Source organism: Mus pahari, chromosome 14, assembly GCF_900095145.1.
Source record: "Mus pahari chromosome 14, PAHARI_EIJ_v1.1, whole genome shotgun sequence".
In the NCBI taxonomy this organism is placed as follows: Eukaryota; Metazoa; Chordata; class Mammalia; order Rodentia; family Muridae; genus Mus; species Mus pahari.
In genome coordinates this window covers 35,009,421-35,062,586 of record NC_034603.1, presented here as the reverse complement: position 1 = coordinate 35,062,586, position 53,166 = coordinate 35,009,421, and the positions used below count along the sequence as shown (strand labels likewise).

The window sequence follows — 53,166 nt, the reverse complement described above, 5'->3', positions numbered from 1 at the left end:
GAATCTGTGCACTTTGTTGCCTGGTGTTCTTCTGTTTCACTCAGTGCCCTCTGTGAAGGCTCTTCAGCTGCCACACAATTGCAATATTAAACCAAGGAAACTTTCTCCTCCTCACTGTCATTGCAACAACTGTTGCTTCTTCCCAAGAAGATGGGATTTTTTTTTTTTTCAATTCATTGTCTCTTTTGAAGGATGCTTCAGAGCTTAATTTTAAAATCTGGTTGATGAAGAACAGCCAAAGAAAGACAGCTGCTTTTGTTTCCTCCAGTCAGTCACCTCTGAGTCACTGTCAAATCATTCCCTTCCCACTCCTGACCTACCCCCAAACCGTTGCCTAGCCACACACACATTCTCTCATTAAAAACAAATGAACAAACAAACCAACAATCTTAAGTTGCTTGTGAAAACCTGTTTCCTCTATGAAAATGGATGTGAGACAATTTTTAAAATGGGATTTCTATCTGTAAGTGCCAGTAAGTTTGACTTCTCCAGCAGCCTCGGTGGTATATATTTAAATTTTCACTTACAAATAACACCTGAACATTGTTTCCTATTTTAACTCCTGTTTGCTTTGCTGGCTGAATGGCCTGGAATCTTCTCTCCTAGCTAACGTTGCATGACTGAGACTGAGCCCCCAGGGTCTTGTTTTGCAAATTGCCATGTGTGAACGTGGGTGTCTAGAGATGCGAATCACGATGGTCATATGATTTCACTACTGCAAGGGACTCTGTGACCCACATTCCTCATCCTTTTAACAAAGCAACCAAGCTCAAAGAAGAGAGGACAATCTACTCTTAGAGGAGAGTCACACAGTGGTTTGGACTCTGGGCTAATTGATCTGTAGCCCAGCACTCTGGATGGTGACACTCTATCTAGAGCAGATTAAAGACACCAGGAAGGGTCTTGAAGAACTTTGCATCTGCCGGGAGCTTCCTAGACAGCTGTTAGCTGCTTTGCTCCCTCAGGTACATCACTTTGCTTCTTATGTATCTGTTTCTCTATTAGGTATCTGTAAAATGTGGCTAACAGCTCTTAGAGCAAATGTTTTCATAATTCTCTGAATAGGATTTGATGGAAATTTTAAGATGAACTTTGGTTCTACTGGCGGGGGTGGGGGTGGGGTTACTTTTCAGAGAGGAGAAAGCAAAGCTTTGGCTTGCTGTTGTTGTTGTTGTTGTTGTTGTTGTTGTTGTTGTTGTTACTACCAAGCTATAAGAGACTTAAGCATTAGTAGGTGACATGGGGAAAAATGAGACAAGAGCCACTACAGTGAGAAGAGCGATCCTGTGCTCTTCCTCAAGGCCAGTGCAAACCAGCTTACCTGGGAAGTTGCCTCCGCATGTCTTCATTGAAATCAGTCTCAGACTTGCCACTTAAGCCAAGACCTTAAGCCAAGACAATTTTCTTTTGGCTCAGTTGGGAAGGTAGCATTTAGCTTTACCAGGTACTGTCTAGGAAGACTGGGTTTTTAGCAGTGCATCAAAGTTGTCTCCAGCTTTAAAATGTTAATCTTCTAGGAAAATGTCTCAATAATCTAGATATCTAGATAGCTAATATATATATATATATATATATATATATATATATATATATATATACACACATATGTATATATATATGTACACATATGTATATATATATACATACATATATATTTTTTCCTGGTATCTTCATATTGTACCTATATGCATATGTATGCATTTGAGTAAACTGCTTTGAGATTCTTGGTCTAGGCTTCTTAGTCATTAACTTTATTCATACAATTATACAGAAGGATACAAAGAATGTGGAAAAAATAGGCACATAACTTATTATACCAAATTATAACATAAAATAGTGTTTTCTATGTGTTCACATTTGATAGGCATCCTACAACTTTCACAAAACAAAACATTATTTACAATTGATGGTGCACATGAGCCATCATGTATACTATGGGTGAATTCATGGTATTAATATTATAATGAAGAATACTTGGTGCTTGTTTTCTTTATGCAATTATTAAACATGGAGATTTAACGACATGGTTAATGTGAACTATCTCTGTAGAAATATACTTAGCACCATTCTTTGTCTAGACCTAGAAAATCGGGTTTATGTTATGGGAGATAGAAACTTTCTGGGATTTGCCAATATGAAGATACCAGGAACAACTAGGAAGAAATAGAAATGACTTCCAGAGTTCTTGGTAAATGACACCTTTATCAACTTAAACCATCCCAATGAACCAAAGATACTTGAGAAGATGTGTGTTTCTGAGTTGTAATTATCACTGAGATATTTCAAACTTTGACACTGCTTTAGGAAGGGGACAAAAGACAGGGCCAACCCAAGGCGATCGCTTGCAAAGGAACTTGGACTCTTTATTTCCTTACAACAGGATGGAATAAGATCACACAGGGGTAATGACCAAAGGCTTCACATTTTGTGCCTCGCTTCAGTCACTCCACAGCATCGGGACTGCCTTACTCTTCGCTTATGATTTTGGTGTGAACCTCGCGACTCTTCACCCGCAGCTTGTTGACCTGGGACTCGGCGATGTCAGCCCGCTCCTCGGCTTCCTCCAGCTCGTGCTGGATCTTGCGGAACTTGGATAGATTTGTGTTGGATTGCTCCTCCTGAGAATAAGAATGGAATTCTGTTAAACCTGTGCTGGGATCTTTCTAAGCTCTGTAGACCGGCAGAAACCGCGCTTGGTATGCATAGAGAAGTAAAATCTTACCCTTTCCAAGATTCTTGCTTACCACTGAAACTGTCTTATGATTAGGGACTGGTGTCTCAAAATTGTCACATCACAAATTTTGCAAACAAAATGTCGTTTTGGAAGAATCTTATTTGACTGTGTCTGTGTGTGTGTGTGTGTATGTATGTATGCATGCATGTAGGTATGCATTTGTGTATGCAGACCCTCTTGATGAACAGAAGAGGGTGCTGGAGTGCCTGGAGCTACAGTTGAATGTTGTTGTTAGCTGCCTGGAGTGGGTGCTGGGAACCAAACGCAGATCCTCTGAAGAGGCACAGTACTCTTAATGGCTGAACCATCTCTCCATCCCCAACAACCAGATTATCTGAATGGATATATGCCATGAATAAAGCAAAAGGAGAAAAAAAAAAGACCAAAGAAGCAAGAATATTAAAAAGGGGGGGGGCAGGTGGTTAATGCTTGCTTTTAGGTGATGACAGTTAACTGTCATCATAGTAAGCATGTCATCATAGTAAGCATGATTTCATAATCATATAAAACATGAAAATGTCCATTGAATTTGATCATAGATTATTTTGATGTAAAATGATTATTTCCTCCACTTTTGATGTAACAATTGTATTGACAGATTCTCGAATAAGACATCTTCACCTTGTAGGATTTAAGCCTATCTCCTCACTGATAGACAAGCCCTTGGGATAAGTAAGGGTTCCAGTGTTTAGCAGTGTGTCCCTGCCGTGACTGCAGTCCTGGGTAAGGCTGCCCTCACTTCTTTCCCCTGCCCTCCCTTGGACCCGTTTTGGTATGAGGGCTATGCGAGCTTTGTAACGTGAATTGGAAGGCTTTGCCTCTTTCCCATGCTCTTGAACTGCTTGCATAGCTGGGGATTATCTGTTCCTTGAAATTTTGACAGACCTATCTGGACCTGGGTCCTTTTCAACAGTAATCCTGAAGTAAGTTTTTAGCCCAGCTTGGTAACTCACATCCTCCTGGGAAAAACAAAAGATCAGAGTCTTTGTGACTTCAGCTCTTTGAACTGCTTTACACATTACACTAAAAACACTGCTCTACGTGCAAGGCCTGTCTCCCTTTATATTCCTTTGGTGCTATTTGTCTGTCTCTAATTTTTTTCATTAAACTAGCTATATTATATTTGCTTCATTAATTCTCCTGAAGTTATCAGGTATTACTAAAATGTCATGTTACAAAATAATATTCTGTAACTGATTCATTTCTTTTCTTGCTTCCTTGCATTATGGGTATTAATTTCTAAATTAGATATAAATGTATTCATTTATTTTTAATTTTGATTCATACTAAAAAGCCTCTAAAGCCATTGGCTTACAGGCATTATTAATCCTCTAAACAATTTTGGCTGCATTCCATATACCTGTAAAAGTCACACCTTCCTTTTATTACTGTTTATAATAAATAACAATCTGCTAATCACACTTTTCCAGTTTCCATTTTAGCCTGAGTTATTTTTTTACATTTATTCTATATTTTATGTGTGCAGATATTTTGTCTGGATGTATGTCTGCGAACCACTTGTTTGACTGGTACCTATGGAGGGCAAAAGAGAGTGTCAGATATCTGGACCTGGAGGCATAGATGGTTGTGGATGCTGGGAATTGAACTCAGGTCCCTGGGGAAGAGTAGCCAGCATTCTTAACTGCTGAGCCATCTCCCCAGTGCCCAAGAGTTATTTTTAAGTTTGCTTGTTAACAGCTAGGTGTCTGGGGATTTCTGCTTATGTATCTTATCTCTGTATTACTTTGTCCTGCCACAGCCTGGAAGGACCGCCTGAATAATCTCCGCTTTTAATTCTTTTTGCGGTTTCTTTGTAAGCTGAGATTTCCCCTGAAAAGCAGGCTATTGATACTAGAGACAATATGTGAGAAGCAATAAGATGTACAAAGCTCTGATGTACAGAATCTGTAGAATAGTTTCTTTACTAACTGTGGTAACACAGTGAATTATTTAGTAGCTTTTCCCAATTCAAGGACTTGACTGTTCTCCATCCTAAAGATACTCACAGCCTCCTCAGCTTGTCTCTTGTAAGATTTCACTTTTGCCTGGAGTTTATCCACCAAATCCTGAAGCCTGAGAATATTTTTTCGGTCTTCTTCTGTCTGCAAGATTATAAGAACCATAGGGCACGCTATCACTGTGAGTGTCTCATATGCAGCTGGAGGTGGCTTAGCTGCGAAGGACCACTGCCTACCTGGTAAGTAAGCTCCTTCACTCGCCTCTCGTGTTTGCGCAGGCCTTTGACGGCCTCCACATTCCGCTTCTGCTCACTCTCCACCTCACCCTCCAGTTCACGCACCTACAAAAAGGAAGGCTCTGAAGAAATATGGTCCAATGCAGCATTGGAAACCTACAGACATGTACAAACACAGGGACACCCACCCTGGCCTCCAGTTTCTGGATCTGCTTCTTGCCGCCCTTCAGCGCCAGCTGCTCAGCCTCGTCCAGACGCAGCTGCAGGTCCTTCACCGTCTGCTCCATGTTCTTCTTCATCCGCTCCAGGTGGGCGCTGGTGTCCTGCTCCTTCTTCAGCTCCTCCGCCATCATGGCGGCCTTATTAGGAAAACAAGAAAGCTCTTGAAATCAGTAGTTCCCACTGCTCACTGAGTGCAGAAATGTGACTCTACTCACGTCAGTGATGGCTTTCTTGGCCTTCTCTTCTGCATTGCGGGCTTCCTGGACGATGTCTTCCATCTCTCCCTGGATTTGGGAAATGTCTGTCTCCAGCTTCTTCTTGGTGTTGATGAGGCTCGTGTTCTGGTTAGAAATGAGTGTTACACTTTTTTATGCTATCAAAGTACTTAGTAGTAGTTATTTCTTGAAAATCATAAGATAAAAATTTGTAAGTAAAAAAATTTTTCTCAACATTTAAGAATTTTGTTATATATCACAATTATGAAGGGAAAAATTAGAGATGCTGAGAGTCAGCACTTTGACATGCATTAGAAGTGAAATAGCTTTATGATTTCATAGTTTTCATTTACCAGACTGTCCATGCACATAAATAAAATTGCAACAGATGTTTGTAGCATGACATTTCTTCACAATAAAAATGTCAGTGTTGACAATAAAAATGACTAGATATACTGACACAGTAGAGTGTTGGTCACCCACAAAATGGTCTTGAAGAGAATCAAAAACAATTGCTAACATAAAACAGTGAGAGATTTCTCATTCAGAAACCCAGTAGAAAATGGCAAAAGTCAAAATCTGGCTGTTATGTTAAAAAAGTACAAGCTGTTATGTTCTGAGATGCTTAAGCATTTACTGCCGGGAGGTGTTTGTGCAAAAGCCCACCTGGGTGTGGAGGAGCTGCACGCGCTCACTGGCATCCAGCAGCTCCTGCTCTGCAATCTTCCTGCTCCTCTCAGTCTGCTCCAGCGTGGCCCGCAGCTCCTCGATCTCAGCCTGCAGCAGGTTGGCCCTGCGCTCCACCATGGCCAGCTGCTCCTTCAGGTCCTCCTGGCCCCGGAGAGCATCGTCCAGGTGCAGCTGAGTGTCCTGTGTAATGAACCATCATTGAGACACTGTATCCACAGGCCGGGTCACACCGCTCATCTGGGACCACCTCTTGGTGCCACCTACCTTGAGGATGCCTTGTGTGTTCCTGTAGTTTCTCAGGGCCTCGGCAGCCATGCGGTTGGAGTGGTTCAGCTGGATTTCCATCTCGTTCAGGTCTCCCTCCATCTTCTTCTTGATTCTGATGGCGTCGTTCCTGCTCCTGATCTCGGCGTCCAGGGTACTCTGCATGGACTCCACGACCCTAATGTGGTTTCTCTTCAGCTGGTCGATTTCCTCGTCCTTCTCCGCAATCTTCCTGTCAATCTCAGACTTGACTTGGTTCAGCTCCAGCTGGATGCGCAGGATCTTTCCCTCCTCGTGCTCCAGAGATGCCTTAAGGACATCGAGAGGCGACATTAGCAAAGAAGGAACAAGCATGCTGCAGTGTTACTACACACAGATGACTGTGTGCTGTGCCTGTTTCCATGCCCTGTAGGTGGACTTAATTCTTGCTCTATAAGTTGGTTAACCATGCATGCAGCCTGTACCTCTGCTTCTTCTAGAGCAGCCTGAAGTTCACACTTCTCTTGTTCGACTTGTTTCTTTATTTTCTCCAGTTCGTGGATGCGCTTTCCTCCTTCTGCAATCTGTTCCGTGAGGTCAGAAATCTCCTCTGTCAATAGGGTGAAAAAAAGTTAAGGGCGAGGTCAAAGCATGGCATAGAAGAGCAAGCATTCTTCCTAGGCATGAGAAAGGGCCTTACGCTGTAAGTTCTTATTCTCTCGCTTCAGGGTTTCTAGCTGATCCAGCGACTCCTCGTAGGCATTCTTCATCTTGAAGAGCTCAGTGCCCAGGGAGCGGGCCTCCTTCTGAGATGCCTCCAGCTCAGCGTGGGTTTCCTCATACTTCTGCTTCCACTCTGCCAGGATCTGGGAAAACGAGAGCAGTGAGCTGCTGTGGGTGATGGAGAAAGGTGTGCCAAGCAGAGCGAGGATGCAGCGGGAATCACCTTGTCGAAGTTTCTCTGCTTCTTGTCCAGGGCAGCACAGGCTGCATTGGTCCTCTCCACATCCAGCATGAGGTCCTCCACCTCATTCTGCAGCCGCTGCTTTGTCTTCTCCAGGGAAGCACACTTGGCATTCACAGCTTCTACGTGCTCCTCAGCCGCCTGCAAACGCTGTGCTAGCTTCTTCCTTGAAGATTACATAAAGTTTTAGGAAGAAGAAACCGTATTAAAGATATGAACTATCACCACATTGAAGAGTATCGAAAACTTCATATTGATATTATTCATTCACTCAACAAGATTCACTAGCGTCCTCTTAGAACTAGACGTCATGAATACACAGAGCTGAACAAGACGAATGTTGCCTGCTTCATGAAGTTCAGACAAGTGAGAGAAATCAACAAAAGTCAAGTCTGAAGTTGCTTAAGAACACCCTTCACATATGAATGCAGTGAAGAGTAATAAAATGCGGTGATTTGTGGGTGAGAACTCTAGCTATTTAGGAAAGGTCTTGCTAAGAAGACAGAGTGAACTAGTGGGAGATCAACAAGAACTATTGTGTGCAGATGGAGCAGCCAGTGCAGAGGTAGCAATGAGCTTGGGACATTTGGCAAAGAGCAGCAGGCTCTAGAATTAACAATTAGTTGTTACCTTAACTGGATTTTAAGTCAGCAGGTCAGGGATATGTTCATTTTATTTGGGGGTTATTATGATAGTGTAGAAGACAGAAGCTAGTGCACAATGATGTGGCATGGATATGTAAAGTTTTCTGCACATCCTTTCCCAAATGTGCACATACTTGGCCTCCTCCAGCTCCTCCGTGCGCTGGATGGCATCCGTCTCATATTTCGTCCTCCACTGGGCCACCTCGCTGTTGGCCTTGGACAGCGCCCTCTGCAGCTCAGCCTTAGATTCCTGTTCCTCCTCGTACTGTTCCCTCAGCAGGTCACAGTCATGGCGGGAGGACTGAAGGGCGTGGGCCAGCGCGTTCTTGGCCTAAGGAGATGTTCACACCTTCATTGTACTAGATATTTACTTAGTCCCCTTAACAATGGTGGAACTGGCTCTTTCCAGAGTCAACTTGTGAAACAAACTACATCCATCAGTCTTAGATTAATAATCACCTTTACTTCCTCTTCGAGCTGCCTCTTTAACTCCTCAATCTGTTGAGTGAAGGCTTGCTTCCCCCTTGATAACTGAGATACCAGTGCTTCCTTCTCATCAAGCTGCCTGGAAAATTCACCTGGGAAACAGAAGAAACAGTGCTACTGTTCTCTAAGTAAAGAACAAACTCTGAAACCCATTTTAGAAGCAAATTTAACTCTCAGCACCCCAAATTGAGAGTTCAGATGATTAAATTGTCTAAAATTGTCTACTGACAATTTCGAGCTCTTGTGCAAAAATCTCTACGTTTTCTAATAAAGCTTGCATATCAACCCAGAGGAATAAATACAGTGTACATCCCTTTTTCTCTCCTCGTAGTAAAATCTTATTTATATGACATTATGCAAAATCTAGTGTTGACTGTCAAAATGAGGATCTAAAAGGTCTGCTTCCACAGATGTGTGTGTGTGTGTGTGTGTGTGTGTGTGTGTGTGTATGTGTGTGATTGCTACAGTATTCGTGTGAAAGGCGACAACTCTTTGGAGTTCTCTTCTCCCACTTTCTATGGCTTCTAGAGTTTGAACTCAGCACTGCAGGCTTGTGAGGTGTTGCCCAGTGAGTCATCTTGAGGACTCTCCAGGGACATTTGAAAGATGGGCCTGTGCCTTGCCTCATTCAGAGATTTAGTTCACACTGGCATAAACAAGAGGACCCGAAGGGCTGGGGGCACAACTTCAAGCAGACTATTCGCTTAGCATGTGAGAGGCCCTGAGTTTCATCCCCTGTGCTGCAAAATTGGAGATGGCAACAACAAAAGATGTGAGCTGAGACAGAAACCCTGGGATCACGCTGGAATGTCTCCTGATTCCAGAACCTCCTCTGTGGATAAATCCTCAAGGCCTTTCTGGATCAGAGCTTGCACTAGTCATGACTTGGACGTAGGCTGAGCCTCGGCCTTCTGGTGAATCACCGGTGTTCTTAGTCGCTTATATTAGATGCTCACATCAGCAGCTCATTTATTCTTAACTACCTCATCTCTATGCTCAGACAGCATTGAAGAGGGAGGATTACCGGATTCGGTCTGCAGGCGTCCTCTCTGGGTTGTCAGGTCGTTGATCAGGCGCTGCTGTTCCTCCTCCTTTGACTTCAGCTCGCTCACCTGGTCCTCCAGGGTGCGGCACATCTTCTCGAGGTTTCCCTGAGAAAGGGAGAGAGAGAGACAGAGACAGAGACAGAGACAGACAGAGAGACAGAGACAGAGAGAGAGAGGGAGGGCAAGAGAGATGGAGAGAGAGAGAGATGACAAAGCTCAGAGAGAATGAATAGCCTTTGCTGCAGCTAGTTTTCCTACAAAGGAAAACATACTTCTTCAAACAAATAAATCAAATTATCCTATGTTTAATATAATCTAGATGATGTCTTCCCTTTTACTGAAGAGAAATTATGAAGCTGGATGCTATAGTAATGAAAATTTGAAGATCAGACTCTGATTTTATGATTCTGTAAGAATTATATGATCTATTCTCTACGAAATTAAAAATGCTTCACTCCTTTGACATGTGCTAGAACATTGTCATACAATACAAAATATGAGCAACCCTAATTTGAAGAGCACAGGTGACTGCGTTATGTCACTTATCAAGTGACATCAATAAGGAGTGATGGACTCCTGTGCTTGGCTTCTTTGAATCCCATGTCTTCATATGTAAAATGGAAATACTAAAAAATAGTATCATTTCTCTGGTCACCTTTCTGTACTCCTGAAAATGACTTAATGTCTAGAAAGTGCCCTGTGCAAACTGATGTATCCATATGGATTAGTGTCATTAATATCCATTTTTCAAACATGTACCTTGGCCTTAGACACTGTCTCTACATTACTGGCAAGATCATCAATCTCCATCTTCATCTCGCTCTTCTCCTTCTCCAGCTTCTGCTTCACCCGCTGCAGGTTGTCGATCTGCTCCCCGAGCTCAGCCACGCTGTCCGCGTGCTTCTTCCTCAGGGTGGCTGCTGTGGCTTCATGCTGCAGCGTGGCCTCCTCCAGGTCCCTGCGCATTTTCTGGAACTCGGCCTCTCTCTTCTTGTTCATCTCGATCTGGGCTGAAGTGGCCCCGCCAGCTTCTTCCAGCCTCTCGCTGATCTCCTCCAGTTCCCGGGAGAGGTCTGAGCGCTGCTTCTCTGCTTTGGCCCTGGAGGCCCTCTCTGCCTCAATTTCCTCCTCCAGCTCCTCAATGCGGGCCTGGGGGTGGTGGAAAAGACCAACTCAGCTTCTTGGGTCTTTTCATGACGAATTAGACAGATAGAAGCCATGGACTTACCTGCAACTCCTTGATCTTCTTCTGCAACTGAATGCCGATGGCCTGCTCATCCTCGATCTTGCTCTGCAGGTTGCTCATTTCAAACTCTTTCCTTAAAGAAAAGAAACACAGTGTAGAAATTCCATTTGTGACCAACTGGAAGCAAAGCCCTGAGCTGTTCTTTACTGCTTACTTTTTGAGCCTTTCATCAAGCTGCTGTTTCTCATTTTCAATGTCCATGATGGACTCCTGGGCTAACTTCAAGTCGCCCTCAAGTTTTCTCTTGGCTCTTTCTAGGTCCATGCGAAGTTTCTTTTCTTGCTCCAAGGACCCTTCAAGCTAGATTAATGTAGTGTTTGAGTCAGAAGAAATGTATCATCTCCTTTAGAAGGAAATCATTCCCTTGGTAATGCACAACTTACATCATCCACTTGCTGTTCCAGCTTGATTTTGGCTTTGGTCAGGGTGTTGACTTTGTCCTCCTCTGCCTGCAGGTCATCCAGGGTCTGCTGGTGGGCCTCCTGGAGGGCCTTCTTCTCCTTGGTCAGCTTGGCGATGGTTTCGTCCAGGCCTGCCATCTCCTCTGTCAGGTTTTTCACCTTGGGAAGCAAACGTGCTTTGCATTAAACGTTAGGTCTTAATAGCTTTGGTTTTATGTCTTACTTCTTCATTAAAATCAGTCATAAGCTTCCCTTGCAGCAGACATCTCATACCTTGTTCTCTGTGGCATGCTTCTCCTTCTCAACCTTGGCCAGTGTCAGCTCAAGGTCATCTATGTCCTTCTTCAGCTCTGAGCACTCGTCCTCCAGTTTCCTCTTCTTGGCCGTGAGCTCTGCGTTGATCTCCTCCTCGTCCTCGGCTCTCTCGGTCACCTCTTTGATTTTGGCCTCGAGCTGGATTTTGGTTTTGATCAGCTGGTCGCATCGTTCCTCTGCATCAGCCAAGCCTTCAGCTTCCTGGAGTTGGCAATATAATCAAAATTAGGGAGAAAGAATAAAATATATTGTCATAGTAAGAGTTTAGCCTTCTTGAGTTGGTCTACTGAGTTTCTTACTTTTGTTTATTTCATAAACCACCTACTATGTACAATGCTATTTGCCTATGGGGGGGGGAACAAACTATGTTGTTTTCTCTCCTTTATGACAATGTGTTTTGTAATAGATTAGAACACCCATCTCTCAAAGGTTGCCATTAATTTAAAACATAACTCATAATATTGGAAAATCAAATGCATTGGTTCCCTGATGCATTCATGAAATTAGTTTTCAAGCTGACCCTTGTGAAATGGGCAGGAATGAAGTGTGTAGAAATCATCTTACAGGGAAAACAGCAGGAGGCAGATGGAGGTGCATTTGTTCAAGGAAACTGCAAGATGCTACAGGTGCTGAAATATTATTCTCTGTGGTACTGGAGGATGGTTTTCCTTTACAAATGATGTATATAGATATATGATATACTTATGCAGATGATATATATGATACACTTTTACATATGATATCTATATACATATATATGCTTATGATCCTCTGCCACCATCCTTTGAATGCCTAAGAGACTGCGGTGTGTCCCATGTCATAAATTCACCTGAGTGAATAGGATCTGAGGAGAATAGGAAGTAATAATTGGGTGCAGATTTGAAGGAAGCAGAAAGAAGTCCCCTTCTGTGAGTCTGAAGGAGTTTATCATACTGCCCCAACTTAACAGCAGAGACCAATCTTATAAGAATATACATATGTATATACATATATATTACCAAGTCAGTTTAACCCAAATGAAAGCTAGTCCTGTAAATTATATTTCCAGGTCAATGGAAGGATTTCTAAGATGGTTGGCCCAGAAGTAAGTAATTAGTAAGTTTGATGGAATAAAAACTGGGAGAAGGCTCAGAAGCTAAGACAGAGTTGTGGGTGTGGTACAAAAGGCCACTGTCCATGGAGATGGAAGAAATAACAGGCATGGATTTTTTAGATCAATAACTAACAATAATTCAGTGCAATCTGGTATAGAACATCATCACCCATCTGCTGTCTCTGTGGTAACGTGAAGCCAACGGATGTCAAGATGTTGTTCAAGGACATTTGAAAGGAAAAATCTCTCCACATCATCTTTCTCTTACTACATTATTTGGGTTGTGTTAATCACTTTTGAGGACGATCTTCAAGCTGAAAAGAAGTCACAATTCCTGTCGACTACTGAAATTGGGCAGACTGGAAGAATACAGACAGTTCTACCTCATTGTCATGTTTCGTGGGTGTTTAATGAGCAGTGAGAGAAATGTGTCCAGTTGGTGTCTTTAACCCTCCCTGTACAATGAGTGTCCCCTTGTCAATGATACATCTCACTTATCATGACCAGAGCACCAGCATTTCATCTTGATTAGTGATACCCAATGTATAGCCCCAGCTTACAGCCTGAACTTGGAGTTGCAAGTCATTTTTTTCTTTCAACAGAGACACCATCTTTTCTTCAAGTTCCTTCCTCTTTGCCTCTGACTTGGCAAGGTCATCTTTGGTTTTCTGGAACTCCTCCTTCATGGTGGCCATCTCCTTCTCGGTCTCTGCGCTCTTCAGCAGGGGCTTGATCTTGAAGAAGAGTTTCATCCAGGGCCAGTGCTTGACGTTCATGAAGGCGCGGATGTTGTACTGGATGCAGAAGATGGACTCCCTGAAATGAGGTGGTTGCTAATTAGATACAGTGGATGATGAAGTAAGTGTAAATTTCAGGAGTGAGGGTCAGAGCTTCGGTCCCCTTCCATGCCACCCTATTCTCTATTTGCAGTCAACCTTGCAGATCAGAAAAGTTATATTTCATGGTGATGCTCAAGGACTTTTAACCACTAACTTCTCTATACCATTGTGTCTCAACCTTGGACATGGTTGAGATCATCTAAAGAGCTTGTTGAAAATACTGACTCTGTATGAATGTCATGTTCTAATTTATAATGTTACATTTGCCCTAATCTAGGTTATTTAAAAATTATTGACTATCATATATAGGTAGTTAGCTACTCAAATATAGCATAGTGACAGTGGTTAGAAAAAATAAGCATAACTTCAAGTGATAAAAGTTGTATTGTGCAACCTGTTTGGGTGTGCATACAAACTTGTTCATGTGTGTTGATGCACATATGGCCATGTGTAACACACTTCTCATTTCTGGTCCCCAGACATCAGGCTCTGTCACGTATTAGTTCTTCAACTAGATTACCAGGAAGTTAACTCCCTTGATAACATTGTAGTATCCTATTTTGGAAAGATCTTCACAAATACCCTATTTTAAATTATGATAGTTCAATAATAGAAATAATTCAACTGAAGAAATAGTTTTATATACTATATAAAGCCATTTTTTGAAATTGCTATACATTGTAAGGTCCTCCGTTTAGTGATATATCTAATAAAACCTCGTCAGAAATAAACAAAAGGACAAAATTTTATCTCTGCCTACTCACTGGTGTATTTTTCAGTGTTAGATAAAAAACAATCCATGCCTGATGCTTCTCCAGTTTTCATCCAGACACAGGATATAGTCCATGGTGACAGAACTCAGGTTCTCCCACTTTCCTACAGAAGTCTATTTATCCCTTCTTACTTTAATCTTATCAGAACCAAGTCCTAACTGTTGGCTACCTTGAGTGTATTTTTAAAGACACAAGATGTGAATAAACTATGAATTTTTATACCTTCTCTCCACCATCTTCTGGTACTCCACTCTTGCCAAGAAGCCTCTGCACATAGCCTGGGTCCGGGTAATAAGCTGGGCCAACTTATCATCTCTCATCTCCTCTAGGAGCCCCAGAAGACCAGCTTTGAAAAAGACCTGTGTGCAGGCAATGTTGCAGATCAGAAACTTCACACAAAGCTTAAAGGACAGAAAAACATTAAGCTGGATTTCGGGAGGATTACCTTGGTGTGACCAAACTTATACTGAGTGTGGTCAATGTCAATGGAGCCCAGGAGCTTCTCAGAAGCCTTCTTGCTGTCGATGTACTGACCCTCAGGGATGGCACTTGCGTTTAACACTTTGTATCTGTTAAAGTAAGTATAGTTTGTAAAGATTTTATTTACAAACAGTAGCCAAACTCTAAATGAGTTATTTTAAAAATCAAAGATTTTTAAGAATTATTATTCTTTGTTCACAGAGGAACATTATTTGCATGTTTTCAACCTATTTGCTATATATTTTCATGCCATTGTAGCTTCCTTTATATTTACAGTCTTTTTGTTTTTTTGACAAGGTACATACATATAGCTACGGCTGTCCTAGTCGTCCTCAATATGTAGACTAGACTGGCCTCAAAGTCACAGAGACCCACCACTTCTGCCTCTGGAGTGCATGACCCCACTCTTCCTGTTCTTTTCTTTTTTTTAATTAGACTCTGTCCTCAAGGAAGGATCACATGATCTTGTTCACATTTAAGAGTAGAAGATCTATGCAATATAATATGCTATCATGGCTTGATAAATTTGCTTTAAAAATCTGCTTTTTAAATGAATTAATATAGGTGCACTATTAATTAATGTTAATTAATTAAATTAATTAATTAGTATGGATTAATTAATTAGAAAATAATCCATGAATTTAAGAAGGAAAAAGGGAGGTGGAGCATGGGAGGAACTAGAGGGAGGAAAGAGAATAGGGAAGTGGTATGATTATATTTTAATAATAAAAAATAAGTTAAGGAATATAATAGATGATATTTTAGATGTGGGGAATTATCCTAATGACCTCAGAGCAAACCTTGGGTGCCCTTGGGTCTTAAGCACCGCTACTCCCTGTCAACTTAAGCAGCTCTAGACTTAAAGCAGACCGGTGTCCTGTAGCTGCCACTGAGAAGTCATTCTTGACTCTCTAGATCAGCTTATCAGGGAGTTGTAACTAAGGAATTGTCACTGTGACAGGTCCTCTCTTATTCTGGGGAACTGGGAAAGCAACCTGCAAGAGAAAACTGAAATCAAGCAGAACACAAAGGTGACCTATTTGTAGCTCTACGTGCAATGTGCCACCCCAGTGACCTATTAGTTTTGTCTTTAAGCAAATAATTTGATTTCTCTGAACCCTACTTCATTTGTCCAGAAAATGGGGTCATACTACTTCTCATCTCAACTACGTGATGGTGGGGGTTAAATGAGATCGAGTAGTGAAAAGGATAGCTCTCCTAATTACTGACACCAGAGAATGTATCTGTGAACCTCGGTAAATCCAGTGGAAATTTTGCATATAGCACTTAACATGTAGTATCTTTTTAAAGTCTTCACTCCTTTTATGACTAATCAAATAGAGGCATGTTTTTCACTAAATCGTTTTGCTTACATCCAACCTGCTTACACTAAACATCAAAGACAGATAGATCATAATGAGAAGGCTGACCTCTGCTTGAAGTCTGCATAGAGGATCCTGCTGGGGAACCCCTTCCTGCAGATGCGGATGCCCTCCAGCACCCCGTTACACCTCAGCTGGTGCAGGACCAGTTCATGCTCCATGGCACCTGCAAATGTATGTTTATCTCTCAGCGGAATACAACACAGGAGACGTGGCAGCCATGCTCTGTGCTGTCACGCTCGAGACTCTTACCAGGAGTCTTGGTTTCATTGGGGATGATGCACCTCACGAAATGAGGATGGGTGCTCCTGAGGTTGGTCATCAGCTTGTTCAAATTCTCCTGTAAGAGCAGAGGACTTTGGTCAGAATAGCATGAGAGGAAAGAGCAATTGGTGAGGTCTGTAAAATAACTCGGTGGCGTGTGTGTGTGTGTGTGTGTGTGTGTGTGTGTGTGTGTGTATGCGCGCGCATGCATGCGTGCACATGCACACCACTCCTGTACAGCTTTAGGCCATCCTTGGGTATCAGTCCTTGAGTATCTTCCGCCTTGTGGTTGAGACAGGGTCGCCCACTGGATTAGAACTTTGGCCACAGCTTGCTATCCTGGGATCTTTCGAAGCTCCATTTATCTCTGCCTCCCGTCTCACCATTGGTGGGGTTATAGGAGCACACCACCATGCCAGGATTTTTTATGTGAGTCCTGAGAATCTAAACTCAGACCCTCACACTTGCAAAACAAGTACTTTACTGACTAAGATACCAGCCTTGGCCCAGGAGAAGCAGTTCTCATTAAAAAAAAAAAAAAAAAAAAAAGACTTTTCTTGCTTCTGCTGGGCTGTAGCCTCTTTCTCAGTCCATCTGTCTGCATTCTTGTTGGTAGGAGGGATGGATGTGTGTGGGGAAGCCTGATGAACATGATTACCTACTAGATCAGTAGCTCTCAGCCTGTGGGTTGCAAGCCTTTTGGGGTTTACATATCAGATATTTACATTATGGTTCACAACAGCAGCACGACTACAATAGCAACAAAAATAATGTTGTGGTTGGGGGTCGCCACGACATGAGGAACTGTATTAAAGGGTCTCAGCATTAGGAAGGTTGAGAACCACTGCATTACACAATGCCTCTATCTTTTACTATGCTCTACTTCTTCAATAAGGAGATGCAATCATGTACCATGTTTGAACCTTGGATGCTTTTTTACAGCTCCATCTATAACGTATTAAGTTTATAACTTGGTGTTGACAACTGAATGGATCAGTAGCAACAATAGTATATTAGCTTGATTGTAGGTTAGTTGCTAGCTTACATTAATCTTTCTCTTTGTTTGGATGTTGGCTTGGTTGGGTTTAGTTTGGGCTTGCTGTCATTGGAATATTCTCAAAAATGTATCCCAGGCTGTTTTGAAATCTTCAAACCTCCTGCTTCTGCCTCCTAGGGATTACAGGATTGCAACACCACAACTTCCAGGTCCCTTAGTCTTACTGATATTTTCTTAATACTTCTGTACATGGCTTTGGGTTGTCACCTGACTAGTTTATGAATGGTGGGTCATTGTGTTCTGTAAGGTTTCCCAGGAGGTTCCCTTCGCCTTATGGCAATTTAGCATGGGAAGTGGGATAAGATAGTGTCTGGGTGATTTAAATTTCTCCCACTACAAATCAATCAAAGTTGTAAAGGTCAACCCTTTTCTAGAATCTTCTGGAAAATGTGATCTCATACTTCTAGAGCCAAATTCCTAAAGCAATTTGGGGTGTTACAGTTTGTTCTTACTCTGAACAGGGCAGACACGGTCTGAAAGGAGGACCCCTTCTTCTTGGCACCTTTCTTGGCAGCTCCACCGCTACTTGCCTCTGAAGAAGGAAAAGAATAACGTTGTTCAGAGACAGTCAGTGGGCTCTCTCTTGTCACAGAAATCACAGTGATTTCTGTGCTCTTGATGCTCAAGTCAAACTTCCCTCCATCCTAGAAACTTCCTCCTACCCCACTGGCCCTCTTGAAACCTTATTTTTAACTAAGTTTACACCCACTTCTTTTCTGTGGTTCGTTATCTATATGGAGTTGATATAAACAGCAGTCATCTAACCATGAGGAGACGAGCCTTCCAACACTGAGACTTGGCACACAGTGACTTAAAAATATCAGCAGCAGAAGTTAATGCTGGAGGCAGAGTTTGGCCACTATATTGTCTGTAATATCCCCCAGACGCTTCACATTCAGTCGTGTGGGAAAAAGAGGAGAGAATTTCAGAAGCCCAGGCCCTTTTGGGGTTGAGAGCCTCAAAGTTCCTTTCTGGCCATTGTGATAAGGTCTCTTTCAGTAGAGAGGTGAACCACAAATTTCTATCCACAGCATAGCCTACTACTCAAGGAATCAGGGTTTGGCATGTCACCCTTCTGTCTAGGATATCTCCTTAGCCTTGACCTAATAGCTCAATTGTAATAACTACAGAGAGTTAAGGTTTGGAAGCCTAACCTGCTTCAGCAGTTTGAGCCCCAGAAAAGAGGTAAGCCAGAGTTTTCACTGAAGACTTCTGGTACAGCCCCACCACGGTCTCATTCAGGGGGTCCTTGTTCTTGTCCAGCCAGCCAGTGATGTTGTAATCCACGGTGCCCGCATAGTGGATGAGGGAGAAGTGGGCTTCAGCTTTGCCTTTGACCACCTTAGGCTTCTGGAAGTTGGCAGACTTTCCAAGATGCTGCTCATACAGCTTGTTCTTGAAGGAGGTGTCTGTCGCCTTGGGGAACATACACTCCTCTTCCAGGATGGAGAAGATGCCCATTGGCTGGATTGAAGGTGAGGCCAAGTGGCTGAGTAAATAAGAGCGGGAAGTTCATGGGAAGGGGCCACAGACAAATGGAGTGGGGTGGATACCTTCTCGATGAGCTCGATGCAGGCCGCCAGGTCCATCCCAAAGTCGATGAAGGTCCACTCGATGCCTTCCTTCTTGTACTCTTCCTGCTCCAGCACGAACATGTGGTGGTTGAAAAACTGTTGCAGTTTCTCGTTGGTGAAGTTGATGCACAGCTGTTCCAGGCTGTTGAACTGAATAAATACATGTGCTTATTTCTCTCTAAAATTAATTGAACATTTTATTTAAAGTAACTTACAGATGAGTGTCAACATCATTGGTCAGACGAGTCTTTTTTTTCTTTTTCTTTTCTTTCTTTCTTTTTTCTTTTCTTTCTTTTTTTTTTCCATACAAAACAGAAAAGTATGGAAGGTTTGAGGTATGTAGAAGTCCCTGTTTGTTGCCATTTTATAGAATGTCTTAAATCAGCACTAATACTCTTTGCTTGAATTTGCTTAAATTCATACATTTTTTTTCCTTGAGTTTCTACTTAATCTCCTTCTACATTCCAGTTGCCCCCATGGCTTCCAGAGGCCTCATCCAAATCCTCAATCCATAAAAAGTTGGTTCAGAGCTTTTATTGCAGGAATATCATTATGGTGGGAATTTCAAGTGACTAGTAATTATTCTTTAGTGTGAAATGGGAACAATAAACAGGACACAAAAGATCGCTAAGATAAAAGAGTGCACATTTATAGCTCTAGAAACCCTACCAAAATGTCAAATGAACTAGACATACTTAGTAGAATTATGTGCTTTTCCTTGCTTTTCTATATTTTCTGTTAAAGCCGAGTTTTATTGTAATAATCAAAAGAGAACATAAACTTTTAAAAAGCTCTGAGCAGGGAAATGTATCTCATGATCAAATAGAAAATTTTATTTCATGATATTACATTAACAAGCATTAAAAGTTAATTGCATTTAATTAATGATGATTCTAAATTATTAAGCCTTTTACAGACTTTATTATCTCCCTAAGTATTTCTCAGTGAATTCTGCACTGTATATTCTGAGCATATTAGATGTTACTAAGTTCTGCTATGCTACTTAATATCAGCTTCCTTTGCACCATGGGATTTTTAGAACCTTTTCCTTTTCACAAGCTAACTCCCTCTATCCTGCAGTGAATTGAAAGGTCTTCCTTACGTAGGTTGTTTGTCATTTAACACAGGAAATGACTAGTAGGTGCCAAGAAAATCTCCTTTGTATCTTCATGTAACAAACAGTGGCAAGGAAGTTCCCCAAGACTCCTTCTTAGTAATACAGTCATAGATATAAAGGTGTTCCATCAATCAGTTTGCAACTCACATCAAAGATCTCAAAGCCAGCGATGTCCAAGACCCCGATGAAGTACTGCCGGGGCTGCTTGGTGTCCAGTTGCTGGTTGATGCGGGTGACCATCCACAGGAACATCTTCTCATACATGGCCTTGGCCAGGGCACCCACCGCATTGGTCACCTTGAAAGATGAAGATAGAACTCTCAACATTACATGAGGAAGGTTCAATGCTTTGATCCCTTTATGATGGTTATTAATTTCAAGCTTACCTGCTCGACAGTCTGGCCTTTGGTGACGTACTCGTTGCCGACCTTGACCCTGGGGTAGCAGAGGGCTTTGAGCAGGTCAGCAGAGTTCAGACCCTGAAGATAGGCCGCCTTGTCAGCAACTAAAAGAAAGCATAGAAACAATGGTATCAGGGTGCAAAGAAACCCATTTTCTTAAAAAAACAAAAACAACAACAACAACTTTATCTTCACGCATGTTGTGCAGAGTTTTCACTATACTTTTAATAGTCTCGCCTATGCTCTTACCGAGTTCAAGACCTTGACAACCCCAAATTATGTTTGTGCTTTACATAGCATATTATTTAAGTGCTCTATAGAGCTCAGATCTGAAATGTGAGTTTGCCTTCTTAGGAAAACTCAGAAGAACATGTTAAGAATGTGAGCTTCAAATGAAGCACGACGTCAGGTGGAAGACGCAGCCGGTACCTTCGGTGCCATCTGGCTCAGCCTGCTCCTCCCGCTGCTTCTGCTTGAACTTCATGTTCCCATAATGCATCACAGCTCCCGTGAGCTTATAAATGGAGACCTTTTCATCATTCGTAAAGCCCAAAATGTCGATAGCACTCTGCCAACAAAATCAAGATGAGAACTGTTAGATTATAACCTGCTACTTACAGCTCATGTTCCCATTCCTCACTAGCTAGTCAGGCTGAGGAAATTACACCAGAACTACTGGAGGGAAGGAGGTTCTTTAGCAGGGGCGTGAGAAGGATTGTAGCAATGAAGTTATAGTTTTTTTTGTTTCTCACACGTCAAAAAGAAGCTTAGGAGAAACCATTGTAAACCTCAGACACTTATTAATTTTGAAAAGTCGCACCTCAGTTTCATCAAGACCTCTGCAAACTCTGAGGTGGTGGAATCTTAATAGCCTGTGGAGGGACAGCGTCTGAGCCCGGGGAACCAGTGTTTTCTTAACATCCTCCACTCTCTGCTATTTTTCTGGAGGCTCTGAATAGTTATCTTAGTGAACCATATCTCCGACCCTGTGCAGTCATCCTAAACATCGCTCTGTGTTCTACTTACATCCGTGGCCATCAGTTCTTCCTGGTCATCAATGCTGGCCACACTGATCTCCCCCTGGCTGACAAACGGGTAATCATATGGGTTTGTGGTGATCAGCAGCATCTCTAAGTACATGGAAGAGAGCAAGGATGAACATAGTCCATGTCTTCGTCAAAGCAAGAGGCTTCCAGACCGATGCTAAGGTAACTACTTGATACGTGGGTGAAAGACTGATGGACACTAATTACCTTGAAGATGACAGCATGGTGTTCCCTGTCATTAACTATTTTTTAAACATCACCATGATCATAACAAATGCCAAGCATGTATGAAACTTTCAAAGAATGACGGAAAGTTTATATCATATAGTCTTTATTTTAGTGGCTATTTAAATCAGAAATGGAACCAAATTGAAGCCTTAAAGGGGAAAGAATATGATGAAGTAAAATTTGCCTATCTCTAGTGTCAAACACTATGCAATCTACCACAACACCGTGCAGCCATATTAATATGGATGAAACCATGACATACTCAGTACATTTATATAAATTATAAAAGTGTGACCATTACTCCAACTGGGTAAATTGTATGCATTTATCATCATGTAACAATATACCCATTGAAGGTGAATGGGATGTTTATGTGGGTGTTCAGAATGGTTACTTCATAGTAGAAATTGGAGCTAGTTTTTCACTTTCCTTTGATTTCTTAAGAATCTTTATAATAAACAAATATGAATTTCAACAAACTTACAAAGATTTCCCTCAATTACTCCTGAAAAGCTTCTTTCATTTTCCATTTAAAAAAAAAAAAAGCTTGACAAAATTCAGACATGGTGCGTCAGATTGGGCAATGCCCTGGCTGGGGTGGTGACTAGCGTGGGGTGGTGACTTTGGAGAGGAATTATGGCATCCCTTACCAATCAGCTCTGGCTTCTTGTTGGATGTAATCTGATAGAATATATGGTAGCTTCTTTCCGCCTTAAGCTGGAAGGTGACTCGGGACTTCTCTAGCAGATCTGGAAGAAAGCAGATCGCAAGCAGGAAAACTGTGAAAGCTGACAGGGTGCGGAGGCCTGACTGTCAGACAGCTTTCGCAGTCCTGAGAACAGAGTGGCGCTGGAGGGGAAACACTCACAGGTCTCGATGTCAGCGGACGCCAGTTTCCCCGTAGTGCCAAAGTGGATCCTGATGAATTTACCCTTGAAAGGAAAACTAATATGTCTACTTGGTTTTCAAGAATATCAAATCATTGAAAATGCTCAAAAACATTTGGAACAATACTGCTTTAATTTTAAACCAAGCCAGAGACTATTTATAACCGAAATAAAATACCTATCTTCTGTTTTACAAGTAGAAGGATTTTATCTTGGATTTAAGAATTTATGAATATAAATATATGAGGTGATGCTGTGTTAATTAGTTTGGATTAATTATCCCACGATGTATAAATATATTAAAGCATCCCATTGTGTCCCATAAATATATGCAGTTATTATTAATTAAAAATAAAGATAAAGTATTTTGCAGTAGTAGTAGTAATGATAATAAAATCAAATAATCCAGAAAGGAGTCACATGTTCTTCTGGCCAGAGGTTTTTGATCTTCAAAATAAGCCAAAGAAAACCACAGTAGAATATAATGTGAACAAAGATTCAAAGACTACATCAGAGACTTTCCACGACTTTGGCCAATGGACAGTGCCATCACAGTGTACAAGAGACTCACAAAGCGAGACGAGTTGTCGTTCCTCACAGTTTTGGCGTTCCCAAAGGCCTCCAGCAGGGGGTTGGCGCTGATGATTTGATCCTCCAGGGTCCCCTGCAAGGGAAAGATCAGACCTTGCTTATCAGGCTCAGGGATTTCTTGCTAGGAACCCCCCCACACACACACACACACAAAGTCTGGACTCTGTGACAATCACCCTCACCTGCATTTTGCCAGAAGTCACCTCCTCCTTCTTCTTGTCCCCAGTGACTGCAATTGTTGCAAAGTACTGGATGACACGCTTCGTGTTCACAGTCTTCCCAGCCCCGGATTCTCCGCTGTTAAATCAAAACAATCAGAGGCGGCCCCACACCTTGCAGCTTCCATAGCCATGAAAAGAAAGCATCAAACCCTACTTACGTGATCAGGATTGACTGATTCTCCCGGTCTGCAAAGAGAAATTGCAAGCACTTAATGTTGTTTCAAACCCACTTGTAAATGGCTAGAAAGGAATCAGGGCATGAGATTTCTATTTCTCTGTTTAGCAGCCTTAGCGCCTAGTGCACAATGACCTAATATCTTCCCTCTCTTCTCTCCCCATAGTTGGTGCACATACACCCATTTAAACCAAATACAGCCACTCACATCTTCCCAGAACATTCCATTCAAGGGGTAAAATCCTATGATGAAGAAATGGCCTGAAAGCCTTGGTAGAAGGGAGACTACACTGTGTTTTCCTGAGACGTAAGACTTTCTTTCTAATATTTTACCGCTAAATCAGTATCTAAACTAGACTTGGCTTGCCCATCCCATTTTAATGACAATTTAAATCAGTAACACATCCAGGGTGGGCAAAAGGACAAATACATGCTAGGACATTGGAAACATTTTGATGCATGAGGAATCGTAAAGGGTGGGAAGGCGAAAGTGTTGACAGTACACGTGGCTTCGTCATACTTTTAAGGAAAAGCAAGAGCTGTGATGCCTTTCTCAGCCTAAAGAATTCTCCAAGCCATTTCCAAGTACATAAGATCAACCTAGCTAAGCAAAACACCATAGAGGTAGTGTCACAGTATAATGTCCTAGTAGCAGAGATGCCTTAAAATCTCACTGGTTGGTTTTGGCAAAGGCAGCATCCTGTGTACTGTTGATCATAATCTCTGATTATAAGGAGAAAACCGCAAAAGCAAAGTTTGTTCTCCTGCCTTTTGCCATACATGAACAGTCTGTATGTGTGGCAGTGTCTATGTGTGCACATGTATATCTGCACACGGATGCTTGCCTGTTTATGTTCATAAGTCTCACTGCAAGTAATCTTTGTTGACCTCTAAACATTAGAGAGCTCATTGGTCATCCTGTATTATCTCACACAAGTCCCTGTGGGAGGGGATTCTCTCGAGGGAAAAGGTGCAATTGATTCGAGGCTTTCTTTACAGGTCTTCAGGGAAAAGTTTAGGCACATAGAAAATAGCCAAGCCACTTACCTGTTAGCATGAATTGGTAGGCATTGTCAGAGATGGAGAAGATGTGGGGTGGGGCCTCCTGGCGCTTTTTGCCTCGGTAGGCTGCCACCACCTCGGGGTTGTACACTGGCAGCCATTTGTAAGGGTTGACAGTGACACAGAAGAGGCCTGAGTAGGTCTGTATAAATAAAGAGAGAATGACTATCCGAAGGTCCTTCTTGTCTGTGCAACTCACTTGGTTGGATTTTAAGAAAAAGAAGGACTCTTGTGAGTACATTTCTCCTGGGCATCAGCATGAAAACTGATTGGTTAGCAGGCAGCAACATCAGTTGAGGGCAATGACCAGTTCAGAGTTCCTACTGCTTCCCTTGGAACTTGTCATGGTTTTCCCACAGCAAGAGCACCAACACCATGTCTATCTATTTGTTTTAAAATGTGGACTATGAGAGATTTTTTTATTGTTGTTGTTTGAAAGGAACAAGAATATATTTTCTTTGCAGAATTGAGACACTTGGAATTTATAAGAACATAAATTTGAACATAAATGTATTCAACAGTGAGAGAAGGATGGGGACTTTGGAATATCTTAAGACAACATGATAAAAGCCTTTCAAAAGTGAGTAGGACAGTGTGTAGATATGGCAGTACTGGGAAACACTGTGAAGTATTTTTAGTTATACAGCGACAAAGAACAAATAAATGCATAATGATTAAACACAGGAATTTAAAAGTTGTCTGTCAACTGGTTAAGGACTGTCACTAACCAATTAAAGTGGTTATGGAGCATAAACATCTGGTATACCCCATGTGGGTATTGGCCAGCTGAATATCAGTACTAGCTAAACTGTATAAAAATATGAATATAAGATATATTACATTCAGATGTTTATTGGATACATATTATATTCTAGCATCCTGCAAGGATGTCAGACTAAAACATAAATAAGAAAGAGTCCTTTGAGAAATTTCCAGTCGGCACAGTAGATGGGGAAGTTAACACGGATAACCAGGAAATACATAGTGTGAATGCAGGGGTGGGAAGAGCGGAGCAGAATACTCAAGGCTGCCTGGGGATGCTGGAAAGATGCCACAGATGAAAGGAACCAAATCACAGAGCTCCTGGTATTATTGTGTGGGGAGATATAATCCCTAAAGATGAAATTAAACCCCTAAAAATTCGATTTTTAAATATTTCAGAGTGTTTATCTTTTCTTCATTGACAAAATTCTGCAACAGCAACTGACAGAGAAGGGAAGGGAGAAGGGAGGGGAGGGGAAGAAATGAGAAGGGAGGGGAGGGAAAGAGATGGGAAGGGAGAGGAAGGGAAGGAAAGGCGTTAGCATGGTTAATCTGCAGAACTGTGATAAAGCCTGTGGCCAGATGGACAATGGCCTTCCCTTGGGAGAGAAGACAATATGTGCCTAACAGTTTCTTTCTTTCTTTCTTTCTTTTTCTTTTTTTTTTTTTTTTTTTTTTTTTTTTTTTTTTACAGGGTTTCTCTGTATAGCCCTGGCTGTCCTGGAACTCACTTTGTAGACCAGGCTGGCCTCGAACTCAGAAATCCGCCTACCTCTGCCTCCCAAGTGCTGGGATTAAAGGCATGTGCCACCACGCCCGGCGCAACAGTTTCAATAATGAACCTTTTAATAACTAGTAATTCTGCTCGTGACTTCTAGTGACTGAGAGATACTTAGGACACATTGGTGTCTCGGCTTTTAGGGCACATGGTGATGACACTAAAGACTCCCCGCTGTGGGTCACTCACGTAGATCATCCAGGCTGCGTAACGCTCTTTGAGGTTGTACAGCACAGCGGGCTCGTGCAGGTGCGTCATCATGGCCATGTCCTCGATCTTGTCATACTTGGGAGGGTTCATGGGGAATACCTGGTCTTCTTTTACAGTCAGGGTCTGGTAAACAGGAAAGATAACTATTGGTGTCAAGTCAGTGAGTGACTAACCTAACAGGTACACCATGGTGGGCTCCCTACGCACCGCTCCTGCTTCCGTTTTCACAGTCACTTTCCCTGCATCTTTGCTCTGAATGGTTCCTTTGACAAAGGATTCTTTGGGCTCCGCCACAAAGACAGATGTTTTGGCATCAAAAGGCCTATTCTGGGCCTCGATTCGCTCCTTTTCAGACTTCCGGAGGTAAGGAGCAGCCTCCCCGAAAACGGCCATCTCGGCGTCGGAGCTCATGGCTGCTGAAGTCGCAGACCTAAAGGGGATTAAAAACAATTCATACAGTCTGCAGTGCCTGGTATAACAGCAGATCTTTGTACAGTTATCACTATTTGACTTGTATGAGTATCTTCTCTGTATGTATGTACATTCACGTACTGTGGTGTGTACTGTGTGCATGCCTGGTGCCTAAAGAAGCCAGAAAAGAGTATCAGATCCCTTGGAACTGGAGTTACAGGTGGTTGTGAAGTGTCATGTGGGTGCTAGGAATCGAACTCTGCAATAGCAACAATTACTTTTAACCACTGAGTCATTTCTCCAGCTCCAAATAGCCAATCTTTATAGCGCAGTGGTTCTCAAACTGTAAGTTGCTACCAATTTGGGGGGAGGGGAGAATCAAAAGACCTTTTCAAAAGGGTCACCTGAGCCCATCAGAAAACACAAGTATTTGCATTATGATTCATAACAAAATTACAGTTATGAAGTAGCAATGAAATCATTCTGTCATTGGGGTCACCACAACATGAGGGACTGTATTACAGGGTAGCAACATTAGGAAGGTTGAGAACCACTGTTACGGTGTCTCCTGCAGGGGCCCCAGTTGCAAATTACACTAGGCAATTCTACTACTACCAGGCTACAGTTGCTTAAGCAGACATCACAAGATCAGAAGTGCAAAAGGTTGCAGTGATGTGTGCTTAGGATTAGACATCCAGTATCTCCCATCCTCTGAGACTGGCATCCTAGTTGGAAAACTAGGTTATAGGTAGAGTGATGTTGCCAAGGATTGTGTGACCTTGGGTAAGTCTCTTGATCATGTTGAACCTCATCTTTAACTCCATCTTTAGGGCAGGGATGAGAGTACTAGCTTTTTTCACTTTGAAGCCCTTGGGATAGGATGATATTTGGAAAAATGTTTAAAAAGACTACTAAGTAATTGGAACAGGTTCAGGATATTATTTGCATAGAAAATGTCATTTATTTTAATGTCACACATCTTTCTGGCCATATAAAGTAAGACCACTTTATTTCCATGTTTATATTTGGCCAAATTTACCCAAAGCAGTTTTGGAAGAATTTTAATTGTGTTTCTGTTTGTCACCCCACCCCCCACCCCCTTTTTAAAGTTGGATGCTGGGTAAAGTTATTCCAGCATGATGTCTTTGCACACTAAACAGAGCTAAACTCATGACAGAGACAACCCACACCCATGCTCATCTTTGTGCTTCTACGTGGCAGGGCTCCCAGAGGTCTAAGCTTCCTTGTACAGAAAGGGAAACCTGGCAGCTTGTTCCACACTGCTTCAAGGTACAGGTGGCAGAACAGTACAAGGTGGGGAAGTTATCCAGTACAGTCACTGCAGGATCAAGTGCTTGAAACGCCTTTAAATCTTCTCTCCCCATCTCCCTCTACGGAGATGCAGCATGCAGTAGTAATGGGGCTGCTGAATTCCTCATTTTCATATTTAAGAAATTCACTATGTTTTGGTTTTATGAGATGACTTTCTACAGGCATACATGAAGTTTAAAAGATCCACTGTTCTAAATACTTCCTTTCTTTTTTGTTAGAGATCTTATTTACTAGATGAATTCTATTGGCTTTTCTACCAAAGAGATTTTAGCAGGGATTTTTTTTCTTGCAGAGACAAGACAAACAAACAAACAAAAAAACAAAAACAAAAATAAAAAAAACCCAACGTTTTAGAATTGACTTTGCTCACATGGCAGAGATAAAAAAATCCTCCTTCCCTCCCTAACCCCTTTCCTTAAACGCAGTTGTTAGTGTTTCCTGAGACAGGCACTTTCTCAGAGGATGCTAAGTGACATAGAGCCATCCCAGAGATTCTCCATCACACCTCCAGGGACTGGTTAGTCCAACCCTTACCTTATTGGCAAACGAGAAGGCGCAGCTGGGAAGTAATAGGGTCCTGTATGAGAAAAGAGCAAGGCACTTGATTAGTAGAGAAATAAATCCCACTCGCTAGGCAAAGTTGAAGGCACCGGGATTCACAAACATGAAAACGAGGGGAGCTGCAGCCCGGGCGGTGGCCAGTGTCCTGCTCCCACCTACCTTGGAGCTTTTTAAAGCAGGACGAGTCAGCCTCGTTCGGGACTCTTTTATATGGCTAGCTATGGAAACAATGCGACTGCCTCTTCTTTCTTAAGTCAAAAGGAATTGTCTGGCAAAAACCCTCTTGGCAATCGAGCGTCTCTGCATAATTCTCATTCATATTAAGAATGGTTGGATATAATTAGAAATATTTTTCTTATTGAGTATGTGGGTAAATCTCCTATGGATAATTTGAGAAGATGATCTGAAAGGAAGATTCGGGCTGGTGGATAAAGACAGTGGCCAGCCAGCAGGATACCTGGCTGCCATTGGAACGTCTTTTTGGCGTCGCCAGGCATACCGTTCAGAGCCTTGCATCACTCTCGAATATTTCTCCTATTAAACGATATAAATAAAATACACTTATTTTAATTTTACAAGGCTTAATTTTCACCTGTTAATCCTCTTTCTCCAACCCAGTAAAATTAAGTTGCATGCCTTCAACAATTGAAGCACAGAGAAAATCTTCTCTTTGTTTTCCTAACATTCCCAGAATTTCCTGGCTTTATTTAAAAAAAAAAAAAAATTAACAACTGCTTTGGCCAAGCTGTTTCTCTGTATAGTAAGATGTCATTCCCTGTTCTTCTCCTCAATGGCATGTATGCAAGGCAAAAAAAAGTTGAATACTTCCTAGTTGTAAAAGGTGATTTTTGAGAGTACTTCCCAATGCTTTTTATATCATAGTACATCAAGAAAAAAAATGACAAGGAGAGTGTAATACACTAGAGGAACATCGGAGAGATTTGATTTTGCTGTATCGACATAAATGATGTGGGAAGGCTCTTTATATTTCCACCCCTTCCTTTGTTAATAAAATATAGCAAATATAATATCTACCATATTAAGAAAAATACTAAATACTGAATTATCTCGAGCTTCTAAATAATGTCTTTTTTAAACTGTTAAGGAGAAACTTGAGCTAGATCTCACACACACAAAAAAAAGTCCACACCTCAATTTGTGCTCAAAATATGACATTTTTCTAATCAAAAGTTTTTAAGTGATGCAGTTTCTGAATTCTTGATAATTAGCATCATGGAGATCTTTGCACACAAAGGGAGTGAAGGCCTAATCATGCTTTTCATACCAGTTAAAATGATGCATGAAGACCTTGCCAGACTCCTCTTCTGCCTTCACTAATGAGCTATAATATTGAATTTTCTAGGATAATGGAAGTAGAATGTTGACCCATTTGAACTCTTTTACTTCAAGACTTGATGAAGCCATAATTTAAAAAAAAAAAAATCCATGTGCCAAAAAAGTCCTTAGTTGCTAAGTTGGTCAAAGGGCACATTAGTCACAGACACAGAGAAGTGCCTGGTGCAGTCAAAGTTTAAACTTTGGAGCTTTCAGTCTGAGCCAAGACCCAGGATCACAGTTCCTCCCTCCAGCACCTTTCCTTCAGCTGGTGCGCTCTGGGCATTGTGCCCTGCCCCAAGCATCCTGGAACACCAGCTTTCCAGCAATTACAGGGGTCTCTTGACAACAGCAGGACCCATCACACTTTCAGTTGGCCGCTGAAGTCCTTCCTGGTTCCACTGAACACATGGCCAAAGACACCATTGTGCTCACCTCCCGTGAGGATAAAGAGAACACAGCCAAACTCTAGCAAAGCCCAGGCTACTCTCAAGGGACCCTTGTCCAGTTATCTCACAGCTAAAGGCTGCCCCAAGGTCATGTCCCATCTACACCTCTGGCACTGAGTGGATCAACATTCCACGCTGCATCGGTAGCTTTTTTGAGGCTGGGACACATGAGCACTTCTGCTTTGGTGAGCTATGCTGCAGGTTTCCATTAAGCAGACAGTATGAGTGTCTGATCTGATATTTAGATATTCTCTTATTTTATTTCTGCTCCCCAGGAGCGTCTTCCGTAAGCTTTATTAAGTATTTCTTGTTCTTGCACCGTTTCTGAACTGATGTTCACTTTCAGGTCATTTCAGAGTAACTCGGTCATCTCAGAATGTGTGTATTGTTTCCACCCTTTGTGAACTCCTCCCTCAGATGTTGTATGATGCCGTGCTACTTGAGTAGAGAATACCTGGTGTGGCATCTTTTAGGGTAAAGAAGAAAATCCAACCCAGTGTTTGTTTGAGAGACATGCCCTAGTTGTTCCTTTTGCCTTTTGGTTCCTGACCTGTGACTGGCAAATCTTCTTCCATACTCTCTAACCGGCGCTTTGGATATAGACCCAATGAGTTGGGTTGTGTACTTTTGCACTCTGAAAACAAGTCAGAATAAACATCCCTTCTGGGGCTCCTAGATCTCAAAATGAATCAGTCTAACACTTTCTCCTGGCCACCCCCTGGGCTAATTGTCATATTCAAATCTGGTGCCAAAGTCAGAAATGGGGGAAATTCAAGAGTAAGTGTTGCTCTATGCTGTGAAGAAAGGTTCCAAGGGGGAACAACAGCCACTGACCTTGTCTGCGGGAGGACTGCGTCTAAAAAATCAAAAGGATGCTGAAAAGTGGTTCAAGTCACCTCAAAACAGCAGAACAGCAAGATTTAAAAGCATGGGGTCCAAGCTCTTTTCAGTGTAGGAGTTGCATTTTACCCTTTTTAAAACCAAAGAGCTAACATTTGGAAAATACCCCCCCAAAAAAAAAACCCAAGTGTGCACACTCAGGACACTCCCCATGTCTTTGCCTAAACATTCATGACCTGCACTTATGTTTTGACTACATGTAAGCTGTATACCCTTCGGGAATTAGAATACCCTCCCAAGTCTCCATTTTCCATGATATAAAAAGATAAGGAAGTAGTGGCACATAGCAGTGTCTGAGGATTAAATTATAAAAGGCCTAGAAACTTAGAACAGTGTGTGGTACCCCCACTTACTCAGCTGATATAGCGATTGTGATTACGGTGGCTCTGGTATTTTGTTAGTGCTTCAGTTGAACTTTCTGCTACAGTGAGGCTTGTCTGCTTGTCATCTCAGTTACCCATCATGCACCAGGCTCCATATGAGCCCCCACTGTCCTCATGGAATCTCCTCCTCTCTTCCTTGTCACTCCCCGGGTTTATCACAGTCAAGTTCAGATCTCACCCACACATTCTTCTCCATTATTCCACCTAACGAAGGAACCACAATTTGGTCCTGTAAGACACACAAAGCTGTCACAGTAATGATAACTGTGAAGAAATTATAGCATAGACTAGAGACTTGGTGGGTGGAGAATGAATGGAGTGGATGGAGAAACTGGCTAACAGCTGTCCTCTGGGGAGGAACCAAATTCTTGATAATAGTGGAAGGCTGAACAGAAATGAAAGGACGAAAGGCTTCCAGTCCCCACAGGAAGAAAAACCAGTTTCTATTATTGCTTTTAAAATAAAAGCTGGAGATTTCTAAAAGAATATTTATGAATTAAAAAGAATCACTTGCAGTTGTAAGAAGTATGGACAAGAATTAGAAATATAAGATGATGGCTTAGAAAAGGCAGGATTGGAGATGGGAGTTTTCAGAGGTTCAGGTCTCTCTCTCTCTCTCTCTCTCTCTCTCTCTCTCTCTCTCTCTCCCTCCCTTTCTCCAGTAGACCATGGCTCTGTAAGTAGAAAGCAATGGATACTGGTAGTTTTCTAGGAATTGCTGTTTAGCTGCTCCAAACTTGGTAACGATGCACCAGCAATCCACCTGCATAAATATGCTTGAACATCTAGATACAGCATGTTCTAAGCTTTACTAATTACTTTATAAACTAAAGAATGGAGCCAATGAGGTGGCTCAGCAGGTAAAGGCTTTTGCCTCCAGGTCTGATGACCTGAGTTCAAGACCCAGGACCCACTTGATGGAGAGAACCAACTCCTACAAATATCAGGGAGAGAGAGAGACAGTGAGGCAGAGAGACAGACACAGACAGAGACACAGACAGACAGAGACAGACACAGAGACAGAGATAGAGACAGAGACAGAGAGATAGACAGACAGGCAGGCAGACAGACAGGCAGACAAACAGGGATAGAAAGAAAGAGAATGAGAAAGAGAGAGACAGAACAGAGAATAAATAAATATGACAACAACAGCAACAACAACAAAATAACAAAATGACAGCCACAAAAGGCCTGAAGATTCCCATGACTTAAAATTTTTGAAACAGATGATGTGATCATTCAAAAGTCATTTTAAGTTTGATTTTCTGTATCTGAAGTGGCTTTGTGGTTGTTCCAGATTTAGCCTTAAAAGATTCCAACATTATTTGGTGCTACATCAAAACAAGTATAGAAGAAGGAAGTTTTGAATCTGTGTTCACTTGTAGGTGGAATTGTCCAGGAAAGAGTACTGCGTTAGAACCCAACAAAATCCAGGTGAGGTGCTCAGGACAGAGCAAGGTGGACACACCCAGGCTCCCTCACCCAGAAGTGCCACAGCAGAAAGCACATCTGGGCATGAAGATCCTGGTGACTATGGAAGACTCTGGGGCAAGGGACCAACTCCCTTGAGACTAAACATATTTTGTTTCTTCTAATTTTAAACATATGTGAGTGTGCGGACACACCAGAGACTTGAGGAAGTAACAACAGAAAAACAAAAGGAGAAATTATTTGCTTGTTTTAGATAAGCTTTTAACATTCATGACCTGCACTTATGTTTTGACTACATGTAAGCTGTATGCTCTTGGAAAATTAGATAGATACATAGCCCAGGGTAGCCGTAAACTCGGGATTCTCCTTCTAACATGTTGGGATGGTGGGATAGTAGGCATCTGGAGAAGTGACGTCTTGGTGGACATAAGACAAAACACATTCACCTGTGCACATGTCAGCATTTGCTCATGTAAAACCCGTGTCCAGGTAACAATGCAGTTGGGAGGTATGATCAGTGTGCACACATGGCCTCTTATTGTCCCCATTCCTAACATGACAGACATCAATATGCACAGCTTGAATGGCTAAAACTAAGCACCCATTACTTCAATAATTCCACACTTTACCAGGAGTTCTTATCCTGTAGATATCTTTTTGAGAGTGGCCATCTTTTTTAACAGGCGTGGATAGGACAGATAAACTCTCTTGGAACCAAGATCCAGGAGTGAATGAAGTGTCTTGTGCGATCACACTGTGACCCACCATGTTGCTTCTGAAGCCTAATGCATGCAGCCCTGAGTCTTGTTCACTCCAGGCTATTCTAAAACCCTTGGGCTGCTGATTGGCATGTGAGTCAGCAAAGTGGTAGCCTTTGGGTACCATACAGCAATTGTGAGAAAGCTAAAGTAATAAATATAACAATAGTTATCCTGGAATGTAAAAGATTTAAATACAGAGCCCCGAGAAGACGAGACGAAAGAGCCACCTGTACCCAATCTCTGCCATCCTGTTCCGTCAGTCTCTTCAAACTCAAGGTGTTGGCAGCAAAACCAGAATTATTTTATTATAATTTATGCAAGCTTATTAGCATATATCACTTGTTTTAGATTATAATGGATCTTACTATGGCATTCCCAACACGTATATGATGTGTTTTGATCACATCCCCCTGAGAGTCCATGAAGGGATGTAAAGGCTTTGACAGTGTCAAGTCCAGGGGAAAAAGAAATTCTTGATGCAAAAATGTAAGCAGAAAGAGCAAAGTTAAGAAGAGAGAAAATTCAGTCTATTCGGGGAAGCCTTGTGTGAGGGAAGAGTCTATGGAGACGGGCTGGGTGGGATGTGACAGAGTGGCTATGCTGACTAACTCATTGAGAATGATTGTCTGGTTCCAGAATTTCACAGGGCTGACCCGAGCGTTTCCTTTTTGCCTATGTCGTCAGACCTTTGACCTCCCCTCACTCCCCACAAACCTTCCACTTGTTTGATGGTTGGTTGTTTCCCTGGCTATTTGGAGACAAGGTCTTGCCATGTGGCCAGGCCTTGAGCTCACAGTCCTCTTCCCTCAGACTCCACCGCACCTGCCTCCTCCACCTCCTCTTTTTTCTTTCCTTCATTCATCACACAGTTCTGTACCCTCAGATTAATTTTCCATCCTGTACGTGGGTATCAGCTCCACTGACCTCTCCCTGTCTGACTCCTCCCCTTGATCTCTTCCCAACCCCAGAACACAGTCAGGAATTCTGTCGGGGCTCCTAACCTTTCACCTTCCCCACTGGACCAGTGTCTTTGTTCATGTGGATGCTTCTGGAAATTGGAAACCCCTATGCTTTATACTTCTGCCCAGTTCCTATACTATCCCAGCTGCTGCACTTACAGCCTGTAACAGCAAAGGATGTTACAGGGATGCTAGCCCAGCACAGCCATGGCCTAGGGACATAGCTCAATGATAATGGCTTGGCTCAGTGTATGTGAGGTCCTAATACACACACTGAAGGAGAGAGAGAGAGAGAGAGAGAGACAGAGAGACAGAGAGAGAGACAGAGACAGAGAGAGACAGAGATAGACACACAGAGAAAGAGAGAGATACCAACAGAGATACACACAGACACAGAGAGAGATACAGAAAGAGGGATTCACAGAGATACACAGACTCAGATAGACAGACAGACAGACAGAAACACAGACAGACAGAAACACAGAGAGAGACAGAGAGACAGAGACAGAAACAGAGGAATACACATAGACACACAGAGAAAGAGAGACACAGAGATACACACAGACATAGAGAGACAGAGAGAGATACAGAAAGAGGGATACACAGAAATACACAGACGAGAGAGAGAGAGAGAGAGAGAGAGAGAGAGAGAGAGAGAGAGAGAGAGAGAATTGGCATGAATCCAGAGTAGTAAACCATGAAGTTCTTGAATGGTCTTCTACATGACTTAAGGTCTAGCCACAATTCTTTGAGGAATTTTATTTCATTTGAGCACAATGAGGTTTCTAAAGTTAACTTCTTAGAGCTGGGGAAAAAAAGAGAGAGAAATCACCAAGTAACCCCATTCTCTTTACTTTATTTCAGCTGCAAGAATGAAAAGTCAAGTTGCTTTTGATCTTGCCTTGCCAAATCATCTCCCACCAAAAGCAAACTAAAAATACCACATCCAAGCCCTCCCTGAGAAAAGCAAAGCAAAGAGTGTGGGCTGGGATCTCATGGCTGAGGAGGCAAAGATTGTTGTTCCTTCTGTAAACTGGGCATTTGAAGGAGACCCACAAGTGCATCCGCCCCCACCAAACAGACTCTTCCTTTCTGGTTTCAGCTTGCTCCAGGTCAAGCAACTGTTCCGGTGAAGAGGAGCTGCTGAAAAGGAGGCCGTGCTCCAAGGCCCAGGGTATTTTTAGAGCTTGAGGAGGAAGGATATTTTTTATGTGAAGAGAAGGATGGGCATGCCATCCAAAGCTCTGGTCCTGTGAAGAAGCTGAAACTTGGCATGACCCAAGAAACTGACCCCAGGACAGAAGCCAGCGGCCTCGCTTCCAGAAACCAAACACTGGAGACCCAGCTCCAGTCAAGTTGGAAAATTGAACACAGAGGTTTTTGTGGATTTTCTCGTTGTTTGGCCCTTTTTATTGTAAATCGCCAGCAAACACCATACACACATTTATTTGCTTTGGTTGGTGTGTTGAAGGCACAGCTTCATTTCCTGTATTCTTCCTCCCTTGAGCAAAGAAGAGAAGCAAATTAAAAACCATTGATATCCCCCATGATAAAGCATATCCTGTGGGAAAGCATTAATTAGCTAATCCTAAAGAGTCTTCAAATTAGACAGCCTGTGAAGAGCTGATGCACTGAATTCCACTGCCTGTGTGCATATGGAGGAGGTGTGTGCTTCTTATTCATGCTACTGTAGTTTTCATCTGAAAAAGTCTCCCAACAGCTCATGGACTAGTTCCCAGCTTGCTGGTAGAATCTGTAGTTAGAAGTGTTTTGGCTGCTAGGAATGTGGTCTTGGTCTTTGCTAATATCTTTCCTGTTTTCTCTTGATACCTCATCATGAGGCAAATGGCTGCCTCTCCAAAGGGTAACATCTGTGCTTATTTCAATATTCCCTATACCACACTGCAATCCGTATGCTAATGAGTACATGGTTCTTCTGTGATGTTTAGCCCTGGGTACACGTCAGAACTGTCTGCAGGTTCTACAGTTCTGTGTCCTGGACACCAGCTCCCAAAGTGTCCCCAACAGTTGCAGCCTTGCTTAGGAATTTGGTGTCTACACAGGTTATCAAGCCCCATCCCTGACCTACAGTATCAGAAACTTAGGAAGGAAACTCAAACTCTAGGATTTTGGTATGCACTGAAGTTTCAGTCAGAAGATACAAAGAATTCAGTGACCTGGACCATATTGCTTAACTATTTTGAAACTCTTTTTTAAATCTAATTTATTTTTTGACAATATTATACATATGTAGATATAGTATGTGTACTATCTACCTATCTGCCTACCTATCTACTGTGTGTGTGTGTGTGTAAGTGTAAAACATTCTGGTCATACTCATTCCTCAACCCCCTCTCATCTTCCTCTTACCTCCACCAACCCCTCTTCCCTCCCATCAAGTCTCCACCCCACTTTCACATCTTTTCTTTTTTTTTTTTTTTTTTTCATAATCCATGTGTCTAACATGGAGTCACTTAGGGCCAACCACAAGCACAGATGTAACACTTTGCATTGGTACTGTGGGTAACTCACCAATGACTTGAGCACTGAAAGCAATGACTTCTTCCTCGTTGGCAGCCCTTGACTGCCGTTAGTTTCCCTGCCGATAATAAGCCCTCTGGGGGAATGAATGTTTACTGGTTCGGTGTTGTGTGGCCCTGTGAAGGCAAGAGCGGCTACTGTGAGTTCACCAGCAGCACAGTTTTTACCAGCCCTCCTACCTATAGTGTGACTCTTAAGCTCACTCCTTCTTCCACAAAGTGCCCTGAGATTTGGGGTATAGGTGTGTGTAGGTGCCCCCATTAAATGCTGAGAGCCCAAATGTCACTTGTTCTTAGTACTTTGACATCTGCTACAAAGAAAAACTTTTGACAGCTTCTGTTCCCTCCTGATTGTAATTGTGTGGTGACCAGAGGACACAGTGGACAGGAAACACGTGACATGGTGTGCTGTATTCGCTAGAACATCTTCACCTCATCTTCGGTCCTTTCAACTCACACCCCAGCTAGAAATAATCATTCAGGATGGTTTTCAGGCTGGCCTGAAAGAGTGAAAGGAAACCCTGAAGGACTCAGGTGCTTCGTGCAAATGTTAGACTTCCTCCAGCAGTTGTGAGAAGGCAGGAGGTCCTCAGCTGGCCCCCATTTCTTCTTGGAGGATGAGAGGAAGATTAACACTATTTACAAAAACTGTATACGCCAGCAGCAGTTGTCCAGGTTGTCCAGCACCGTCTCACCTGGTACTCCGAGAGTCTTTGTTACATGAGCAAACCAATTTCCTGCTGTGCTGAAAAATGGTCTTTAATAGTTCTAAGAAATACTGACTCATAACCTTAAAGCTATAAATGTCTTCATGAACAATGCTATGTGTGTGCCATTCTAAAAGACTTCACACTTGCTGTCTGTGGGGATCTGTGTCTACCTAAAGTAGTGAGCCCTTGTTTGTCCTAAGGACAATTTTAGAAGCAACCTTATAACAATTAACCCAGCGGACTTCCCAAAGTAGTTCCAATTAACCCAAGTGGTAAAGGACTTTTAAAATGAGGAGCACAACTTGAGGAATTTCTCTCTTGTAGCAGTTTGTCTCACAAGTAACATTATAAGCACAGAAGATAACTTTAAAACATGACGCGGGGACTTGATTTATCCTGACAGGATTGTCGTTTATTCCGGTTAAAGTCATTTTAAATTCCATTCTTATTACTAGCAGCATCAGTAATTTTAACAAAAGTGGTTTTATGTGTGGGAATAAATATACCTGATATATTCGGAGAATCACTGAGCACTTTTCAGAACTGTGTATTTCGAATTCTTCCTCTGCTGAGATGAGATGGGCTTTTCGATGCATCTCATCTCGTGTGTCTTCCATGAAGATCACCTTCTGGTGGGGAGAGGCCTGGGCAATCATGAAACTTGGTAAGACAACTATAGTCAGATCGTGTGACTACCCAAGCCTCCAGCATCCTGTGTAAGGCCAGGAGGGGAATACTTGTTCCTGCTTTGTGTGTACAGAGGACATCTCCGATGGAGACATTCTTCTCCCTCTCCCTCTCTCTCTTCCTCTCCCTTCTGTCTTCTCTTTCCTTCCTACCTCTCCCTCCCTCCTTCCTTCCCTCTCTTTCTTATCCAACATCACCTCTTGTATTATGGCTAATGTTCATCAATGACTGACATCTATAAACCCCACAGAAAATGATTAGTGACGCATCTCTGTAGACCTAGGCATTAGCTATTGGTTAGCACTGACAATAATGGCAAGACTAGTTAGTCATCATAGTGAAGATCACAGGATACAGAATTCTTCATTTTAAAATCGATTTACTTTATGTGTATTAATGTTTTGCATGCATATGTGTTTGTGCACCACATGTATATCTGGTGTTCATGGAGGTCAGAGGAGGACATGGATCCCCTGGAACTGGAGTCGTGGATGGTTGTGAACCATCATGTGAATGCTGAGATCTGAACCTAGGTCCATTGCAAAAGTCGTTGGTGCTCTTAACCACTGAGCCATCTCTTGGGGCCCAGGATGCAGTGGTTTTCTTGATTTGCTTTTGCTTTTCTTCCTCATACACAAAACACTGCAAATCAAATGGGTGAACATGACTTGGCCCTGGAGACGGTCAGAAAGTCTCTCTTGTTCCTCAACAACTGCTTCTTGTTGGGGAACTGGGCTTAGGGTAGAAAAGTGATAGGTCTTGCCTGAATGAAAAGCCCTTCTAGTCAAGAGGACTCTGGCATGACCCAGTGTGGATCCCTTTTCTTAGGACAAGCTTGAATGGACTTCCTGGATGAAGTGTTTCTCTAGTTCCTCGAGGTTCTTCCTTCAAATCCCTTTCCTCAGGCAGATTGGGTGGGTGGTAAAGTTAGGTCATGCTTTACAATAAATAATGCACTGTTGTGTACATCAGTGATCCTTTAAAAGTTAACTAGTGAAACTATTCATGAGCGCCCTCCATTCCCGTTAGCCCTTCCATCTCTCTGTAAGCAGTGGAGCATACAGCCCTGTAGACTAGCTTGTGTACAGTTATAATAGGCACATAGGAAATGTTTCAGTTAAAAACATATCTATTGACCAGGCATGATGGCACATGCCTGTCATTCCCAACATCCAGGAGTCAGGCAAAAGGATCAGGAGTTCAAAACCACCCTCAGCTAAGTAGTAAGTACAAGGTCAGTCTGAGCTACATGAGATCCCATCTCAAAACAGAGACAGGAAGAAACAAGATATATAAAGAAAAGAGAGAGAGGGAGGGAGAGAGAGAGAGAGAGAGAGAGAGAGATTGTACTCTACATTAAAGAAAATCTTTTCATTTGTGGAGGGGAAACTGAGGAGGATAACATTGGAAATGTAAATAAAAATAACCAAAAAGAAAAAAGAAATAATCTTTTCATATGAGCAAATATATTGTCTTAGTCAGGGTTTCTATTCCTGCACAAACATCATGACCAAGGAGCAAGTTGGGGAGGAAAGGGTTTATTCGGCTTATACTTCCACATTGCTGTTCATCACCAAGGAAGTCAGGACTGGAACTCAAGCAGGTCAGAAAGCAGGAGCTGATGCAGAAGCCATGGAGGGATGTTCTTTACTGGCTAGTTTTATGTCAACTTGACACAGCTGGAGTTATCACGAAGAAAGGAGCTTCAGTTGGGGAAATGTCTCCACGAGATCCAGCTGTAAGGCATTTTCTCAATTAGTGATCAAGTGGGGAGGTCCCCTTGTGGGTGGTGCCATCTCTGGGCTGGTACTCTTGGGTTCTATAAGAGAGCAGGCTGAGCAAGCCAGGAGAAGCAAGCTAGTAAAGAACATCCCTCCATGGCTTCTGCATCAGCTCCTGCTTTCTGACCTGCTTGAGTTACAGTCCTGCATCCTTTGATGATCAACAGCAGTATGGAAATGTAAGCCAAATAAACCCTTTCCTCCCCAGCTTGCTTCTTGGTCATGAGGTTGTACAGGAATAGAAACCCTGATTAAGACATATATTAATATGGCTACTGCATAGTGTGAATATATTCTATTTTATCTCTGATGGGTTCCTCTCTCTCTCTCTCTCTCTCTCTCTCTCTCTCTCTCTCCATTAGAAATGATACTGCTGTGAACTTTCTTGTCAGTTCTGAAAAATGCTTTTATAATCTTGTTTTATACAGTTAGTTCTTTTTGTTGCAGCTAAAATTTTAACTTTGTATAATGTGAAGTTTTAAAGTATACTTTTAAATTATTTTATGTATTTATTTATCAATATAGGGAGAAGCATATACATCCCAGCATACGTGTGACAGTCAGAGGACAACTTACAGGAAACAGTTCCCCTGATCTACAGTGTGAGACTTGGGAGAGGGAGGGGGAAAGGGAGGGGAGGGAGAGGGAGAGAGCTTGGGTCATTAAGCTTGGCACAATCACCTTTACCTGCTGAGTCATTGCTCCAGCCCTTAAACGTTATTTCCAATTGATAGTTATAAATTAGTTTCAAATTACTTAATCCAGTCCTTCCTTGGTATCTAAGGGGGATGGGGTCTAGTGCCCCACTGGGTGTTACAACCCACCAGTGTTCAAGTCACCTGTGTAAGATGACCTGGTGTTTTCCTGATTCCTTCCCACATCCTCTCATATGTTTTAAATCATCTCTAGACTGTTTATAATACTTCGTGTAATATATAAATGCCAAAAAAAAAAAAAAACAAAAAAAAACCTGTTAGACCCAGTTGTTTGGGAAATCACAACGGGAAAGTGTCTGTACAGACACAATGTAAACCCTTTCCATCTGTGATTGGTTGAATCTGCCCCTGAAGAACTTACTGGGTAGGGTGAGTTGACTGCAGCCCGTATGTGTATGATTGAAAGGACTAAAGTTTTCATGAACTAAGTCTATCAAACCTGTATGTACCGGCTTCAGCTTCTCCCATTGATTTGTGTTCTGTATCCACAGTTCAGCCAGTTCCACACTCTAGCCATGATAATCTCATAAAAGGTTGCAACTGGAAGAGCAAATCTTCAGACACTTTGTTCAAAATATCTTCATTCTTCTTATATGATTTCTCTTCTGGTAGAATTTTAGTATTTGCTTCCCATCCCAACTTCAAAATTACATGAGAAACTTTAATTTAAAAAAAAAAAAAAAGAATTAATTTTAGAGGCCAATGTTCATGTCTGTGACTTTGGCTACATCCATAAATTAGTGTGAACACAGCCACCGTCAAGACACAGAACAGCTTCATCATTCAAAAAAAAACTAAAAAAACAAAAACAAAACAATCAAAAAAAAATACCACTTATTCACCATCACCTTTTCTTCCAGCCATGAACCTTGACCCTGATAATGACTATGTGTTGCCTGTCACTGTATTCTCTTCTTAAGAATAGTATATAAATGAAACCACACAATTACAGAATCCCTGAGGCTGCTCTTTGACTCAGCACCCCTGAAATTCTCCAAGTTCATTACCATGATCTTTCTTCATTGCTTGGATGAACCATGGCGTAGATGTACCATGGGTTAGCCATCTTCCCCTACCAAGGAAAAGTCACAGTGTTTGCAGTTTGAGATTGGTCTATTTAACACTGTCTCGAACATCCATGTGCAAGTTTTTATGGACATATGTATGTTTTTCCTTTCCTGGAGTTAAATCAAGGGTTGACAAACAAGGGTAGATTTAACATCGTAAGAAACTGCTAAACTTTTCCAGATTAGGTACCAACAGTGTAAGCATTAGCTCCTCCATATTACGCTTGGCAGTTTGTATTGTAATTTTGTTTATTTTTTTGTTTGAGTCAGGGTTTCTTTTTGTAGCTCTGTATAGCTGTGGTGGTTTGAATCAGAATGGTTTCCCCATAGGCTCATAGATTTGAATGCTTGGTCAACAGGTGAATGGCACTATTAGGAGGGTGATTTTGTTGGAGTAGGTATGGCCTAGTTGGAGAAGTGTGTCATTAGAGGTGGGCTTTGGAATTTCAAATGTTCAAGGCAGAACCAATAACTCTAACTCTCTCTCTCTCTCTCTCTCTCTCTCTCTCTCTCTCTCTCTNTGATTTTGTTGGAGTAGGTATGGCCTAGTTGGAGAAGTGTGTCATTAGAGGTGGGCTTTGGAATTTCAAATGTTCAAGGCAGAACCAATAACTCTCTCTCTCTCTCTCTCTCTCTCTCTCTCTCTCTCTCTCTCTCTCTCTCTCTCTCAATGTAGAACTCTCATCTCCTCCAGCACTATGTCTACCTTCATGCCACCAAACTTCCTGCCATGCTGATGATGGACCAAGCCTCTGAAACTGTAAGCAAGCTCTAATGAAATGGTTTCCTTTATACAAGTTGCCACGGCCATGGTATCTTTTCACAGTAATATATATTCTGAATGCAGATTCCTTGTTCGGCTGAGCCACTCTGTGTGGTCACATAAGACGCTACACTACTAAAGCCTTCATGCTGCTTAATGTTTGGCTGATGCATCCTTGAAGTTTCTTCTTCCTCTTCTTCTTCTTCTTCTTCTTTTTCTTCTTCTTCTTCTTCTTCTTCTTCTTCTTCTTCTTCTTCTTCTTCTTCTTCTTCTTCTTCTTCTTCTTCTCCTTCTTCTTCTCTCTCTCATGTGTGGTTTGTTGTGTGTATGGTGTGTGTGTGTGGTGTGTGTGTATGTGGTGTGTGTGTATGTGTGGTGTGTGTATGTGTGGTGTGTGTGTGTGTGTGTGTGTGCCATGTATGAATGCATGTATGTGTTCACATGTGTGCACACTGGTGTGAACGGGTGTGCATGCATGTGCATGCCTCTGTGTGCATGACTGCACGATGTTAGGAACCTTCCCCAATGGAACTTCCACTTTGTCTTTTTAAGTCAGAGTCCCCTGGTTAAATTCAGAGGTCTCCATGAGGTATTGTAACTATCAGCTTGCTCTGAGGACCCCATTTTCAGCTTCTGTGCCTGAAATCACAGACAAGTCCCAGGCAAGTCATCATGCCCAACTGGCACTGTGTGGGTTCTGGGAATACCAATGAGTTTCTCAAATACACGGCAAGTGCTTCAACCACTGGTCTGTCTCCTTACATCTTTTCTTGACATCCTTAATGATGCTGGGATGAGGGTTCCATGCTTTCATTCTGTAGCAGAAACAACTCACATTTGTTAGGTGTGATATGTAATTGCCTTTGGCCTGGTTGTTGCTTATCTTTTTATTCTCTTAACATAGCCTTTCCCAGTCTTAAGTTTTGATGGAGCCTAATTTATCAATTTTTTTTCTTTGATGGCTGGCATTTTAGGGGTCATTTCTAGGAGCCCTTTGATCATGGAAGGTGTCTCTTCTGTTATCTTGTAAATGTGTTCCAGCTATGTTTTTCGTATGAACCATTTTAGTTCGTTTCTACACCCCACTTTCCATTGGCAATATTTTTAGGATGAAGGCCACACGGCATCTTTACATCAAAGTACACAGTGATGCTGTTTATATTCAGCTCCTTCTTTCCTCTCCCATAAAGTTTCAGGTTTTTATTCGCATGTGTCTCGCACGTTTTTATTACTTTCCTGGTGTGTGTATTTGTATTGTTTTATTGCTCTTGTATAAGATCCATTCTCTGTTGGATTTACTGATTCATTGAAGCTGAAGAACTGAAGCTGCAAAGCATTGAAAAATGAAGAATTAAGATACAAAAGAAAGCCATTACATCTCTCTCCATCACAGGGCTACTCATTGTCTGCTTCAGGCAGGCTCTGAGAGAGTCAGCCAGCCAGTCCTCTTCATAGCCCAGCTCCCTTATGAACACTGTGGGTGGGGGTGGGGTGAGGTTGGCATTCAAGTTCTCCTGGAAAGATGCCCCTGGCCAGCACTGTGGGTAGGGAACTGGCTCCTTAGAGAACTGCCTCTAAGTCACTGCATGGCACTGAGTGCTGTCGTTCTTAGCTGTGGGTTTTAAGAGCTAACTGCACCAGACAAATAAGCTTATTTTATCAATTCATATTTAGTGAATGGCAAGTAATATACTAGCTAAATTTGCTATTAGGAATTTTCTTAACCAGGCCTGGTGGCACAGGCCTTTAATCCCAGCACTCAGGAGGCAGAGGCAGGCGGATTTCTGAGTTCGAGGCCAGCCTGGTCTACCAAGTGAGTTCCAGGACAGTCAGGGCTATACAGAGAAACCCTGTCTCGAAAAAAACAAAAACAAAAACAAAAAAATTTCTTTTGTTTTTCTCTCATAATGAGGACTCTGGGGTTGGTCCTTGCTGGTGTTGTTCACTCAAGATTAAGTAATGCCACTGGTCTCTCTCTCTCCCTCCCCCTCCCCCTCCCCCTCTCCCTCTCCCTCCCCTTTCCCTTCTCCCTTTCCCTGTCTCATCTCTTTTGGATTGGAGTGACATTAAAGTCACAGGAATGCCATAAAGGTTTTGGTTTGATGTGCATTTTGCCTAATTTCCCCTCACATTAACATATTAGTCAAAGGCACGACATTTGTATTGATACTATTAATTAAACAGTTTGCATTCAAATTTCATCAGTTAGTCCATGAGTGTGCTTGTGAAGTTCAGAATCCAGCCCACACCTCATCGCCTCTCATCCTCAGATCTCCTTGGGCATCTCTAGACTGTCACATGATCTCCAGTCTTTTACTCATTTTTTTTTATGGAGAATTTAAAACACATATAAAACTAGAGCTGGCCCTGGTACGTCTCTATCGTTTCCACAACCATTAGTGTTATTTCACTTAGCTACACATGCATCCTTTCGGACAGCTTCCACTGGGTGACTTTGAAGCAAGCTCTAAACACCATACTTAACCTATAGATAATTCATCATGACTCACTGGTAGTTAAGGCCTTCTAGAAAAAGTCACAATGTCATTGTTAACAGAGTCCTTAAAACTGTGGCCATAGTTTGTTTCAAGACTGCTTCTGTTTTCCCTCTCTACCGTGTTGGTATGGAGGTCTTCATTCTTGCTGTTTAACAACTTTCAGAGAATGTTGCTACGTTCAGCCTTCACATCTAAGTCTAAGATAAGACACGGGAAGATGGTGTAACAGGCGATCAGAAGCTTCTCTTGCAGCTTCCCACATTGTAGTATGTTCATTGGCCAGAACGGGTCACGTGGCTATCGGGTCACGTGGCTACCACAAGCAACCAGGGAACCTAAAAGAGGGAGCCCTTGGCTTTTCAGCCTCCCTAATTGAGGACTGCATGGGATTATGAGGATGTGAATTGATGCTAAATGAACCAACACAAGCCATCACACTAATCTGAGGGGGTGGAAAAGACTTGGCTGCCACTTCTCACCGTTCTGTAAAACTAGTCATTAAGACAGGCAGGGATTGTGGAGAATTGGCAGCCTGAGCTGGCTTCTTAGAGAGGCCTTAAGGCTGTGTGGCCTAGCTGAAGCCTCCACGGCCGAGTATGGCAGCCAGGTTAATTTGTCTTCAGTGACTCCGAGGCATAGCTGTTAGAGAAAAAAAAAATTTGTAGGGCATGAAGTCAGAGCGATGTTAGATTGCCCAATACCTAAGTATTAGTCAGGTGTTAGGAGTCCCGCCAAAGCAGGAACTACAGAAGTACTCTGTTGGGATGGCTATAGCAAGAATTTTGCAAATAAAATAAAATCTTAGAAGTCGCCAATTTTCAATGTTCTATTATTTAACATGCTTCTAAGAATAAAAAAAATTACCAATTAACTTTGACATACCATTGATTCTATGGCACATCTTGACTTCAGAAACCTTAAAAACACCGAGGGAATATGTCTTAATAATATTGATGGAATGGATTTTCCTGAGATCTTTTGGATTCTATGTCAGGATCTTTTTTAAATCGCCTTAGTGAACTCTAATCTAATCCATATTATTGCAGTGTATGCATATGCTATATAACACCACCAGCTACTTCTTACCAAGAAAGACCACACTCTCAATTTTTTTCACTATAAATTGCCTTATTTGTTCAGAGTTTCATAAGAATAAGATCATTTGGCTTTTCCTTCCTTAAGTCAACATAATGTTTTCAGATTTATCCACTTTATACTACTTCGGTGGTTGAACCCTTTTTTTTAAATCCCCTGGTATCCGTCCGTTATAAAAATGTCTGTCCATCCATTCTCCAGCCAATGGGTAATTGAGTCGTTTTTTGCCATTATAGTAAAGACTCTAGGGACATATATGTATGGATATTTTTCACAGACTTACATGTAATTTACTTGGGTAATTATCTAGACTAGAATTGCTGGATTGAAAAGCAAGTTTATATTTACCTTTATAATAAACTGCCAGGTAGCTTTTCAAACTGATGTTACCATCTTATACTTCCACCTGCAGGGCATGAGACTCCAGTTTCTCCCCATCCTTGCGTTATAACACTGAGTACATCCATCTGCCAGTTTTAGCTTTAGCTTCATCTGCTAGGCTTTAAGAAATATCCTGTTATGATGTTAATTTGCTTTTGCTTGATGGCGCGATGTTGACAATCTTTTAGTGTGTTGCTGGTCATTCATAGAGCTTCTTTTGAGAAGTTCTCATTTAAAATTTTTCTCTGTCTTTAAAATTAGGCTAATTAGGGCTGGGGGTGTGGCTTAGTGATAAAGTACATGCACTTGCAAAGCCTTGAGTTAAATCCACAGCAATGAGGAATAAAAAATCTGGGTTCGCATGAAAGGATATAGGTACAGAGACAAAATTTAGAGCTAAGATGAAAGGATGGACTATCCAGAGACTACCCCATCCGGGAATCCATCCCATCATCAGCCACCAAACCTAGATACTAATGCACATGCCAGCAAGATTCTGCTGAAGGGACCCTGATATAGCAGCCTCTTGTGAGGCTATGCCAGTGCCTGGCAAACACCAAAGTGGATGCTCACAGCCAGTGATTGGATGGAACACAGGGTCCCCAATGGAGGAGCTAGAGAAAGTACCCAAGGAGCTGAAGGGGGCTGCAACCCTGTAGGTGGAACAACAATATGAACTAACCAGTACCCCCTGAGCTAGTGTCTCTAGCTGCATATGTAGCAGAAGATGGCCTAATCGGCCATCACTGGGAAGAGAGGCCCCTTGGTCTTGCAAACTTTATATGACCCATCACAAGGGAAGGCCTGGGCCAAGTAGTGGGAGTGGGTGGGTAGGGGAGCAGGGGCGGGGGGGGGGAATATAGGGAACTTTCGGGATAGCATTTGAAATGTAAATAAAGAAAATAATAATAATAATAATAAATTTTTTAAAAATCTGGGTTCGGGGTTGGGGATTTAGCTCAGTGGTAGAACACTTGCCTAGCAAGTGCAAGGCCCTGGGTTCAGTCCTCAGCTCTCAAAAAAAAAAAAAAAATCTGGGTTCTTTAGCATTTTTTTTATTGAATGGTAGGCACTTTGCATATTCTCACTCCTTCCTCTCTTTCTTATTGAAATCTGGGCACTCTTTGCATATTCTCATTCTTTCTTATTGAATGGTGAGTACTCTTTGCATAGTCTCACTCTCTTATTGAATGGTAGACACTCTTTGCATATGCTTACTCTTTCTTTCTCTCTTTCTTTCTTTCTTTCTTTCTTTCTTTCTTTGTTTCTTTCTTTGTTTGTTTGTTTCTTTCTTTCCTTCCTTCTTTCTTATTGACCAGTGGACATTCTTTTCATATTCCTCAGTACTGATATCTTTGTCAGCTGTGTGTTTTGCCAGAAACAAACACTTATATGAAGAAACACCATCAGTGTCAAAACAACCTGAACCTTACTTACGCCGAACCACCAGGTACCAGGTTCAGCAGGCCCCATATTTCCCCTCATACTCCTTCTGCAGGACTTGGTTCTTGGTTCTCTGTATTTTTCTCTAGGATGCTGGGACCCAGAGAATATTCACTAAGTTGCTTATTGCTGCTCAGCTCCTAATGGGCAGGACAAAGACTCCAAAGCCAGATGAGAAGTGAGTTTGGGACCAGAGGGTTGAGACTGGCCGAGGTAGGAAAACAAGCCAGGGCAGCTGTGGAAAGCCAATGGGTCTGGCAGTTAAGGTAGACTAGGGTGGTGTCCGTCAGGGTAGAAAACAGATGCTTAACAAATTGGTTTACCTTTCCAAGAAATTCCCAGTAATTTTCCTTTGGCTTGCTTTTGGCAGATAAAATAAATAAAACTGAGGAAAAGGAAGGCACTGGCTCTCCTTCACTTTCCTTTGAGGGCTTAAGTTTATGTTTAGGTTAGGTAAAATCAAGGAATTTGAAGCATCCTATTAGTTTGTAAGTATATGCTTTAATAGAAAAAATATCAAACCAACACATAAGTGGCAAAAATGGAAGGTAATATAGGTCAACACTGAGTTCTGAGCTCAGGGAACAAGCCCCTTCTCTGTGTTCCAGGAATGAGAGAAAATGACATATTTCAAATCGGAGCTAATTCTTTCCTTCTAGCTAAATTGCTCATGACTGAACAGTCCTTTTATGTGTCAAGAAAACGATCCTTTCTCTCCCTGATCTTCCATTAAAAGCAGTAGGACAATTAATTCTTCCTACTGATTAATCTGAGAATACAAATTCTTAAGTGTGTGGAACCCAAATTTAGAGTTTCCTCTAAAGGACACATATTCAAAGGGAACGTGATTCATCAAGGACCTGCTTTAGAAAGCCATGTTTGAAAGCTCAGACAGCTCTAATGAGAAAAGTACAATGATGATTGAAGAAGTGTTTGATTAGGACCAAAAAAAAAAAAAGTTTTAAAGGGGGTAGGAATTTTGAGAGGAGCTAAAGACAGATTAATGCACAACACAAGGTGGACAGCATGCTAATGGCAAAAATAACTCAACGGACACATTTCAAACAAGTCAGCCTTAAATGGCAGGTCCCTTTTGCAAGTATTTGCTGAGGTATTTTGCACTACCGGAGGACCTTAACAGGAAATTGATCTAGAAGCTTGCATAGATCAGAGGGACCCTCTCAGTAAGATCAGAAGTTCCCAAGGAGGGAAAAAATCCTTAGCCTTGGCTCAGAAAGCAGAGAAACAGAATAGTCTTGAAGGAAAGAGAAAGGAGATGAACTTGGTGCTATAGAGAAGGCAATCTGAAGATGTGTTATGGACTAGTAAGTCAGAGGCAAGGGAGGCTCCTGACTCTGTGGCAGGCAGGCTGCGCTAAGGTGAGCCAACTCTGAAGCAGCCTCACTAAGAGGGCAAGGATGTGCTGAGTGCTGTCTTTTGAGTTCACTTGTTCCCATGTGCTGTCAAACACAGCCTACCTAAATTTAACAAGCACATCTTGGAATGGTTCTTCATCTACTCCGGGACTCATGGGTTTCTCCAGCTCCCATTTCAGAAGAGCAACATCCCCTCAACCATAGCATTTACATCATTGCTTCCCTTTGCGTCTGTTTCCTCCAAACACTTCCTTGGCAGCACCAGGAATCCTTCTGCCAGCTTCACCCCAGCCAACCACTTCCACTTAAAACTTGGATCTGTGCATCCCTGACTGGCCAACAGTGTCTTGCTCACTACAGAAGAAATGGGGGGGTGGGGAGTACTACTTTACTCTATGCCCTTGGCTACCATCTTTCTTCCCCTCTCCTTAAAACCAACACACTGATTTTAGCCTGTTAAAACTTCGATATTGGAGAGTTGCAAGAGGGGATTATGGTAGCTCATACAAGGCTAATAGTAACTACCTCAGTGTGAGCATTTGTTATACTCTTACTGGTATTGAAGATTTGACTTGGATGTTTTGTGTAGTTGGTACAAGTCTATGGAGCAGATGTTCTCATGACCTCTCTCTTACAACAGGAGTCCAAGCCTGGAGAGGTCCCATGACTTCCCCAACCTCACACATCCTCCAATAAGTAAGAAAGTTCAATAACTGCACCTCCAACCACCATGCTACCTTAGACTCTCAAGGGGGAATCCACTTGCCACACACCCTGAGGTATGGGCCTTGTCTTTCCAAGTTCCTTCACGTACAATGTCCTCTCATTTCCTTTGGAAAATTGTATCTCTGCTTCCGGTCTGGGCCAGTGCCCTGAGCAGACCTTGGGCGCAAACTCCAAAGCCAGGCCCACAACACCCAGAGGAAGATCCACTCCTAGGCGCTCTAACACTCCCAGGATCACAGGATCAGAGGTGAGGAGGACACAACATCTGCTCCAACACAGGAAGTAACTGAAACCAGTGGGACCTGGGCACCTGGGAACTCCACCCGACCAATGGCACAGGTTCACAGGTTCCTTCCTGTCTGAGCTGGTGCCCTAAGCAGACCTTGGGTGAGAACTCTGCAGCCAGTCCCGCAACACCCAGAAGAAACTCCAGTCCCAGGTGCTCTAACATGCCCAGGACCATATTATCACTGGATCCCAGGATCCCAGAATCATAGGACCACAGAGACAGCTTGACTCCCAGGAGCTCTAACACAACCAGGATCATAGGAAGGACAGACTCCACTCAGGTATAGTGAGGGCAGATAGCACTAGAGATAATCAGATGGTGGGAAGCAAGCGTAAGAGTATAAGCAACAGAAACCAAGGTTACTTGGCATCATCAGAACCCAATTCTCCCACCATAGCAAGTCCTGGATACACCACCGGAAAAGCAAGATTCGAATCTAAAAATCACTTCTTGTGATGGTAATAGAGGACTTTAAGATAGGAAGTCTGTATCTCGCTACAAGAGCCACCTCTCCCATATCTCTATCTGTTCCCTTGTACTGCCTCTAGAATGAGTCTTGGGAGCCTGAATATCATCCAGATCTCCAAGTGAAGAAGACGGATGCTCACTAACAGGCAGGCATTGTTAGGGGGCACTTTAGATCCATGGATAAATGGAGATATATCTCTACTCCATCCCATCAAACACATCGTCTGTTACAAAGAGCCTGCCAGCATACTTACTGAATGGTTCAGCAAAAGTAGGCCTATCTCCCCCATATAATTCTCAAATTAAAAATGTACATGGACGTTTTTTAAAAAATGTGAAACTAGTTAATTGTGCAAAGTAATGGGACTTATAAGGTAACATACTCTGGTCATACTCACTTCCCCATTTGTGCATTTCCTTTTCCAGGTTAGGTCTTACCATGTAGCCTAGGGTGGCCTCAGACTTGGGCTTCTTTTTTTTTTTTAAAGATTTATTTATTTATTATATGTAAGTACACTGTAGCTGTCTTCAGACACTCCAGAAAAGGGCGTCAGATCTTGTTATGGATGGTTGTGAGCCACCATGTGGTTGCTGGATTTGAACTCCGGACCTTCGGAAGAGCAGTCAGGTGCTCTTACCCACTGAGCCATCTCACCAGCCCCAGACTTGGGCTTCTTATGCCTCAGGATCTTAAGCACTGGGATCACATGATCATGTCTAGCTTCTATTAGTAGACTTTCAAAGGAAGCTTTACGTTTATAGGAAGCTTGGGCATAAATTTCCAAATCCCATTAAGCTCCCTCATTCTCTCTCCCAGTTTTCCCACTACTAACATCTTCCATTAGTGAGGTACAAATATTTCAACTGATGTACCAACGTCATCATGTCATCCCTTGCTGAAAGCCATAGTTTAAAGAAAAAAAAAGTCCTATAGCTTTCATTACAGTGGCACAGAGGTCCTGAGTGCTTTTCCAGAGTCAGTGTACATTAAAGCCATAATGAGGTCATTTTCTGTGACTCTCAAGGTGCCAGCTTCTGTGTGTAAGTCTGTGGATCCACTTGTAGACTGAAGAGCTAGAGTGTTCTCGTTTGGGAAATCGTTTCCTTCTAAAGGATACTGTATGACAGTCACTCCAAGGTAATGTATATCATGTGTGCTATAAACTTTCTCCAAAACCCACAAAAATATTGATTTCCTGCCATCTGTGGCACACAGGTTGTGAGCCTGGGGTTGTAGATGTTTACCACCTAACATCCCTATAGAATTTGTGACATCTCAAAGTCAAATGCTTTCATCCCCTGCCGTGAAAATAATCACATAAATACTAGAGAGAAATACCTATGCATCACTTTGTTTTTGTCTTTTCAATTCATGTTGAGCTTTAGAGTTGCTGACAAGGGATGGTGGACCCAGACAAAATATGACAAAAAAAAAAAAAAAGACGTTTTTCTTGAAAGGACAATGGGTCTACATGGGAAATTGGTTTATGCCTGGAATGTCAAAAGGAACAGATAATGAAACAGAGCTAGTGAATGAAACTGACAGCTAGCATATGAAATTCCTTCAAAGGTTGGGGTGTAGCTCTGGTAGAACAGTTGCTTAGCATGCACAAGACCTTGCCTTTAAGGTCCAGCATCACTAGGGGGGAAAATTAAGTATAATAGTGTGGAAGTTGGGTCCTATACAAGATTTTCAGAACAAAGACATCATGAATGTCACAGGCAAATGGATGGAACTAAAATATATCATCCTGAGTGAGGTAA

General features: G+C 42.2%; 1 protein-coding gene across 1 annotated transcript; it reads right to left on the bottom strand.

The window, feature by feature from the left end:
- Positions 1-2,336: 2,336 nt before the first annotated feature.
- Positions 2,337-28,684, bottom strand: LOC110331068 (myosin-2). The gene is made up of 39 exons (XM_029545995.1): positions 28,618-28,684; positions 26,548-26,770; positions 26,320-26,463; positions 24,576-24,732; positions 23,512-23,539; positions 23,315-23,429; positions 23,113-23,205; positions 22,523-22,586; positions 22,305-22,403; positions 21,407-21,510; positions 20,810-20,948; positions 20,366-20,484; positions 20,127-20,276; positions 18,842-19,012; positions 18,443-18,752; positions 17,741-17,820; positions 16,220-16,307; positions 16,016-16,133; positions 14,551-14,674; positions 14,328-14,464; positions 13,054-13,309; positions 11,359-11,601; positions 11,068-11,244; positions 10,839-10,984; positions 10,667-10,757; positions 10,198-10,587; positions 9,417-9,543; positions 8,366-8,484; positions 8,041-8,237; positions 7,245-7,428; positions 6,999-7,164; positions 6,784-6,908; positions 6,320-6,628; positions 6,032-6,235; positions 5,366-5,491; positions 5,117-5,287; positions 4,929-5,033; positions 4,741-4,836; positions 2,337-2,618 (listed from the first exon to the last, which is right to left on the bottom strand). Exons 2-39 carry the CDS (start codon positions 26,749-26,751, stop codon positions 2,466-2,468), a joined length of 5,829 nt encoding a protein of 1,942 aa, XP_029401855.1. The 5' UTR covers positions 26,752-26,770; positions 28,618-28,684; the 3' UTR covers positions 2,337-2,465.
- Positions 28,685-53,166: the final 24,482 nt, after the last annotated feature.

Coding starts and splice junctions, on each gene's coding strand:
- LOC110331068 (XM_029545995.1), bottom strand. CDS start 26,751: ATGAGCTCCGACGCCGAGATGGCCGTTTTCGGGGAGGCTGCTCCTTAC. Junction 6,629..6,783: donor CTGCTCTAGAAGAAGCAGAG/GTACAGGCTGCA, acceptor GATGTCCTTAAG/GCATCTCTGGAGCACGAGGA. Junction 5,288..5,365: donor CCAAGAAAGCCATCACTGAC/GTGAGTAGAGTC, acceptor TTTCCTAATAAG/GCCGCCATGATGGCGGAGGA.